Raw genomic sequence first — 59,056 nt, forward strand, 5'->3', positions numbered from 1 at the left:
ATGTTCCAAGAGTCACTACAAGTTCTACTGAGGAATATGTTTGCTGGTAAAAACATTGATACAAAGGTTGCATCAATCGGACAGTCCATCATGCAAGCAATAAGACCAAGGACGATGATTGCACCTCTTCGGCTTGGCCTAGGGGTCCAGATGCATCACCATTTTGCATCACGCTTTTTGGTAAACACACTCCATGAGCATGGTTTTGCCTGTTCCTATGCAGATGTGATGAAATATGAACGGAGTGCAGCAGCGGCACAAGGGACTGAGAGCCATGGATTCACAGAAGAGCATTATATACAATATGTTGCAGACAACGTCGACCACAATGTGGCAACCATTAATGGTACTGGGACGTTCCATGGAATGGGTATAATAGCTTGTGTTACATCAGGAATGCAACAAAACAAACCTGTTCCAAAGATCCAAGTGACTGCTGCAGATATTGCTGCGGTTGGTCGCATAAACATTCAGTACTTTAAGTTTCCTCCTATACGTGAACCTATTCTGTATCAGCCACTGGCTCTGTTGCCAGCAGATAACAAAACATCACAGCTGGATATTTTGTGGAAGACATCCCTACTCTTCACTCTCAAAGGCCATCATGGTCTGGTATGATGCAGATGCTGCATCTAGGTGAACACCCTGGGAGAGCTTCAGTAACATTCCTTCCAATGATTGATCTTGATCCCATTGATGAATCCTGCATTTACTCAACATTGAGGTTTGTGGCAAATCAAGCTCTGCAGTATGATGTGACCCCTGTTCTGACGTTCGCCTTTTCTGGAAAGCCTTGACCATTATCCAGTCTCAGCCAAGCAACAATGATCTCAAGCGAATAGTCCTCAGGCTTGTGGGATTTCACATGCAAATGAACTTCTTGAGTAGCATTGGACATTTAATGGCAGGGTCTGGACTGGAGGAGCTACTAGAGGTGGTGTATGCTGGAAATACAGTGTGCCACATGATGTCTGGCAAGGCTGTGTCCAGGGCGGTTTGTGGTCACATGCTAGTGGATGCCACACTTAACACCATGTTGCTGGCTGATGCTTACAATGTGCCACTACCAACCAAAGACACAGCAGAACAACCTCCAGTTGAGATGACCCCTGTCGCTGATACTGAGCCAAATGAGGAAGTTCCCGATACCCAAGAAACAGTCACAACTGACTTGAGTATTGCAAGTGAGCTATATGACCAAGTCATGTCCTCTAATATGCCGATAGAAGAACTTTGTTCTGCTGAGGTTTTGGAGAGAATCCAGAGTGCACTCAACAACAAGAAGGAAACAATGCATATTGTTTGAACAGCACAGCTTTGGCTGCAGTACATGGACATGATGGATATTCTGAGAAACTTCATCAAAGCTGAGAGGACAGGCAACTGGAGATTGCACCTTCAGTGTGTTCATGATATGCTACCCTACTTTGCCGCTTCTGGACACTAACTATATGCAAGTCAGCCTATTTATACCTGCAAATGATGACAGCCCTACCTGAAACACATCCAGATGTCCACAAGAAATTTGAGGAGGGATTTCACGTAGTGAGGCGGAGCAACAGGTATTGGGCTGGACTGTCCACTGGTCTCATTATTGAGCAGGTGCTCATGAGAAGTGTAAAAACACATGGAGGCTTAACAAGAGGAAAAGGATTTACAGAGACTCAACGCTTGGTGTGGGTCCTCTCAATGCCAGCATGTGCAAACATCAACATTGCTATGCAGTCCTTCACGGGTGTCTCATATGAGACCAGCGACCAACATAAAGACCTGTCCAAGGCCAGGCAGACTAGAGATGTCAGTGACACTCTTGCCCTGGTCACCTATCTCAAAGAGAAAGACCCATTCACTGAGAACCCTTCCCTGCACAACATTGCTAATGATATGACAGCCCAGCAGGGAGTCAATGTTGAAAAATCAAGGGAAATTGGGTGCAAGATTTTGGAGTCTATGTTAGGGACACCAGTGGAGGAATTCACCTTCTGGAAAGCTGACCAAGCAGTGACACTTGCCTCTAGACCAACTGTCAAGATCAAAGGAGAGACAGTGGTAGTGGATACACGGCTGAGAGACCGTTGTGAAGATATGCCATCACTGTTCAAGTATGAACTCTGCAGTCACCCGCCTGCTTTGTTTGAATCATCCTACCTCTGCCTACAGGCAAACAAGGCAATTCTTGCCGATGGAAATCTATTGAGCAGCAGCAAAGACAACCCAGCAGTGATGTCCAGCATGTCCTTGATGGGGGTGCATTACTACATCGTCTACTATGGCCACAAGGGTCCACATATGACCGTGTGTGGGAAATGTATGTCAGATATGTCACACAGAAATATGATAAGGCTACTGTCATAGTCTTTGATGGCTACAAAGAAGAACCAACAATAAAAGACGCCACTCAACTGCGTCGAACAGGTGTTACTCCCGGTGCGACTGTATACTTCTCTGGTGACATGATCATCCAATCCAAAAAGTACCAGTTCCTTCAAAATAAGGAAAACAAACAGCGGTTCTTGGTTTATCTCAGTGATAAACTTGAGAGGGCTGGGTGTATCACAGATCATGCAAAGCACGATGCAGATGTGCTCATTGTCTCTGCAAAAAACATGGACTTCCTTGCACTGACATTTGCGGAGAATGTCGTTGTACTAGCTGCACGAACTCACAGTTACCTGATTTCTCAGATGAAGAACTAAGAAAAGAACAAACCAGGAACTGATATAGGGGGTGCCAGAACCAAGAGCCAGAGAGAAGGGGGCGAGGATCCAGGCTGGATTAAAAAAAAATCATAAAAAAAAAAGAAACCACCAAAAAAACACCTCCCCTTTTGTTGCTACCTTGTCATGGTGGGGAGGCTTGTGTTCCTCCGTGGCCCTGAATACTATACCGGCGGGGGTTATACCCCTGGCAGGTACTACCAAGCCAGACAGTTTTCAGGTTAGAGGCCAGTCTAAAAGCAGCAGGATGATTGGATGAAGATTGGGGCGATATATTTATCATATATATGAATGGTGTTTCTGCAAGTTAGGACATATTTAATAAGTTTGGAGCTCATTTGCATGTTCGAATTCATTTCAAAAGAAACTTGTAATACAAAAAAAGTTACTTTTGGGTGTATTTGCACATTTTTGGTGTACATTTTTTTTTACTTTTCATGGGTACTTTCATTGTGTAAAGTTTCATTTTGATAGGAGTAAAGGAAAAAAATAGCCCCATTGGGGTGTATTGTTGTCTGGCCTTATTGGCACACATCTCGGATTGATGAGAAATTAACATATTTCCTCAACTACGATTTCTTAGGACTTTTAGTATGTTGTCCTGGACACCTCATAGAAATGATCTATGCTGAAAAAATATATTTTACAATTAGTCTGTCGGAAAACGCTACTTTGCCTGTGTGGCGGGGCTCAGTGTAAAAGACAATATGAACGGGGGAAGGGGGAAATAACTAAAGAGGGACCGACAACGCCACCTGGGGAATTACACCCCAGGAAATATAGAACAAAGAAAATTAAACTATGATATTACAGAAATAATAAGGACACAGGTTTGAGAACTAAAGAGGCAGAGACAATAAATATACTAACTTTCTTTTATTACAATAATAACTAAATAAAGAAAACTGGAGCAAAACCAACCAAACCAAACAGCAAAACAGGGGTTCTAAAACCCAGCAACGCAATGGTCAAACAATTAAACAGATAAAGGGAAAATAACACAAAAGCAAACTGAACTAAAGCAATCAAAACAAAATAGCAAAACAGAACCAAAACAAAACCAAAACAAAACAGCACAGCTAAAACAGAACTAAAACCGTACAAAACAGCAGCAGGGATCCTAAAAACCAAGAGACACTAATTAATAAAAGTTCAAATGGGAACTCAAAACTGTTAAAAAACAGGGACCCTACTAACCACCCTAGGAGGTAACCAACAGAGGCTGAGTTCAGCCATCTTGGCCCTTTTATCTTGCAACTGGGTGCAGGAGGAGGAGCTAAGATGGGGTTGCATTCGCAACTCCTACTGAGGTTCACTACACCTGGACTATTAGGCGCGCGTAACATTACGCACGTTACGCGTTCAGTGTGGCCGTACCTTAAGGCGCGTTGAACCATTTTTGTGACACACAATGTTTAAGCGTCAGGTAAGGCGCTTAAACATTGTTGTTTGCCAAAGGACTGATGGTGTTTAACCTCGCGTGACCATCCCGATATTCACGTTTCGCAATTACGATCAGTCGGACTTGGCTTATTAAGATCCATCAGAGGGCCGCATGAGTCGGTGAGCGGTGACTCCCACTGGACTTCTGCACCTGGGACGCGCCCACTAGACTTCTGACCCTGGGACCAACCTGGAGTCGATCCAGAACATGGAGAGAGGCCAGTGACCAGGCAGTGGATAGTCGACGTCCTCCAAGTTCACAGCCATGTTTAGTATTATTAATATACTTGCGGGTCTGGCCATTGTGCCATTATTTCTTTACATCAGGAATCCGTATATCTTTCACGACCTCGGCTATGCGTTTCGAGCAATTAGATGCGTGACTCGGATGAAAAGAAAGCAGAAGTTAAGTCCGTCGTTTTTGGGATGTTTCCTGGAGAAGGTAGAGAGGCACCCGCAGAAACCCTTCATCGTCTTTGAAGGCACCTCTCACACATACAGTCAGGCCGATAAACAGAGCAACAGGATAGCCCGGGTCCTGTCGACCCACGCGCAGGTGAAGGGAGGAGACACCGTCGCCCTCTTCATGGGCAACGAGCCGCTCTACGTGTGGGTCTGTCTGGGCCTGGCCAAGGTCGGCTGCATCGCCTCTCTGCTCAACAGCAACATCAGGTCCAAGTCCCTGCTCCACTGCCTGTCGTGCTGCGACGCGAAGATCCTCATCGCTGCTGCAGGTGAGCACCTCTCTTCAACAATCATAGACTCCTTATCCAGAAATGGGGATATACGTTTATGATGGTGTATTCATTGTCTATTGGTGCAGTTGGCTCAACTATTAAAATCAGGTGATTCGGCTAAATCAAACACGATTCTGTTTCACCCACCGGAAACTTAACCAGGCTGTGACGTCACACCTCCGTTATTAAACCTCCAACCCGAGGAAGGGTCTGCTCGGCATGGCTTGCTCAAAAGTCACCCTTAGCCAATGGTAGCCATCGGTAGTCACCACTGTTTATAAACACGTTAACAAAATTTACAGGGGAAAAAACATGTCGGGAATAATGAGGTTAACCTGTGGCTCTTCCTCTCGTTAACAACTCTGCTCATGTAACATTTCTGCTCATGCTACATGTAACATCATGTCCAGGTGAACTCTGAACAAGTGAGGGTCTCTCATTGTGAGTCTTGAGTCACTAATTGTGACTCATTGTCACTCAACACCTTGTTGATGGAGTTATCCCTTGACTGCATATTTATGTAGTCCAGGGGAACCTGTATGACTGGAAGAGGCCAAACGGCCATCAACCAGTTAAACTGCTCCCCCTTCCGCCTGACCCACCGACCTGCCCCCGTCTCCCCTCAGATCTACGGGGGGCGGTGGAGGAGGTGATGCCCACCCTGCTACAGCAGGGGGTCCGCGTGTTCATCCTGAGTGACGACAGCGACTCTGAGGGCATGGAGGGGCTCAGTGCCAAGATCCAGCAGGCCTCGGACCAGCCCCTGTCCCCCCACCTCAGAGCCAACATCACCCTAAAGGGCCCAGCGATGTACATCTACACCTCAGGGACCACCGGTATGTGGCCCCGCTGGTCCTCTCTCCCCAGCCAGCTGAGAGAAGCTGTTCTGCGGCTGTGACCTCGGGTCCGTGCCGCGTGTTTAACGGGCGTCCTCTTGTGTGGCAGGGCTCCCCAAGGCGGCGCTGGTGACTCATGAGCGGGTGATGCAGGCGGCACTCATGTTTAGTTTGTCTAACGTCCGGGAGAACGACGTCCTGTACCTGTACCTCCCGCTCTACCACACCTCGGGCTTCCTGATGGGGCTCTGTGGGGCCATGGAGACAGGTAAAGGCGCTCGCTGGGAACACCTCTTCCTCTTCCTCTTTAAAAGAACGTGTATTCCTGGATCATCAAGATCTCACAATGACTGAGACCTGGTAATGATTCTGAGTGAATCTATTCTGAATCCATTTAATAAAGTAGATTAGATAAGATTAGATTAGATTAGATTAGATTAGATTCACTTGATTGTCAATACACAGTAACAGGTTACAATGCAACAAAATGTAGGTGGGTTTTACCAGAGTGCAAACTTCAGTTTTAGCAACATGCATCTATAAATTTATGTACAGTATAAAGTCTGTCCGGCAAATAGTTAATTACAACAGTTTTAATTACAGTTAAGTGCAAGTAGTGCAAAAGAAAGTGCAAATGAGCTGTAGGAACTAGGCAGTATGAGATAGGGATGGGTACTTTGTAAGCAGTCTGACAGCTGAGGTGGTTGATCTTGGAATAGCGACTAATCAACCAGGAGATGTCCTTAAGGTAATTAAATGTGGTAACTTTGTAAAGCAAACTTAACCAGTCTTGGTAGTGAAGTACATCATGGTTCAATACAGCCCCTACAGTAAGGACAAACAGCCCTGTCAAGCTTTGTCCCCGGCATCCATAAGACTTTTGAATGGTTGAACCCCTCTTTGAACTGTATCCTCTCGTTTTAATACCTGGAATCTTTTTGAACTGTATCCTCTCGTTTTAATGCCTGGAATCTTTTTTAAATTATTAATTTATTTCTCCTCCACTATGGAGGTAATGCTATTTATTCATTAGGCTTAGGCAAGGATTTTTTATTTTCTGCGGGGCTGAAGGTGTGTGTGCGCGCGTGTGTGCGTGTTTTTGTTTATTGTATGTACTGTTGGGTATGGACACACCATGCTGCTCCTCCACATCTGAAGTTCCGAACGTTAAAATAAAGTTATTTGAATTGAATTGAATTGAATGATTCTCAGATATTTCCCTCTGCTTTTCCAGGGATAACTGTTGTTTTAAGACGAAAGTTTTCCACTTCCCAGTTCTGGAACGACTGTCGGAAACACGACGTGACGGTCATCCAGTACATCGGCGAGATCATGCGCTACCTCTGCAACACGGCGACGGTACACACACAGAGCTCCTCACTCATCATCAAGATCATCTGCTTATTCACCTGTATAACTCATCATGGCAGCTGCTTATTCACCTGTATAACTCATCATGGCAGCTGCTTATTCACCTGTATAACTCATCATGGCAGCTGCTTATTCACCTGTATAACTCATCATGGCAGCTGCTTATTAACCTGTATAACTCATCATGGCAGCTGCTTATTCACCTGTATAACTCATCATGGCAGCTGCTTATTCACCTGTACAGCTAAACAACAGTTTGGATAGAGACAAGAGGAGACAAGATAAGGGCACTGATTACATCCTTCCTCACCTTCTGTCTCCTCCTCCTTTTCCTCTTCCCAGTCTCCTAGTGACAGAGACCACAAGGTCCGCATGGCCATCGGAAACGGCATCAGAGCTGACACCTGGTCCGACTTTCTGCAACGCTTCGGAGATATCCGTATCTGTGAATGCTACGGAGCGACGGAAGGGAACGTTGGTTTCATTAATTACATCGGGAAAGTTGGCGCTATTGGAAAAGAGAATTTCCTTCAAAAGGTGAGTGCAGATGATCTTGAATTCCTGAGCAATGGCGTTCATTCAGTAGATGTTTAGTAAGGATATTTCGAAGCATGCAGAGTACATCAAATCAATGCGTCATTAGGCATTGGTTCTAAGTTATGTCCCATGTGCCTTGGATGCCTGGTGTTTATGGTTCTTGGGTTCCCTCTAGATGACAATACCCTACGCCCTAATAAAGTATGACACGGAGAAGGAGGAGGCGGTCAGGGACTCCCGGGGATTCTGTATCGAGGTCCCGAGGGGTGAGAGACAACGCACCCTGTCAAACACACTTTGAGAAATCAAAAGCCCCGATGGTGCGCAAACGTCCAGATCTGAACGAGTGTGTTGTTGACTCCAGGAGAAACCGGTTTGCTGGTTGGCAAAATCACCCCGAGGTCGGAGTTCAGAGGTTACGTGAAGAACAAGCAGCAGACGGAGAAGAAGAAGCTGCAGGACGTCCTGGTGAAGGGAGACGTCTACTACAACAGTGGGGACCTCCTGCAGATCGACCACCAGGGCTTCGTCTACTTCCAGGATCGGATCGGAGACACTTATAGGTCAGTGCAGATAAGGAAAGCCTAACGACTAAGAGACTAAGATCCTACGAAGACATTCCATGTCCGTTAACGTCTGTGGTTGAGTGAATGATTCAGTGTTTATTGTTGTGGATCTACGGCCTGATGTCTGCCTGTCACACACAGGTGGAAAGGGGAGAACGTAGCCACCACCGAGGTAACGGACCACCTGGTGATGGTGGACTGTATCGAGGAGGCTAACGTCTACGGGGTGGCCGTCCCTGGTAAGAGCTTCCTACTCCTCGTCTCAGCGTCATAACTAACATCATGTGACCCTGTGAGTGACATGAAGAGCACTGTGTGAATGTTTGATTTGATCAGGGCACGAGGGGAGGGTTGGAATGGCGGCTCTCACGCTGAAGGAAGGCCAGGACTTTGACAGCAGCGCTACGTACCAGCAGGTCAAATCCTGCCTGCCTGCGTATGCAAGACCCCAGTTCATCCGGATCCAGGTAAAGCGGGCGCAACATGTTCAGCATACCCGTCTAATACCAATATCAATTCTAACTCCTCAAATCAATTTGCTTTCCCAAAATAATTGGTATCGATCATCAGGATGCATTGATAGTAACCGGAACCCATAAGCAAATGAAGCGTGGGCTAATGGAAGAGGGATTCAACCCTGCGGTCATCAAAGACCCGCTGTACTACCTGGAGAGCAGTGAGGGCTATGTCCCCATGACCCAGGATATCTTCAACAGCATCAAAGAGGGAAGGATCAGGCTCTGAGCCATCAAAGCGGGGAACACGGCCGAGATCTGCCCTGCACGGCGGATATGACTTCAAAAAATAGGTTCTGATTTAGGATCATCAGGGAGTAATTATGTTAATGAAATTAAGCCTATATTTTAGTTTTAATAAAACACAATCATCTGTATAATAACTCTGTAATACATCTTAATATTGCATCATATGTGTATCTTGCTAAATCATCGTATTAAATATACTTTTTTAAATAATGTACAGTGTTTTCATTTCAAAAAAATCAAAGCTTGGGCAGGAAATGTGTGCAGGACTAACAATTTGTCGGAAAACCCGAGTGACAATAAATGATTATGCTGTTCTTGATGAACTTGGCTAAAGATTAAAAGAGCAAACACTGAGTAACCTTTGGTCCATTTTGAACAGCGAAGAGTGTTTACACTACAGGCAATCCTGAACAAGTCTAATTACTGGATGGGACTCTTAACCGGTTATGACTTTGTTACATTTTTAATTTTTAATCATCTTCTACACTCTAGCTGTTATATAGTGTATTCCTAACCAATAGGACGGGTTGGATGAGCGGTCAGGTTCAATGACCCCGTGGCAGTCGGGCCTCTTCTCTTATGACCAGCCTGGGGAGCGGGTAGGAGGGAGTAAAGCCCAGCAGGAGGGAGGGGACACCCTGAACAGGCCTTTCACAGGAACTCTTGATCATCGCCGCGGCTGCGGCTTCAGACTCCGTCATGCTGAAACCTCTTGCGGTGATATCAATACTGCGTTTATTCAGACGTATCACAATATCAACAGAAGAGGAGAAAGCAGAATGAAGTTGGAACTCAAATACAGACGAGAAGAGAAGTACGAAGTAGCTTCACTCCGTTCTCACTGTCGCCCGATGGAAACGGGAACACCTCGGTGACCCTTTCTCCTTCTGAATTCCCTGGTGCTCCGACTACTCTAGGGGCCTTATAGTGAGAAACGGCTTATGGATGATGGCTGCTTAAACCTGCCATCATCCACACACTCAGACAGTTACCTATGCCCAACTATTCTAAATGATATTGTAACTTCCGATTTCTTTTTATGAAAGAAATTACACATAGTTAGTTAGTGAGTAGAAATATTCGCCTGGAACGGAACGTTCTGCTCGGTCCATAATTAAACATTTATTATGTTTGATTCATTCTCCTTCCTACCAAACGCACTACATTTACCCCATCTGCACAATAATTACCATCTTGCCCTTTGTCCTTTGTTGTTAGGACCTGGTGTTTAAGGAGTCAGCTGGTTTTAACAGTAACAATCCTTCGTGACAAACCTGCTTTTGTTAATTTCTTTATTGTTCTGAAAACATTACATGACGGCCTTTGTCTTGGAAGCCAACATGAACTTATTTAAAGTGCCAGTGAAATAAATTGGATGAATAACTAAGAACGAATAATAATGTTCTTGTGCATCTTTTTTGTGTGTGTGTGTACTAGTGTGTATTTTATAACAAAAAAAACGTTTAACCTTTGACTTCTGCCTCAAAACTACGCAGTCAACATGTCAACATCACAGTGTGAGAAGGGAGAAATAAGTTTCTTCATTGCTCTGTGTTTATCAGTGTCAATCATTCGGCAGAAAGAGGTTGTGAAATGGGCCTTGATAAGATAATACCATTGGTCAATCATTGATGTTGTTGACAGTCAGTCTTTTCAATGCAACTTGTATCAATCGTACGACACACTTAACCACAGATGTTAACCGGCCCAAATGTGTCATGTTGCAGGCGATGTGGCTGTCGGTCAACGACGACCTCACAGCTGTGTGGACCACACACACGCGCGCACGCACACACACACACACACACACACACACACACACACACACACACACACACACACACACACACACACACACACACACACACACACACACACACACACACACACCTCTCCAGGTATGATATCAAAGGGATGATGGTAAAGTCAGTCAGAGGCTCCCCTGTTGATAATGCTCAGCTAATGATACATGACGATAACAGGCAGAAACATTCTGTCCAAGTAGTTTCAAGACTTCAAGCTAGTCGGTGGAATAATAAGTTTGGCCGAGGATTTCGCTCCATTTACAATCTGACCTCTTTCAAATTACAGTTTGACTTTCCCCGAGCAGATGGAGTCGTAGGTGTCCTGTGTGAGGGGGCTGTACGTCTTCCTGCCGGGGTCCACGATGAACAGCGGGTCCCGGATGGTGTTCGGATCAAAGCCTTCCTTCACTAGCCTGAATTTGACCTGTTTGAACGTGCCGGTGAGTTCAGGGTCATTCTGGAAAAGAAACGTCCAGTCAGAGCACAGGCGACCGGTTAGGATAGTATACACATAAAGCATCTGCAAAAAGAAAACATTATTAATGGTCAATAACGTAACAAAGTAAAGGAGATGGTTATTCATACGACTCAATCCCCCAGCGCCACCACCTGTCCACCTTAACGTAGGGGTGTAGCGCTGGGTTTTGGTTCTACTCAGATGCCACCAGTGGCTGTACAGAACACAAAGTAGTTAATGGGAACCAAAAATAGGCAAATACAATTTAGCGTCCTCTGTTGGAGGCTGTGGTGAACGAAGTACTCAGACCACATACTTGAGTAAAAGTTTAGATACTTAGTGTAAAATATTACTCCAGTAAAAGTGGAAGTACTCCCTTTAAACGTCGTAATTCGAAGGCTAAACAGACACACAAGGACAAAAGCAAAGTTTGGAGAAACCCGCCCAAACTGCACGAATCACGATTTGTTCTGATTGGTACACTTTTGGATCTGTCACTTTATTGTCTATGGTCACGCACGCACGCACGCACGCACGCACGCACACACACACACACACACACACACACACACACACACACACACACACACACACACACACACACACACACACACACACACACACACACACACACACACACACACACACACACACACACGTCTTGGAAAGGAAGGAACGACAGGTTTTTCAAATGGAGTGGAGTAAAAAGTATGATTTTCCCCTACAAAGTGTAGTTGAGTAAAAGTCTCACAAAATAATGATACTCAAGTAAAGTACAGATACACTAAAAAGTTACTTAAGTATGGTAACAAATTACTGTCCACCACTGGTAGGATGGTACCATTAGTACGGTTCCACTTAGATAACATTGACATATCTGGCTTACATTCGACTGCTGAGGCAAAACATGTTTCTCTTTTTTGGTAATTTCCATCATATTCTGCCTAAATCTGCGTATCTTGTGACTTCTTGTGCCTAACAATTGCACTCCCTTGGGCTTGCAACATGCACTTGACCGTGTGTGCCGTTTGATTGGCCTCCTGTCCTGCCTCTTCAGCCATTGTGTTGAAGCCCAGCAGAAAGCCACTACTGCTTCCTTTTTAGATTTCCTCCCACTGTATCTGCTCTATTTCCATTTTATATTTCTCTAAACACACAGGGTGCTTCACAGCTTGCACAACACTTACTCATATCCTCTACACCAGGCATCTCCAAACAGCGGACCATGGTCCGGGTCCGGACCAAGTGACGGTCCTATCCGGACCCATGACCAATTTAAAATAATGTTGTCTTTTGTTTTTTTTAATGTTTTGTTTTTTTATGATTTTTCACTATACAAAGCATGATTATGTTACATTTCTCACTGAAACACAAATTGAAAGGCAGAATAGTCCATAGTACAGCATAAAAACAGCGAAAATTAATGATTTTCACAGGGCGAAGATCATGCACTCACCGAACTCCCCCCTCCCTCCGTCTGTCACGACATGTGCGTAATAGTGTCACTCAAAAAATAGCCAATCAAATCGTGTTTACCGGAAAAGCGATTTGGAATGAGAAAATGGCTTGCTCGAAAATTAGGAAAGTTGACCACGAAAACAGACATTTTAAAGATGAATGGACTGACCAATACATGTTCATTCTCCCGCAAGGCAGTACTAAACCTTTGTTGTGTCTTTTATGTGTTAAAAACCGTGGCGCTGATAAAAAGCAGGAATATTAAGCGGCATTACGAATCCAAACACAGATCCTTTGAGGAAGAGTATCCCCAGAAGTCAGAAGTAAGAGCGCGGAAAATATCCAAGCTGAGAGCTCAGTATGAGAGGTCTACGCGAGTCTTCACACACTCATTTACAGGCCAGCAACGTGCAAATGAATGCTCACTTAGGATTGCATGGATTTTGGGGCAACATAAAAAGACTTTCAGTGATGCGACTGTTGTGAAGGAGTGCTTAGACGCCGCTGCCGAGACGTTACTTGAAGTTAAACAAAGGGATGAATTGTATGAAAAAATAAAGCAAATCCCAATGTCAGCTGCAACGACAACCAGAAAATCTGAAATGTTATCAGATGATGCACTGTCACAGCTTGATGCGGCTGTTCAGAGTGCCCCATGCATATCCTTAGCCATTGATGAGTCTTCAGATGTAACGGATAATGCCCAGCTTTTGGTTTATGTGCGATTTTTTCATCAAGACAAGAAAGAGATCTGTGAGGACCTGTTGGGTCTAACACCACTTGAGACACACACAAGAAGAGAAGATATTTATGAGGCTATTAAGGAGATGTTGTCAAAGTGGGGGTGTAGGAGCCTAAATGCCTATTTGCTTTATTTAAGTTCATATTTTACGATGACGTTTGGATTTTTATAAGTGAAATAATATAATAGTTAATTGTGTTAATTTAGAATATATAGAATTTTATTTTGAAATTCACTTGCAATATTTTTGGTGTGTGTGCACATTTAGTTACTTTATTTTGAAGTGTGAGAGGAACTTAATTGTGTTAACTACCGGTGACAGTCACACAGTTTTTTGACCTCTCACTCTCTTTCTATCTCTTACCTCTAATCATAACCTCATTGTGGAAAAGGATTTTTGTATTTTGCGTTTTTTCATTGTTAAGTAAGCTATTTGGAAATTGAAAATAAATGCATCTGAAATTGTAAGGAAATATGCTGTGTTGATTGTATTTGACAAAAGTAGGCTATTAGGAGGTGGAAGGTTAGAGGTTGGGACCTTTTTTGGAAGGAATTGTAAGTAACTGGACCTTCAATTTTATTTGAAGACCCCTGCTCTACACTCAACACGCAGACACACCCTGGACCATTCCCCCTCTGACAAAGAAAGCGTCTGCATGTTTACAGATTGTACCTCAAAAATGGAGATCCCTCTAAGGTAAGGAACCTTTGACCAAATAACTCCTTAACACTAACTCAGGATCTTAGATCTTAACGAGTTGGCAATAACGAGTTGGAACTAACAAGTTAGCAGTAATGAGTTGGCACTAACAAATGAGTGCTAACGAGTTGACACAAACGAGTTGGCACTAACGAGTTAGCGCTGATGAACGAGTGGTGCGTCGACGTTTTCCCTGGCTGCAGGGCCGGCGCTGGCCGTTTCGGTGCCCCAAGCGACTCGACAATAAAGTATGCCCTGGACAGGACTTCCGAGCGTGGGGGGGTGGGTGCACCGAGCGCCGGCCCTGAGTGATAGACTATACAGTTAAGAAAAAACAACGGTGGGCCTCTTCATAACTAATTTATATATTTTTGTAATTCGATAATGTAATAATGTTTTTTGGTTTTTGTTTTTGAAACCTTAATTTTTGGGGGGGCAGCGGGCCTGCCTGGCTGTTACCTGGATCCTGATAAACTGCGGCCAAGCGAACTGAGGCAGAGAGTAGCTGATGTGAGCGAAGGTCTCTCTGCAGTCTAAGGTCATCCCCTCTTTCAAGGTCAGCGTGGCCATCCCAGCCCTGCCTTCGTGCCCTGGAACGAGTCAGTAGTCTTTGTCAGGTGATGGAGTTAGGACTTAAATGGTCTCCAACTAATCTTCATCTCAACATGTCAGGCAGGACGACATTTGAGACGCCGTGCAGAAAGAGTATTTTCTGACCTGGCAGCTGGACTCCGTACACATTAGAATCCAAAACAGAGTCCATCATGGTCAGGATGGAAGCCACCTCTGTGGTGGCCACGTTCTCTCCTTTCCACCTGCAGAATGTGAGTCAGACAGGATTTGAGGAAGATTTTTGAACTTTGTGGCTCTAATGCATTAGCAATCATGAAGTGGTTAATGAGTGGCACACAACACATTGTCACTATGGCTACAGCACACCAAAACGGTGGTAGTGTTCAAACATATGTGAATACTGAGCATTCATGTTATCAATGCATTCACAGTTTAACTTTAGTAGTTAACGACAGCATCCATCGCGTGTGACATCAAGACCCGAGCGCACCTGAAGGTGTCCCCGACGCGGTCCTGGAAAAAGATGAAGCCGTCCTCATCGATCTTCATCAGGTCTCCGCTGTTCAGGAACAAGTCCCCCTTCTCCACCACGTCCCGCACCTTCTTCTTCTCTGTCTGCTCGGGGTTGTTTAGGTACCCCCCGAAGGGCGTCCTGGCCGTGATCTTAGACAGGAACAGTCCGGTCTCCCCTTCGGAGGGAAGGAGAAAGTTCAACTGACCTGTACTCCCCGAAACCTTTCAGCTGAATGCGAGTCTGTCCGTTAATACGGTGCATGTCCTGTACAACTGTTCTAAGGTTCTAGCTGTTTAACAGAACCTTGTTAGAACTCACCGGTTGGAACCTGGACACACAGGCCGTACGCGTCTCTGACCAGCTCCTCCCTCTCCGGGTCGAACTGAACGAGCACATAGGGAGCGACCCTCTACCGTACAAAACAGTTCACATCATCATACACTCACTATGGGGCCTCATGTAAATGACATGAAAAGGGTGAGTCAATCATAAAAAGTAAATCATTCAGCCAATACAAACCATCCCCCCCAGAAACATAGCGTAGATCAATGGTTCTTAAACTTTTCTAGTTCTCCTAGTGTAGCCCCTTTCAGATGTTTTTTCAGCCGAGTACCCCCTTTACCTAGCCTGGCTATTGCCAGACCAAGCTCCATCGTAGATTGCACGTTGGTCTGGGGAAGCTGCCGTCATTTTCTTCAGCACAAGAGGCGTGATAAAGAGGCCTAGTTCAACTGACTCTGTACGCAATTGGCTGCTTGCCGTTGCCTCCCTGTCGTCATTGTGTTAAACCAGCCAATAGCGCGCCAGGGGGAAAAGCCAGCTTGGTGATTGGCTCCCGCAAAAATGTATCGGAAGCAGAAAGAAATGTATCACTCTTCTCCAGACCCTTCTGCAGGGCGAATTCAAATCGCTGGCAGAATGGGCGGGGCTTCCCAGTCTACCCTTCACCAGCACAATTATTTTAACATTAAAAGGGTGCATTTACTCACAATTAAATGAGAAACACGCTGATTTTCTATTGCAGACTTTTCAGAATTTAACCTTCCTCAGGGTGAAAAAAAATTGATAGTTGGATTATTTTTACAGCAGTACCCCCATTTGAGCACCACTGGCGTATATCACACCGAGAGCAGTAAAAGGACCTCCGATCCCAGACGTACCCGGTGGTAGAAGTTGACCTTCCCAACGGCGCCGACTCGTCCGGGGTAGTTCATCAGTGCCGTATTCCCGTCGCTCGACCCGTAGAACTCCGTGATCCTGATCTTCCCGAAGCGTTGCAGGAAGAGCCTCCACACGTCGGCGCGCAGGCCGTTCCCCACGACGATCCGGACCCTGTGGCGCCGGTCGTCTGCCCCCTATGGGGGCAGCGTGGAACAGGGAGGAACAAGAGCATGTTGTACGTCCTGGCACTTCATGTATGCACTTATTGGGTGTTGTACGTCATGGCACTTAAAAACAGTACTTAGCATGGTGTAGCATCTTACCCAAGCTATCTGTGGTGTATACGGGGAATGGGTTAACCTAGTGATTGTTAGTGCTTGGCACTTGGTTCTATGAACATCCTTACTGTACCGACAGAGATATGTTGTTTCTCTTTCTTCTGACAAATGGATTTATAAATGTAAATGTAAATAATCTATGAATACATCTAGTAGAACACATGAATTGATCCATTTTGAGGTGAATGAATGGCTGAATGTCTGGTGAAGGGCTGCAGGTGAGGTGGTGAGCTGACCGCGGGCGTGTTGCAGAGGTAGCGGAGGATCTCCCCGATGTACAGGATCACCGTCACGTTGTGCCGCCTGCAGTCCGCCCAGAACTGGGAGGCCGAGAACTTCCTCTTCAGGACCACCGTGATGCCTGGAGGAGGAGGAGCAGGAGGAGGAGGAGGAGGAGGAGGAGGAACGTGAGGTAGAAGGGGTTCCCCTTGATGTATGTATGTAACTCAATGTTATATTCTAGTCTTATGTCACTAGAATTGCTGAAGTACTGAAATCAGCATTACCAAGCCTTTGCAAAATTGATTTGAAACCATTGTTTACAATAAAGGTTATTATATTTTATAGACTGATAACACTGATTCCCTACTTACTACTAACTGTAGAGCCACACACAATCCTCTCTCTCTCTCTCTCTCTCTCTCTAAAAGCTGGAATAAACATGCTTTTGGGTCATGGAGTAATGTGATCAATTAAACATTAAGCAAACATTATGTCCCCACTATGAAAGCCGCGGGGAGCTGGTGTCCAGAAGGACCTGCGTGTGCTGCGTGTGCGTGTGCGTGTGTGTGTGTGTGTGTGTGTGTGTGTGTGTGTGTGTGTCCGGTGATCGCCCTGTAAAGCGCGCGGTGATATTTTGTTTACTTATTAAAAGTTGGCGGAAGCGGTTGAAAGCCCTGTGTCAGTGCGTGTACCCAGGGCCGTTGCACCAAATTCTGGGCCCTGTATACAAGAGGTACTGATGGGCCCCCCCAAATTCCCCCTATGAGACCCCATCGCAGAATTGTTGACGGGGAGGGGAGTAACTAGTAATCAGTAATCTGATTACTTTTTCAAGGTAACTGTGGCAACACTGCCTGCCACTCACCTCTCTATGGCCCCGCCCCTCATCTCCCTCTGGCCCCGCCCCCAACCCTCTCTAGCCCCGCCCCTCACCTATCCCTGGCCCCGCCCCTCACCTCTCTCTATGGCGCCGTGCAGCCCGGCGTGCAGCCCTGACATGTGGTACAGAGGCAGCGTGAGGTAAAGACGGTCCTGGGCGCCCACGTGGGCGTGAGTCAGGAGGAAGGCCGCTGCCCAGGCCTTGGCCTCCGTGCTCACCGTGGCTTTGGGCAGACCTGGAGAGCAGAACACAGGGAGCACGGCACGTACATCATCCGAAGGACGTCCAGAGCAGCGCATCCTGCTGCAGCAGGATGCACACGCATCCTGATTCCAGCGCTAGTGAGTTGACTGGTAGTGATGCGTATGCATCACTACCAGTCAACTCACTAGCGCTGGAATCAGAGAGCAGCTGTCAGATATCTCTGACCACCAGGTGGGACGTTGATAACAAGTCCTTCAGTGGATATATAAAGTCATATAGTGACAACACACAAGGCCGTGGGCCCCAGGTGAAGGCTGTGTGTAGGCGTGTGAATATGTATGTTGTATGTCCTGGCACTTAATGTATGCACTTATTGCACGTTGTACGTCCTGGCACTTAAATACAGTACTAAGCATTGTGTGGCATCTTATCCTAGCTATCTGTGTTGTATACGGGGAATGGGTTAACCTAGTGATTGTTAGTGTTTGGCACTTGGTTCTATGAACATCCTTACTGTACCGACAGCGATACGTTGTATACGTTGTATCTGTGTTGTATACGGGGAATGGGTTAACCTAGTGATTGTTAGTGTTTGGCACTTGGTTCTATGAACATCCTTACTGTACCGACAGCGATACGTTGTTTCTCTTTCTTCGGACAAATCTACTTATTTAAAAACTTACTTAAAAGTGTCTGCTAAACGCCCTTAATGTAAATGTATCATACTACTCCCTTAGGGGGGGCTGCTTCCTCTAGCTCACCTGTCGTGCCTGAGGTATAGAAGTATGCGGTGGGGCTTGTGGCCTTCACCTGAGCCCTGAGCTGGGGGGACAGAGGCTGGTCCGAGGCCTGCTGAATCTTATCACTGAGAGCCTCCAGGCCCTCAGAGCCACAGGCCTCCCCCAGGATGAACACTCGGATGCCCTTCTGCCGCAAGCTGGGCAGCACCTCCTCCACGGCCCCCCGCACACCTGGGGAGGGGGAGCACAGGTGAGGGCGGGGTCAGACAAGGCTTTGGGGAGGGAGGGGTTAGGGCCGTGGTCCGCTGACATGATCAGGTTTGATCCATAACAGCCGTTCGATGATAAAGGGGTGATATTGTGCCACCAGGCGTGAGCGTGATTAGCCGTTACAAGCTGTTTGAAAATCTGCCTTTTCCTGTGTTTTAGTGACATCACAAGTGGGCGTGTCCACCTAGATGTATGATGGATAGATCAGCAACATTTGCTACAGTCAACTGGGTAGGCTGGTAGACTGATCTGTCCAATATACATCTAGGTGGACACTTGTGATGTCACTAAAACACGATTTTCAAATGGCTTGCAAAGGCTAATCACACTCACCTGGTGGCATAATATCCCCCCTTTAAGAATGGACGCAATAATGCCATTGTAAGAGTTACTTCTCTGCCTGAGAGTGAACTGACGTTTAAACCCGACCTTGATTGACGAGCCTACATCAATATTGACAAATAAACGGGACGCATCCGTACCTGCGTCGGCGATGAGGACTTTGGCGCTGGTGCAGGAGAGGCACTGCATTAGAGGGCTGGCTCTGATGCCGTAGTTCATCAGGGCAGGCGCACAGCCCAGTTTTGCAAGTCCGAGCAACAGCCAAACAAAGAGCGGCTGGTTCCCGAGGAACAGCGCAACGGTGTCCCCTTCTCTGAGCCCGGCATGCTGCCTCAAAGCCCGGGCCACCTTGTTGCTCTGGAGGTCCCCATCTCCGTAGGTGAACAACTTGTCCTCGAATATAATGAAGGGCTTTGCTGGCTGCGTTTTGGCCAGCTCCAGGAACCGATCAATCACGGTGAAGTACGGCGTGGTCTGCAGGAACTTCGCTCTTTGTTTACTGATCCAAATAATTATACGAGCGTGCATTAAATCCTGCACAAAGTAGGGGAATTTCCTGTAAAGTAATACAATAATGATAGCCAACCCGGACAGGATGGTGAATAAAGTTTGCATCATGCTGATGCAAGTTCTCGCAAAGGGTTTCCCTCCTTTGAGCTGATGTTCGCCTGTGAAGGGTCTGTTGATTCCAGGTTGACTTATATAAGCTGTTATTCAACAAAAATATGGAACCGTTACGCCTTTTATGTCCACCGATAGAAATGTGTCACCACCTTGTGGCGTTTGTACCAGCAGTTAGGACTTTTAAAACCATTAACTTCACTTTGAGATCGAAATGGGCAGTAGGGCCGACACAAGAAGTTTCAGGACATTCTGATGTGGAGTTCAAATTAAAAGCCCACTAGATATTGAAATATTAGACATATTACATATGATTTTGGATTCAATTTAAAAGGAAATGCCCTGTTATTCCAGGCTCATTTCACTTCAGGATTATACTTCACGATCCCATAGGGTCACCCAAGAAGTTTCAGGCATTCTGATGTGTAGTTTCAAATTAAAAGCCCACTAGATATTGAAATATTAGACATATTACATATGATTTTGGATTCAATTTTTAAAAAATGCCCTGTTATTCCAGGCTCATTTCACTTCAGGGTTATAGTTCACGACCCAATAGGGTCACCCAAGAGGTTTCAGGACATTCTGATGTGTAGTTTCAAATTAAAAGCCCACTAGATATTGAAATATTACATATGATTTTGGATTCAATTTAAAAGGAACTATAACTAATAATACTATGTATTACTAACTAATAACATGCAAATTAACTGATTAATGACCGCCCATAGACTTTGAGCGACCAAGCCATAGAGAAGAGTTGCGACACTCTCTGATTTCGCCAGCAGGGTGGTCACGTGGTTCATGTAAGCTTGTATAGTTCCAAAACACGCCGCGCTGCAGTGTTCTTCAATGGGACTGACAGCAGCGATTGCAATATTGAATGATAAATATAAATTCAACACATACCCAAGTACTTTTCTGACTATTGTTGCATATTTGTAAATGTCAGTTTTACATTTGGAGTGGTAGGGTGACAACTGCAAGCTACTTAGATACGTTTTTTAAGTTTGAGGGAAAGCTTCACGTTCGTCTTAGCATGGGTAGCACTAGGCTACTGACTTTAGTGGCTTAACCTTACTACATCTGTTCTGAAATCAAAGACGATTCAAGATGTTCATTTTTGCGCAACTGGACTACTGGATTTTCTTGATTTTGCTTGTAATTCCGATTCACTTACCCGTGGTCAGAGAGCGATTGAGAAAGCAGAGTAGCAACAGTCCATTTAGCATTTAGTTTCCAGGCAACTTCTTCTGATGAGGCAGGAGCTGACCACACAACCATGCTACTTTTAAGACTAAGCCATACACAAAGTATCACATATATTAAAGAATAACAAATAAATGTTGGATGAATGAAATAGTATTTCTATTCTATTTTTTATTCTATTTTTTTTCTTTTCTATTTCTATTTTTATTTTATTAAACAATGGGTGAGACAATAAGAATGTGTATGTGTGTATCCAACTTGAAAAACAAGAACAGTGAGCAGAAAGTGAAGGAACAGGGATAAATATTGTATATATAAGTGTTAACAAGAGAGGAATACGGTGAGGAAAGGAGACAATTAAAAAAGCAATACAAGTAAAATGGACCACTGGTTATAAAACCCTCCAGCAAATGCAGATCCCACTGCCTAACATCTGCACGCTGCAAAGGAGGATGCACCATGTAAAGCTGGACCCAGTGTTTGAGATGCTGATCAGCATCTCAAACACTCAAGTGAAGGGATTCGGTTCATACAACTAATGGGTATTCACGCCTGTTTCTGATTTCTTATGCTACTGTATGGAACTTGATCCCCATCTTCTATTTTGTGTGTTCTGCAGCATCTGGATTTGACTGTTGCCCGTCCCCTACAATTGCCTCTGCTGGGTTCGCTTCATCAAGTAAGATACTTTCTGGTTTGTTAACATGTAATGTTGCTTACACATTTTCTAGCAGTTGGAGCACTTGGCCATAGAACAAATAATGATACTACTGCTACTACTACGACGGCTTCTACTACTACAACTACTAATAATAACTAAACAATGCATTTCCTGCAGAAAATGGCAACAAATAGCTAATGTGATCAAGTTTGAATACATTTGAGGTAAAATATAGAATAGTTGTGCTGTTCTGTTGGCAATTTCCAGCTGAACTATAGACTAAAAACCTTTCAATCAACCAAAAACCCACCCAAAATGTCTATTGCCAGAAATCTGATGAATCATATACTTAAGCTTGACTAATACATCATGAATCAAATCTCTATTTCTATGTTCTTGTCTAGTTTGTAGCAATGAAACAGAAAACACCACCATTCACCAATGTGTTTATTTAAATACAACATTAGAAACAATGATCAATGATACATTTTACTGTCTTTTCTTTTTTTCTGAAATGTCTGTCTGTTTGATTACAGGTGCTGTGAGGAAAAACTTGGTGACACGGTCAGACACGGACGCGGAGGTCTCCAAACACGCCATCAGGTGGTTTAACCTGGCGGCGGATCGGGCGGCGAGGAGACGTGTCCCTCCTCCATCCACTCCTCCAACCATTAATAATTAAACAATCTTTTGATTGAACTTCTTGTCGTTCACCAGTTATTCATTTTCTGATATTTTAGCTGTATATAGCGCAGCATTTCATGTTGTAGCCTAATAGATAACATTTTATGTCTGCACGACCTATGCCTATAAAGCACTAAATTAGGCTTTGACCACAAAATGAATGTAAAGTAGCCTAGCCAACGTAGACTACTTTACAAGAGAATAGGCTATAACCTATAATTTTCCATAAATGTAAATGTCAATTTTATATTTCTATTGAGTAGTGATTACTTTTGTACAGTAAACTGATGTCTTGACTTGAACCTTTTCTGTTATTGTTATGCCTATTGACAATATTGTTAGGTTAAAAATACAAGGCAATGCATATTTAAACGTATGCCTATATTGCTGTAGTAGCCTAGGCTAGGCCTAGTGATAGTTTTTAGTTTTATCCTAGTTTAGTTTATCCTTTTTTATCCTACAGCAAGAAGTGAAGGAACAGGGAGGAATATTATAAGTTATTAATAAACAAAGAAAATACGCCACATACATCAGGCTGAGGTTAAGGATAGTAAAGTGCATCAGGTCGAGAGGAAGGACAACAATCGCAGCAGTCGCCACCGCCACCACCAGCCACCAGCAGTCGCCACCACCACCATCCTTCGCCACCACCAGCCAGCTGAAGCAGCCATCGCCTCAAGCAGCATCGACCTGCAGCAGCAGTGTTTGCCGGCACCAGCCAGCTAAAGCCACCAGCAGCAGCAGCCGCCACCGCTATCAGCATCCACCATCAGCAGCATCCACCATCAGCCGCATACACCACCAGCAGCCGCCACCACCACCAGCACCAGCAGCCACCACCTGCAGAAGAGTGAAGATAATCAGACAAGACCTTGAATAGCCTGTAGGTCAATGAGTTTCCCCACACATGGCCAAATTGCTGCCAAGTTGGGGAAGGGGTGGCCAGAAGCTTACATTATGAAAAAAAATAATGACTACTGTCTGTGTAATAACATTTGAAAGCTGTCATTATGGCTTATATTTTTTGTGTGGAATAATTTCTATTCATATATGTAATCCAACAGCCTCAAGGGTATAACTAACAAAAGCAACCTTATTTCTACTAGCTATAGCATCAGACACACAGTACGCAGATTAAACCCGTCGTTAATCAACCTTATTGATCCTAGTAATCCTACATCAATAACTAACTAAATAAAAGTTGTCAGAGATTCACTACCTAACTTCTGGTGCAGTGATACCTTCACAGCTGGCGAAATCGAGCTGACTAACTAGCAGGCAACGACTGAAAATCGGTCGTCTGCCAAGATAAAAATATATATAATTACGCTGTGCACATACAAATAAAGATCAGTATATGCATCATAAAGGGCCTCTGATATAATATAGACAGTTGACAATTCAAAAGAGGTAGCAATTTAATGCACTTACCTCAGAAGTTACTCGACAGCCAGCAGAAATCAATGATCTCCTACGACGTAAATGGATGTTTTGGAACTATGCGAGGCTCCATACCCCGGAAGTATGCGGCAAAGTCAAAGAGATCCGTCCGTCGACGGATCTCATTGACTTTGCATGGGGCGCTTGCGAAATGCATTGTGGGTCAGTCGGTCCATTCGGCTCCGTGGCCTGCGTCAAAAAGTTGAGAAATGTTCCAACTTTTCAGGCAGCGGCGGATCAGTCGGCCAATCAGATCGCGGATATGCAAATACACTCCACGCGTTTCCTGGATCCATCTTGCAAGCAGGAAGAAGCAGTAAAAATCCGGCCGTTATATTTTTTTAAAGAAATGTGGAATGATAGGATTGTTTCTAGGCACCTGTTTTTTGTGTCATCTTTTGTATTTATATCCACACATCGGCTTTGTAGCGGGAAGCGATTTGATTGGCTGCAGTATGCGTCTACAAAGACTAGTCCCCTATACGTCAGACACGCTCTCGGTCATCCGTTGACGGACGCATGTAGTGTGAACAATTCGAGCTCGGTCTTCCATCGAGGAGGGAGACCAGTGTGGAGGTGATGCGTTTTAGTAGTAAGGGAGAGAAACTACTAACCAAGTTTGACCTCAATCTTAATGTTAAATAATAATTCAGGCACATTTTAGCCGGGAGATTTAAACGAATGACGAGCTTCTGAATTTGGTTTAGTCAAATTAAAAAACAAGTATGTTAAATGAAGCGGATGAGTTGAGGATGAGTCAAGGCCAAACTACCAAGCTGTCGATTTTTTGACTTATTTAATATTTGCCAATAGATCAGTTAATGATCCGAGGGCTCACACTGTGTGGGTTTTAAAAGTGGCCACCCTAGTTTGGAGCCACTAGCAGTTTGAGAAACTCCTCGCGGACCACTAGGGGGTGCTGGCGGACCGCTAGTGTTCGGTGTAACGCTAGTGGTCGGTGGACCACTAGGGGATGCTGGCGAACCGCTAGTGGTCGGTTGACCCACTAGCCAACGGTACCTACATATGCTGGGTTCAGATTTTTCAATAGTTAGAACGTACAAAGTAAAACCACTCATTTGACCCTTGACCATCAGTTTAATAATCAATGGTTTACAAAGACGCATTCAATTAAAAATAGCATACTTAATAATTTTGGCAATATGGGAGAGAGGACAGGAGAGCACGAAGTAATAATAATAATAAATATAACCGCAAGCGGTGATTAATGGGGTCTGAGCCAAATTAAAAGTCAAGATCACTAATGGAAGATATATAAATGTAACATATAATTATGAAGGAAAGATGTTGATGAAGATGTTCCACTTAAAAACAATACTGTGCCTCGTCTTTCAGGTGTGTTGCAGAGCAATGACTGAATGTCATGTTCAGATTGTTCATTATGCTCTAATCAGAATTCGAACTCTCAACCTAAGGATCACCTGTACAAGGCATTATCCCATGGAGCCACTTATAAACCTGAACTGCAGCCTCATTCACATGGTGAAAATGTCTATTGAAAAGCACACAACATCAACAAAACTCCAAGCACACATTTCACAAGAGAATTAAGGGCTTTTTTAAAAGAGCAAAGTTCTGAAAAGTTGCACTGTTAATGGTATCCACCTCATGATAGCCGTATGGTAGTTATACAATAACAAAATGGTCATATAGGCAAAATGGGTTGAGACTGTGGACGTTTGGCTTTTCTATGAAATTGTGGGAAAAGTAAACAATTTTAGAGCAGATGACTAGGATGAAAAAGATGCATCTGATTTTAGAGATTAATATGATGAAAGAATTTTAGTCCAGGTCAATCTGGTAAGGAGAAATAAGGCTAGTTCATAATTTTTTTAAGTAGCGCCACCTTTAGGTGTAGTACCACAATTAGTACCACTAATAATAGTCATGTTTTTTTTTATACAACAACAAAATGGTCATATAAGAAAAGGTGCTAACTGCTCCAACTTTATTGGCCAATATTTCTCAAATGGAACTAAATAAAACAAATTCTGTTTGATGATTTTTGTGAGGCTTGGTCTAAAGATTTTATGTGGCGATTTTGGTGAACTTTTGATTATTTTTGTAGCCTGTGAATCTTTTTATCATGTTTGGCTTTATTATGAAATTGTGGGAAAAGTAGGGCATGAGACCCAGGGTTTTATAAATGCATCTGTTTCTAGAGATTAATATGAAATAATTTTGACTCCAGGTCAATCTGGTGAGGAGAAATAAGCCTAATTCATGATTTTTACAATAGCGCCACCTTTGGGTGCAGTACCACAATTTGTGTTTATGGGTAGTGGGGGTTATTGGTAAGCATACCTGACAATTTCAAGAGTTTTCGACTTAGGGTACAGGCTGCTGTATGACTTTTACAGAATTTGAGGAAAAAAAAAAGTTACAGAAACAATAGGGGGACCCCTAATAAAAAAGTGTGTCTCTACTGTGCTGAGAGGAAAAAGAGATCAAAACATGTTTGTGAATTATATGTCTACAGTTCAGGAGGAGTGTACGTAACGAAAGGCATTTCAACAAAATTTATTCAACAAAAGGCTACAAACAGCTATATAATGTTAGGATAGCTGCATAGTACATTCTCACTGAAAACATCTGTCCATCCTGGATGTAGGCCGGAAGAACAAGCCACGGGGGCAGCAATCTCTTGGCTCTCAGCCTCCGTAACAGACCTTCCCCTTCAGGACCTTGGAGCCATAGTTGACCAGCACTTCGGCCACCGGTTGCCGGAGCCTGGCGTCGACCTGCACACAGGCAACGACCGGCGCCACAACCGTCCAGTGGCCCAAGCGTCTCAAGATGGCAATGACGAGCTCCATCTGCTTGCTGGGAGACAGCTTCATCAGGGCCTCAGACAGAGGCTGGTTATCACTCGCGCCCGCCCAGTAGCCCAGCAGGCCCCAAACAGCACCACCTGCTGCCAGGAATTATTATTTATTATTTTGAATACATTTGTATTATATTTATTCTGCTTGAGATTCAAATATCAGATAATACAATGTAGGAAAGCAGCTTTTAAAAATGTTTACAGGCTGAAAAAGACAATAAAATTCTCACAATAATACATTTAGATATGTTTTTGAGTGACTTGACTGGGAAATTACTGTCAGGGCCTCTAGACTCATAGCAAATTATTCTAGTACAATCGTGGTGCACACAAGCGTCGTTAATCCCAGAGGTCATATCAGAGAGTAATTTCATGTAGGCATCAGAGCACTTCTGTCTCTTTGAATGGCGTTAATGTGTTTTAGGGATTTCATAAGACGACTCTTACCGATGGCAATTCCCGGTGGCCCGCCAAACACCCCTCCTACAAAGGAACACCCTGCAACCAATAAAGCTCCTCTGACACTATGCCCAATTTCAATAGTCCTGTGCTGCTGATCAGAGACATCACAGCACAGACGCATGACCCTTCGTGGAGACATCCCTGCATTGGGGTTTTGGGTAGGTAAAATAAGACAACAAACATTTTAACTATACGTAACATTGATGAATGTATCGAGTACCCTTTACTGCTTATTGGGATATTTACATTGCAGTGAATGAATCATTTCTGATCAAGGACCATTGTTGCGTCCGATTAATCCATGGTGACTTTACAAATCATTCAGAACAAAAAGTACAACTGCCTTTATTCTATTTCAAAATAGCTTTAAGATACCTTTACCCTTAAAAGGGTGATATTCTTCCACCAGTTGTGAGTGTCATAGGCCATTACAAGCCGTTTTAAAATCTGTCTTTTCATGTGTTGTACATCACAAATGGTCACTCACTTCTGGTGGCATAATATAGAGGTGGAGCAGGAGGGGGGCTTTTGGGACTGAAGCCCCGAATCTCACTTTAAAAGCCCCGTACTTTAAGTCTCTTCCTTTTATAAAAAAAAAAGAATGAGATGCCAATTAACATGACAAGACATGGGTAAGAAGAGATAATTTGATGTATCCAGCAGGTCACCCTAAAATGGACTAGAATGCAGGAAATCACATCTAAGAAATACATTTTTTTTGGGGGGGGGGGGGGGACCCCAGACCCCCCTCAGGGGTAAGCCCCAGATATTCACAATGTATGGCTGCACCCTATATCACCCCTCTAAAGAAAATTATAGTTGAAAAAATGGAAATCTATGAAAACCCTCCACATATTTAATATTGTAGTTTAATATTGACTTAATCTGAATTGTTACAATAATTTTGTTAGAAAGATAAGAGACTACATCCCCTATGAGCATTCGGTTTTAAAAATTAAAAAAAAACAAAAAAACCCATAAAAAACAATAACACGGGCGGCTTCCGGTCTGGCGTGTGCGGCAACCCGGCCCCAACCCCTCAAGTTGGACGGCCCAGGGGAGAGGTTGTGGAGGGCGTGTACCGCCCATATCCAGCAGATGGACCCAGAGGACGCCCATTTCGTCACCCTAATTGGCAAGATAGAGAACACCTGCTGCGGGGAACGAGCAGAAAGAGGTACCCTTTAACAGGCGCTGTCACTTGTCCCTAAACAGAGTTGGAGACGGGAGGAACCCGAGTACCCCAGAACCCCGGTCCCCGAGTCTCGTTCTTCTCCGGGAGGCGGTACTAAGACTCACACAGCAAGCGGTGCGCGAGACCCCGACTGCCGCGCCGACCAGCCGTCTCACCAAACTCGGGCCGGATGACGACGTGGAGGCCTACTTAGCGGTGTTCGAGAGGACGGCCCGACGGGAGAGTTGGCCGGAGGACCAGTGGGCGCACATCCTGTCCCCCTTCCTAACCGGACCCGCACAGCAGGCCAGCCAGAACTTGATGCCGGAGCGCGCCAGTCAATACTGTGGTAGAAAATAACCGAGTTCTATCACTTCAACTAACTAAGAGAGCAAAAGAAATCGAGGGGTCCGGAGCAAGTATTACAAAAAGACTTTATCGTTACAAAGGCAACAACAAAGCCGAGTAGTTTGCAAAGCACTGCCGGTCAACAGATCCCGGCCTCTTTTTTATCCTCACGTGCAAAGCTGTTTCTTGTTTGAGGTGTCCGCCCACGGCCACCCATGGCCGATCAGTCATAAATTCCTTTAAGCGAGTGGCCGGCAACACTAATCTAAAACACCAGGCTGAGGTCAGCACACATTGACCCCATAGCCTCTGGTGTCGTGTTGGCTTCTAACTCACTCTCTGACCCCAGACTCCCTGGCGCTGTGCCAAGTCCTAGATAAGAGTCCAGAGGCGTTTTTGATGCTTTCTACCATTAGATATATAGGCCTAATAATAATCATGGTTTACCATACAATATAATCATTACTTTCTTCCATAATACCCGACCCTGAAACAGGCAATACTGGCCTACTATGGTCATAGCCTCGCCGCCAGAGCCCAGCGCTTCCACGACTGGTGATTCGACATTCGAGGCGTCGTACAGACTCAGGTTTCCCAGCACGGACAGCTGATCCGAAGATGGCTCACGACAGGGGAAGGACCAAGCTTCCTGAATCGGGTCCTGATAGACAACACCATCCGTCAGCTCCCGCCAGATGCCCGGAGAACCCTCGCCCACAACCAACCAAACACGGTGGACGAGCTGGTCCAGCAGCTTGAGAACTGGCAGGTGGCTCAACAGCTGAGTGTCAGCACCCGGAACCTGTCGCGGCCCACCGAGCCGCGTAGGGACCGACGAGACCCAAAAGCCGGACAACAGTCGCCCCCACCGAGGCCGCCAACCTTCTCCCCGGAACCTCGGGAGGATCGACGGTGCTACAACTGTGGACAACCCGGGCACCTAGCCCGACAGTGCACCGGGAGCAGGGATGTGTCCATGCCGTCGGCCTTTGCCGACGGGGGACGGTGTCTCCTGGCCACCTGCTGGGCCCACCAGAAACCCGAAGCCCCAACTATACCGTTACAGGTAGGGAATAAGGACACTGAGGCCCTCCTGGATACCGGAAGTGTAGTGACCCTCCTACGCCCAGACCTAGAGGGAGGACGGCGGGGCAAGCCGATAGAGGTCGCTTGCGTACATGGGGACACCTGCACATACCACACGTGGTCGTGGGGACCCCCCGTGGGGTGTATGTGACACGGGCCGGGATCGAGCCCAACCTTCCCATAGCCCTACTCATAGGCAGGGACTGCCCCATATTCAACCGCCTGTGGAACCCCGTCCCGGGCTCCCGACCCCTGCGAGACCAACCACAACGGCCCGGGCGAACGGTCCGACCCGCTTATAGGGCTCGACTGGCACCCTCAACCCCAGCGGAGTCATCAGCGGAGGACGGCAGGACTGAGGGGGACGGACCCACCTCGCCGGGCACCCCAGCCCACTCAACGGGAGGACCCCACCGAGCGGAGTCAGCGGGACATACCTTGGACACGCCGGATGCCCTGACGGCGACCAAACAGACCGGCCCACAGGGAGGATCCGAGAGCTCCCATCTCACCGAGTTTTCCGATTTTTTCCCGACCGGGGGGGGAGAAGAACGGATCGACCCGGACAGTTCGCCAGCATCCAACTACGGGACAACGCCCTGAAGCATGCCTGGAGCCACGTCCTCGCCCATGAAGCCAAGCGAGGGAATCGGTGAGTCGCCTACCACACCCTCACTTCAGCACCAAGGGGGGCCTGCTATATCGGGTAGTAGAGAAGGGGGGGAAGGTGATCGAACAATTGCTAGTACCTTGGCCCTATGTTAGTGAGGTGCTGTTCATGGCCCTCTCCCACCTGCTAGGGGCCCATTTAGGCATGGACTCGCTCTGGCCGCCCGGCGCGACATACAAGTGGTCCCCATGGGGGACGATCTCAGTCCCGCCCCGAAGCAGGACCTTGGAGAGGTCATCCTTCAACACCAGGTTGTCTTTTCAGAGATACCATGGAGGACCAAAGTAACACAACATGACATAAAGACGGCGCCCGGCATCACGGTGCGCTTCCCCCCCTACCGGGTCCCAGAAGCCTGTCGAAACGCCATCCAGGAGGAAGTCACCCGAATGCTCCGGCTCCAGGTCATAGAGGAGTCTCGCAGCGCATGATCAGTCCCGTCGTCCTGGTCCCCAAACCCGACGGCACATTCCGTATTTGCAATGACTTCCGGAAACTCAACGAGGTGTCAGACTTCGACGCCTACCCCATGCCAAGGGTCGATGAGCTGATCGAGCGGCTTGGGCCGGCCCGCTACCTCACCACCCTGGAACTCAGCAAGGGGTACTGGCAGGTGCCACTCACCAGGACCGCTAGGGAGAAAACGGCGTTTGCGACCCCGGGGGGACTGTACCAGTACACGGTCCTTCCTTTTGGCGTCCATGGCGCTCCGGCCACGTTCCAGAGGATAATGGACCAGATCCTTCGGCCTCATCAGGCGTACGCAGCCGCCTATATGGACGACATCATTATACACAGCGCCAGCTGAGATATACACCTTCGACAGCTGCGGGCGGTCCTGGCGAAGCTGAGGAGGGCCGGGCTCACAGCCAACCCCACCAAATGCTGCCTGGGACTGGAGGAGAAGTCGTACCTGGGATACCAGGTGGGATGGGGGAACGTCCGACCCCAGGAGAGCAAAGTCGCCGCCATCCGGGATTGGCCCCGGCCCACCACCAAAAAGCAGGTGAAATCATTCCTGGGTCTGGTAGGGTACTACCAGAGATTTATCCCGGCTTCGCCACTCTGGACAGCCCCCTGAACGATCTGACCCGGAAAGTCCTGCCGGACCGGGTAAAGTGGACCTGGTAAACCCTCAGAAGGGCCCTCTGCTCCGAGCCCGTCCTGATAACCCCTGACTTCTCTCTACCCCTTATAGTCCACACCGATGCATCCGAAGTGGGGTTGGGAGCGGTACTCTCCCAGGTTCGGGCGGGAGAAGAACACTTGGTGACGTAAATCAGCCGGAAGCTCCTCTCCAACGAGAGGAACTACTCCACCGTGGAGAAGGAGGCCCTGGCCATCAAATGGGCCCTAGACAAGCTGAGATATTATCACCTGGGCCGGGAGTTCAAGCTTGTAACGACCATGCACCACTGAAGTGGATGGCCGGGGCGAAGGACACCAACGCACGGGTGACGAGGTGGTTCCTGGCACTTCAGGATTATAGGTTCCAGGTGGACCACAGGCCGGGCAGGGAACATGCCAACGCCGACGCTCTGTCCCGCCGAGATGCGTGCCTATGGGCGGTCGGAGACAACCCGAGGCGTAAACCAGCGGTGGAGTAGTGTGGCAACCCGGCCCCAACCCCTCGGGCTGGACAGCCCAGGGAAGAGGTTGTGGAGGGCGTGTACCGCCCATTTCCAGCAGACGGAGCCAGAGGACGCCCATTTCGTCACCCTAATTGGCGAGATAGAGAACACCTGCGGCGGGGAACGAGGAGGAAGAGGTACCCTTTAAAAGGCGCTGTCACTTGTCCCTAAACAGAGTTGGAGACGGGAGGAACCCGAGTACCCCAGAACCCCGGACGGACAAGAGGATGGAAGGTGAACCGAGCCGTTCCCGGCACCCCCCATGGAGGACGCACCCTGGCCAACGACCGACCGCCGTGGATCGGATCACCGACGGGCTCGACCTCCCTCTCTTGGAGAAAACAGAACATTGACCCCCTTTTTCCATGGCTCACGGAGTCATAGTATGATTTTCGTTTTCCCCGCGTTGGATCCTCATCCACACGTATCTTTGAGTTACTCCTAATAAATGCCCTACTGGGCTTTGTACAAGCCGTGACGTGTGTTGACTTCTGTACAACACACGGAGACATTCCGGGCCCCGGGTTGCCACACGTGCCAAGTGATGGCAGCGTAGAGCAGCAGGCTCCCGACCATATTAACAAAAAGTGTCAGACAAACGCGAGTGTATTATTTTGCAAGGCGATGAAGCTGTAAAAGACTTAACGGATGTACGAAAATGCCCAGAAAAGGAAAAAAAAGCCACAAAAGTAGTTCAAAAATCGTCAAAGAGGACGACCAACTGTCGCTTGCTAGCAGAAACATGGAGGACGATATGTCGCAGGGAGAATTAGCATCGAGCGGCCACGCTAATTTGGGCTTAATTCTGAAAGAACTACGAGACTTCAGGAAAGACTCCACCCAGCAACTTATCGGTATAAAGGAGGACATACATAAAATACACCAAAGAATCGAAGAAGCAGAAGAGCAGATCAATACTGCAGAGACACGGATTCAGGCATGGGAAGAGGTGGTATCCGGGTTGGTGAAACTACAGGAGCAGACGGAGGCTAAACTAGACTGATTTGGAGGGGCGTTCGTGTCGGGATAATGTCAGAATCTACGGAGTAAAAGAGGGAGCGGCATTATATCGGTGACTGCTTTTGTGGAAGAGCTGCTGATGAGAGGTCTGGAGCTGCCCCCCTCCACAGCGTTAACCATCGAGAGGGCGCACCGGGCACTCGATCCTAAATCCCCGCCGGAAGCACCGCCAAGGTCGCTGGTGGCGAAGTTCTCCAGTTACAGAGTGAAAGAAGATGTACTCAAAAAAGCCTGGCAGAAAAGGGGTTTTGATTTCAAAGAAAAGAAGATACACTTGGACAACGACTACGCACCGGAGCTACAGCGGAGACGGCTGCAATATGCGGAAACGAAAGCGGCGCTTAAGGAAAGAAACATACGATTTCAGAGTTCTTTCACGGCCCGATTGAGAGTGTTTTTAGAAGACGGCACAGTGATCTACAACTCAGCTGAGGAGGCAACCGCGGACATGGTGGAGAGAGGGATACCAGTGACAGTTCTGAAAAACCCAACCTCCCTTCTGGACCAGATTAACCGGCTGACTTGGTGACCCAGCAGAAAGCAGGACAACAGAGAGTCTTCACGTCTCAAGCCAAACTTCAAGGAGGGGCTCCATGCTTTCCGACACGAGACACTTGATAAGTAGTAGCCTGAATTATGTTTGATCATGCTAAAAGAACATGGTAATTTAGCCGGTAAAATAGTGTATCGATACCTACTTTTCAACTTGTTATTTTTCTCTCTCTCAATTACCGTGACTTCTACATTAACAGGTGATTAATGCATAGGGCATATGGTTGATATATATGAGGTTGTGTTCGACATAGACCTAAGCACCAGCTTTAGAGCTGATGAGGGCCCTCTTTTGTCAGGAGGAAGAGATTTTCCCTCTGTATTCTCACTCCAACAGACACAGGCCAAAAATGTAGCCTCAAAATTGGAAGTCACTTTTGTTATTCTTATGTGTTTTTATTTTCCTGTTACCAGGTTAATGGTTAATGTTATAGTTCTTGCTACTGTTTGGTATAGCACCAGGGGTGTAAGTTTTGTTTTAAATATAGGACTGCAGGGACCTAAAATATATGAAAAAAACGTTTAATGAAAAAGTCAATTAAAGTACTTACATACAATCTGGGAAACCCAATCAAGAGAAGTAAGGTCATCGCAAAACTAAAAAGAGAGGGAGTAGAAGTAGCTCTCCTGCAGGAGATCCATTTAACAGAACAGGAGCACCAAAAGCTTCAGAGGTGGAAGTTCAATCAGTACTCATCCTCGTATAGCAAGGGCTCAAGGAGAGGAGTATCAATACTAATCTCAGGTAATTTAGATTTCGAATACACTTGAAATTAAATTTAAAAAAAGACAGAGAAGGGAAATTTGTATTCATGCGGGGTAACTTGCAGGGTGTTTCAGTCACTTTTCTGAATGTTTATGCCCCTCCGGGATCTGAATGGAAATTTTATAAACAAATTTTTTAATTAATTACTTTGGAGGCTCAGGGAATCCTTATTTGTGGGGGAGAATTAAATATCAGACTTAACTCAACACTGGACACATCAAAACCTCTTCACCAAGGTGGGGGTAAAATCACCAAAAATATTAGAGTAATGATGGGAGAGCTGGGACTTTCAGATGTATGGAGAGACATAAACCCAACTAAAAGGGACTACACCTTTTTCTCACATCCACATTCGGTTTACTCAAGGCTAGATTACTTTTTCATGTTTCAAAGAGATTTTTGTAGGGTCCAAAATTGTAATATTGAGACCATGGATTTATCAGATCACGCTCCAGTCTCCATGGACCTAATATTAGGCCTTGAGAAGAAAAACACAATCTGGAGACTAAACACAGGAGTGTTGAACCAAATGGGGCCACAAATTAGGAAAGATATAAAAGATTATCTTAATGATAATGACAACGGAGAAGTATTTCCCTTGATCCTTTGGGATGCTTGTAAGGCTGTCCTCAGAGGGAAGATAATTGGCTACAGCTCAAATTTGAAAAAGAAAGGAAAATTTGGAAAAGTTAGAAATAGAACTTAAAAAGTTAGAAGATACGCATAAGAAAACTGTTAATCAAGTAATAAAAATGGAAATAAACAAGAAAAAGAACAAATTGAATGACATCCTCTCAAATTACATTAAGAAAAAGTTGATTACTACAAATACTACAAAGCAGGAGAAAAATCTGCTCGACTACTGGCTTACAAACTAAAAAAACAATGGGCAGGAAACACAATCCATAAAATTAAGGACCATACAACAAATCACATACATCACAAACTAAAAGATATGCAACAATCATTTGAAGCTTTTTTATAAGAACTTATATGCGCAGCCTTTAGTAGAAGAATTAGAGATTGAGAATTTTTTTGATTTGATAAAACTACCTAAAGTGAGAGATTAACAAAATGACCAATTAATAATTTCGATCACAGATAAGGAAATAGAAAAGGCAATTTCAAATTTAAAACCTAATAAGGCGGCAGGCCCAGACGGCTTCCCCTCTGAGTGGTATAAGGAAATGAAGGACCTGATGACAATTTTGAAGAACAGGTTCAATTGGGTTCTCCAGACAGGTGCAACCCCCCCATCATGGAGTGAAGCAGTGATCTCCTTGATACCAAAGGATGGGAAAGATAAACTTGATTGTGGAAGCTATAGGCCAATAGGTATAGGTACTTAACCAAGACTACAAAATTTTTACCCACATTTTGGCAGAAAGACTTGAAAAAATTCTCCCCGGAATTATAAGTCTAGATCAGACAGGTTTTATTCGACATAGACAGACACTAGATAATATACGTAGAACGGTACTTGTAGTCGATTATATATCAGAAAACCAACTCCCTGCAGTACTACTGAGCCTTGACGCGGAAAAAGCTTTCGATAGTCAATTGGAAATTTTTTATATAAACCACTAGAGAAATTTGGTTTTCATCTGACATTTATTAAGACTATTCAAGCATTATATAACAAATTTTTTCAACCTGAAGAGAGGGACTAGACCGGGTTTGTCCGATTAGCCCATTACTATTTGCAATTTACATTGAAGCTTTGAGTTTGGGGGTCATCCAAGATGAAAATATCACCGGTATCAGAATGTTAGGAAAGGAACATAAACTCTCGTTATTCACAGATGATAATTTTGATATATCTGTCCCACCCAGAGAAATCATTTATTAGTCATTTAGTAGTCATTCCAAAAGAACTAACCCCTTGAATTCAACCCCTTGAATCAGAAAATAAAAGAGGATATAAAAAGATGGAATTTATTACCTATTTTGAGCTTTGAATCACGAATTGAATCAGTAAAGATCAATGTATTACTTAGGATGTTGTATTTATTCCAGACTCTCCCAATTGAAATAACAGACAAACAATTTAATGAGAGGAATAAATTAATTTCACGGTACATTTGGCATGGGAGAAAACCCAGAATAAAATTTGGTGCAACTCAGATTACCGGGCAAAATGGAAAGAAATTGAGGAGAACATATCCGGAGAGGTTCCAATCCAAGCGAGGCTAGGGGATAAAAGATTAATTGGAAACTTAATTGAAACAGATAATAAGTGCATCAATCTCTCATTGAAAACATGGTTAAACACTATCACTAGGTGTGACTTGCAGGAAGAAATGAAGATCCTGAAATGGTGCGCTCATGACCTTCAAAAACTCTTTAATGAAAGTCTTTATCAGTGCATACAGGTCAGACTCTGGGTTTAAAGTAATCCCAAGATTATATAAGGGCCTTCAGGATATCAAACAGACAAGTACCACCTATATAAAACAGAAATGGGAAAGGGAAACTATGAGAGGTATCCCCGAGGAAGTTTGGCTACAATTTTGTGAATTTCAATGGAAAATATTAGACTCAGTCTCATGGAGAATGTTTGGCTGGAAGAGTCTTAGTAGATTCTTCATAACTCCTGCCCAGTCGTCTCATCACTCAGGCTCTTCCAGCTGCTGGAGGCAATGTGGCTCTGTTGAAGGTAATCACTACCACTTGTTTTGGGAAAGTCCTATAATCCTCACTTTCTGGCAGAAGATCCACACATAGCTAGAATCTGTATTTGAGACAAAAAATATTTTTAATTGGGACAAATTACTTTTTGGTTTACTTCATTCAATTTCTACTAATTATCAAACAAAATACATTTTTGGAATTCTTAGTATAGCTGCCAGGAAAGCAATCACAAGGAAATGGCTAAAACCAGACATCCCATCGTTAGAAGACTGGTATGATATAATCCTTGATATTTTTGGAATCGAAAGAATCATGTTCTCTGTGAGGCTCCAGCAGAGTAAATTTGAAAAAAATATGGGAAAAGTGGCAGAGATACATCTCCCAGAAATGACCTTCTTTTGTCTGATTCTGTTGTCTTTGGGTTTAGAAAAAAAAATGGTGTCGTTTTTCTTTTTAGCTTTATGTATAACCCTTGCTGTACTTTTTATTTTTATTTTTGAAACTGAAAACACCCCTTGTTCTGTTTGTCCTTTTTATTGCCTATAAAAAAAAGGATGTAACAGCGTATACCTATTAGACAAATTCTACACACCAAGAACATTTTTGATTAGTATTGACAGTTCAAATGTATTGAATTTATACAAATGTATCTTACCTTCTTCAACTCGATTTTAACTGGAAAGTTAGGTCTGTTCAGCAGCAATGCATCAGGTTACTGATGAAATGGGGAACCAAGCGGTTCCTGGGCGAGCTCACCAGGGAGGCAAACATGACCGCGCATTAATGAACGCATGCAGTGCACCCGCAAATGCATGTCTTTTCTAAAGCTTAGGCCTACACAACTTTTAAAAAACATACTCGCGTGACGCGCCGTGTTGAGGCACTTTAGAGAGGATAATAACTAAAACAAACTAGACACTCAACAGTGTGTCAGCAGAGTGCAATGCTTCTGAACTTTTAATGAAACATGCAGACAAAGTTAAACTTCATAAAGTAGGCTAAAGTTCCTTCATGTTGCGTGCTGCTGAAATGTAATGCAAATTATGCAAAATCATTTGCTTAGAACGTTAATAAAAATAATTGCTGATTTGTGATTGGTTGTAAGGAATAGCTGCGGCTGACCGGCCTTCCTATGTTTAACATGGTATGGATGATTTACCTCGCAACAGTGAAACTGAATTATTGTGTGAAGGGAAGTCATGATGGGACCGCCTCCCTGAGGGACCCCCTTGCTGAGGGGTCGTAGATAAAGTGTTGCTCTAAAGAATGAACGGTGAGGACCCCCCCCCCGGCTACAGCTTGACGCCCCCGGAGGAGAGGAGGCCGTACACCTGGGGGGTCAGGGGGCTGTAGCTCTGGGCCGCCTCTTCCAGGACATACAGGGGGTCCGCGATGCACTCTGGGTCGAACCCTTCATTTGCCAGCCTCCTCTTCAGCTGCTTGAAGGTGGAGGTCACCTCCACCTCTGTCTGCGAGGAACACAAACGCACATTTAGAGAACGTTTGTACATTTACAGTACAAGCAGCAGAAGGCTGTAACCCGCTGACCCACATTTGATTCAGCATAGATTCTCAAATGAACAACGTGGACCTTTCCTTTGTCAAAGTTAACAGAAACGTGTAGATTTTATTTAACCCAAGCCTTGATTTGATAAACCAGTATTTGATTTATTAGACAGATCAACTCATGAAAACGCTCAGAATCTGACCAGTGGGGGAGACGGCACACTGCAAAATGCACATAAATGCTGTTTCTTAGGCTCAGGCGGCTATTATCACACTATTCTATCAAAGTGGACCAGCAGCTACTCTAATCTCATCTCAGGCCTCAACCAAACTACTTATTTTACTGCTGATAATGACTTTCAGTTCACCTTATACTTGTATGCATGTGACAACTCTTGAATCGTGAATCTTCAGTGTGCTTGCCTGCCCCCACTGGTCAAACTGTAGAGCTGCACTCCATTCTACTACAGAACAACATAACAATGCAGCTGGGAAACAAATGACCCTCTGCACACTAATGAAACCACCTATAATAGGCCAATTCTATATTTACATTCTTTGTCCCAGTATCTGTTGGATTGTCCCTGTGTTCAGTGAACCCTTTTCGAGGGATGTGTTTCGAGGCTGTATTTGTGACACCTTGAGGAGCTCCAATGGATAGATTACCATCTGGTTAACAAAGGCTTTGTTTTATTGGGGGACAGCTGCCCTCAGAATCACCTGTTTCCTGAGTCACCTGTATCCTGAGGCTCACCTATTTCCTGAGGAGGCTCACCTCTATCCTGAGGCTCACCTGTTTCCTGAGGAGGCTCACCTGTACCCTGAGGCTCACCTGTATCCTAAGGTCACCTGTATCCTGAGGTGGCTCGTGTGATGGAAAATCTACATGTTGTATTGTTTTCTTTTGCCTATCTATGAACTTAAGTTTTGTTACTATTTTGTGATATATATATATGTATACATTGCCTGCCTTCTATACTCCTTGTGGGTCATCTAAAGTGTTAACCTTTGAGTTTCGTGTGATGCATTTTATTGCCTGCCTCTTCCTATGTCTTCTTTATGATGTGATCTGTTTCCATGCAATCCTTTGATGTGTGGGCCTGTTCCTTGACCCCCTGGCTAGCGTTGAGGAAGCAAAAGGTTACATGGCACGGCCGCAAACCCCTTCAATGGCATCCTGGGGAGCTTCGATTGTAGAGATTACCAACTGGTAAAACAAAGCCTTTTGGTTTATTGGGGGACAGACCCTCCTCCAGAAACCAACCCAAGTGAATAAGAACTCATTACTTGGAACACTCGGTGGACTTCTCCTAGCGTACCTTTAGAGAATGAAGTAAGACGCAGGGCGAACTCCCATCTGAGGCCTCCGATTATTATTATTGTATGCCTGTTTTATTATTTGTTGATGCATATTGAGATGTATCTTTGTTCATACTTTTATTACAAATATATGTGACCAGCAATTGCCTACAAGTATTGTGTGCTTTTTGCATCTAAATATCTCACCTGTCTTAGACGCAATATCTGATAGAGAAATTGCCACGACACTCGCCTGTATTCTGAGTCACCTGTATCCAGAGGAGGCTTACCTGTATCCTGATGAAGCGAGGCCGGGCGTAGGAGGGCAGGCCGACCACCTGCTGGTACACGAGGCCGCCTTCGAACGAAGCGCCTTCCCTCAGCGTGAGGACGGCCATCCCCGCCCTCCCCTCATGGCCTTCAGGAGACCAGGAGACACAGAACATGGGTCAGCCCAGAGCGTGTCACGGAGGGGACGGTGGGAGCAGAACAGAGTGTTTCCTGGTGTTGGTGTTCCTGATGTCCAAGCTGTTCAGAGCGTGGAGGGGAGCAACTCACCTGGGACCTCAACGCCGTAGACGTTGGATTCTCTCACGCAGCCTGCAAGGGAAAGGGCGTCCGCGACTTCTGTGGTGGCCACGTTCTCGCCCTTCCACCTATTGAAATGCACGCACACACACACATGCAGACGCACACACACACACGTATTCCTTTAGTCCTGCAATCTTTCCTCAGTTAACTTTGATACAGCACATTTAAAACAGCATGTGTGTGCATTTAACTGTTCTCATTTAAGGGGAATTACTTTTAATGACCATTTAATGAACCATAATCACTTGTCTACTATTGTACACATTTCTTTCTCAAATACTTGAGGAACTGAACTTGTGTTCTTTGGTAGGATCTGTTCATCTGTTCACCTGTTCTGTGTGTTATCCCTTCATGTGTTCTGAGTCTGCTCCCTTGAGAGGAGGTGACTCCCGTTCACCGGTCTGAGTCTGCTCCCCTCAGAGGAGGTGACTCCCGTTCACCGGTCTGAGTCTGCTCCCCTGAGAGGAGGTGACTCGCGTTCACCGGTCTGAGTCTGTTCCCCTGAGAGGAGGTGACTCGCGTTCACCGGTCTGAGTCTGTTCCCCTGAGAGGAAGTGACTCGCGTTCACCGGTCTGAGTCTGTTCCCCTCAGAGGAGGTGACTCCCGTTCACCGGTCTGAGTCTGTTCCCCTCAGAGGAGGTGACTCGCGTTCACCGGTCTGAGTCTGTTCCCCTCAGAGGAGGTGACTCCCGTTCACCGGTCTGAGTCTGTTCCCCTCAGAGGAGGTGACTCCCGTTCACCGGTCTGCGCTGCGGACCTGAAGGTGTCGCCCACGCGGTCCTGGAAGTAGAGGAAGCCCTCCAGGTCCAGCCTCAGGAGGTCTCCACTGTTGAAGTACAGATCTCCAGGCCTGAGGACGTCCCTCAGCCGCTTCTTCTCCGTCTGCTCCTCGTTCCCCACGTAGCCGATGAAAGGAGCACGCTCCGTGATTTTGGACACCAGCAGCCCGGTCTCACCTACGTAAAGAACACATGATATGCATATACATTTCCACATGTTCATGTGTATAAATATACACACACACACGCACACACACACACACACACACATACGCATGAATACACCTTTAATGTCATCAATCATTTTGGAAGTGCAAAATATTCATGAATCAATCGTTTTCAATGTATGACCCTTTCTGGAATGCATCCAAACCGTCCCCTGGTGTATTTCAGGAGGGACATCCTGTTCTAGAACTATTCTGAGTCCTGGTGAAACACCGTCTCCACCGCAGGTGTCTCCTGGGATCAGTTCAGTTTCTATGATCGAGTTTTTTGGTCATTTCCACACAATCCATTTTGGATGGAGAAGAGCGCTGGAGTCGGTCGGGGTGGAGAGGTACGGGGCAGCGTGGGGGCGGTTGAATCTGATCCCCGAGGACGTGCTGATGTCCCGTGGCCGCTGGCTCTCGGTGGAGTCTCGGTGTGACCCGCTCCTCCAGTTTAAAGCTTGCTCACCTTTAACAGCCTCGATGCAGAGGCCGCGGGCGTCCCGCCGGGGCTCGTCGCGCTCTGTGTCGTATTTAACCAGCGCGTACGGGAACAGCTTCTACGGGCAGAAATAGCTCAGGTGAGCACATGACAAAGCCCTCGCTGAAGGCAAACCTTTGATATTACGCTCAAAGTCAAGTGAAAGGAAAATGGCTGTCGCACCGTTTAATAAACACAACAGCCCGGAACGAGCTGAATATTCAAATAAACCCCGCGTAGCAGCTCTGTAAAGCGCTTCAGATGCATTTACATTAAGGGCGTTTAGCAGACGCTTTTATCCAAAGAGACTTCCAATAAGTACATTTGTTAGAAGAAAGAGAAACCACAATATATCTGTCGGTACAGTAAGGATGTTCATAGAACCAAGTGCCAAGCACTAACAATCACTAGGTTAACCCATTCCCCGTGTACAACAGAGACAGCTAGGGTAAGATGCTACACAATGCTAAGTACTATTTTTATATGCCAGGACGTACAACATACAATAAGGGCATAAGAGGGGTGTGGGGGGTTTAAGGGGGTTGCCGATGCAGGGTTGAGGTGAACTCTGAACAGATGCCTTGAAAAGAGCCTCCATTGAGTTCATATTATCAGACTAACTGTGTGATGGTACGCGGCCGTACGCGGGAGATATCAAACATTCGTACGCGCTGCAGGAAGTTGGTGCGTCCGATGGCGCCGGTCTTGCCGGTGTAGTTCAGGAAGCCCACGTTCCCCTCTGTGGAGGCGTAGAACTCCCGGATCCCGATGCTCCCGAAGCGCCGCAGGAAGTCCGTCCACACATCGGCCCTCAGCCCGTTGCCGATGGCGAGACGCACGCAGTGGTCCTGGTCGTCGGGCCGCTGCCCCGCCCCGGGAGGAAGGAGAGAGGACGCCTCTTTAGCCCTGAGAGGCTCGATAGGTCATTGAGGTAATGTTAAAGGTAAACAGACTGCATTTATATTCTAACCAGTGGCCACTCAAAGAGCTTTACATAATTACCCCATTCATGGACACATTCACACATTCATGCACACATTCACACCGACGGCGGAGTCAACCATGCAAGGCGACAGCCAGCTCGTCGTGAGCAGTGAGGGTGAGGTTTCTTGCTCAGGCCTGCTCTGCTCCTGAGCCACATGCTGCCCGTTAATGTATGGAGTCGGCGGTGAGAGTATAGTATCGAACAGACGTGAGGTCAGCACCTTCTAAAATAGGGTTTCACTTACAAAAGAAAATCCACTGAATGTTTGGTGTCCCGTTACAATAATATCCTCTCTGGCCACACCCCTCACAATAAAACAATCCTACAATACGAAAAATCGTACAAATACCCAAAAGACTGGTTGGCTCACAGAGGGAGATCCGGTGTCCAGGCCTCTGGATATGGACAGACAGTAAAGGCCAGCGTCTATTCCTGGCGGAACCAGAAGGCACCAGTTTAACGGCCGGTAACAGGAGCCTGCCCTGCATGTGACGCGAGGGCTTCGGTTTCAATGGCCATAGACAGTATTTACACTCGCTGCCACGCCGTGGGTTTTCCCTCCATCGGACCCAGCGTACCGGAGACCAGACGGACCAACCGGTGCGGGCGACCAGATTTAGTCACTTCTCCGCAATCCAATCAGAGGCCGAGGATGGAACCGCACCCCGCCCTAATACTTAGTTTGCAATACTTGGAAGTGCGTCACCTTCTGAACCTTTGCAACCAATCGTATCGTCATGTTTCTCTCGGATATGAACTCGGCAGACCAGGGTCACGTTCCTGTTCTGTCGGTTGCACTTGGAAATATGGATATTAATAATACCGTCTAAATGCCACTTCATGGGAAATAACAGGGGGGGTATAATGTGAGGAAACGACATTCCAACAAGTAGTGAACTAGAAACTGTGCTCAACAGCGCTCAGACCTAGAGCCTCTCCATGAAGGGTCAACCTGCACACGTCTGTCCATCCTGGGGTTTGATCTCAGATGCTCACGTACTGTCAATAAGAAGGACTGTAGAACAACAGCGTGTGTCCTACTGTAGGCCTGTTGCATAGGATGTAGGGTGTGTCCTACTGTAGGCCTGTTGCAGAGGATTTAGGGTGTGTCCTACTGTAGGCCTGTTGCAGAGGATTTAGGGTGTGTCCTACTGTAGGCCTGTTGCAGAGGATTTAGGAGGGTGTGTCCTACCGTATGTAGAGTGTGTCCTACCGTATGTAAGGTGTGTCCTACGGTGTGTCCTACCGTATGTAGAGTGTGTCCTACCGTATGTAAGGTGTGTCCTACGGTGTGTCCTACCGTATGTAGAGTGTGTCCTACCGTATGTAAGGTGTGTCCTACGGTGTGTCCTACCGTATGTAGAGTGTGTCCTACCGTATGTAAGGTGTGTCCTACGGTGTGTTCTTCCGTATGTAGAGTGTGTCCTACCGTATGTAAGGTGTGTCCTACGGTGTGTCCTACCGTAGGCGTGTTGCAGAGGTACCTCAGCACCTCCCCGATGTACTGGATCACCGTCGCCTTGTGCTTCCTGCAGTCCGCCCAGAACTGCGAGGCGGAGAACTTCCTCCTCAGGAGGATGCATGAGCCTGGATCACAACCAGAGCAGAAACAAAAACAGAAGCACTTCAACGATACAGTTCACTTCTCACTGTGGGAAAGTCGGTGTAAATTGGATCAATTCAGATTGAAGACGCTGCAGGGATGCTTTTAGATTTAAAATGCAACAGCTGTCCGTCAGCTGTTGGGGGATGGAACACTCTGTCAGAACATCTGTTCTGTGACCCCCTGCCTCTGATGAGTCGATCCATCCTGAGCAACAGCTCCCCCTCTGGCGGGTGGTGGCAGTGCTCCCCACAGGGAGGAGAGTAAGAGAGGGAGGGCCGTTCTTATTGTCTGCTTATTTTCTAATTTGTGCTTCTTCTGCTCTGAACTGCTGCTCTTCTTCCAACTTTATAATCTTACCGATAGCCCCTCTTAATGTTTACCTGAGACAGTAAGCTATTTCACATGACTAAATGGTATTTACGAAGTGGGATTTACTAATCATACAGATTGAGAATACTTTACATAACTTTATAATCTTGATAAACCTATTCTTCCAATCCTTCATCAGCCATGCTTAAAACAAACGTAATATCAGCACCTAAGTGCTGTTGGTCAGTTACATCACTGCTGCTACAATCAAGGCTGCGAACGGTCATCAAACACTCAAAAGTGTGTGTTTTCGGCAGGGCATTGCATGCTACACATACTTATTACCACTCAGACTCTGACAAGGTCTCAGGAGGGTTAGCCCACTGAGTGCTAGCGCGCATGCTAGCTGTGCTGCTATCTTCATCGACCAACAGCGCGGTGAATTCTGACCTATTTAGGGAGAACACTTGGTAGTCCTGCAGTCTCGGCCTGGTTCCCCCAAGTTACGGGTTCACTGCTGACAAAAGGCCTTTCATTGGGTTTCCATGGAGACAGTCGGAGGGACTGGGGGACTAGGGGGGGAACTGAACAGGCTCAGCTAGGTTTACTTCAGGACAACCCAGTTAGGCATTCCCAGAAGGCCTTGATGATAAGGCTTTGGATTTAAACGTTGAACACAGTAAACTTGATACAGCAACACCTGCTGTGTCGTCACAGATCCCAGGACTCACGTCACTTTCACTTTGTTTGTTTAACGGATCGTTCTGATAAGGATGTATTAAATGAGACATGCGGTACACAACCAAGACTCTGACAGGAAACCACGGAAACAGAAGCGACCGGAGTAAGAGACTCCCCTCGCCAACAAACATCTACCAGGATCAGGGTTCCACTTCTGACAGAACCCTTGCTCCCTCTTCCCGTTTCCTGCGGGGAGACCGGGAGCGAGGGAGGAGCCTCTCACCCGTCTCCACGGCGACCACGCTGCCGATGAGGACTCTCACCCGTCTCCACGGCGCCCACGAAGCCCACGAGGAAGCCGGCCGTGTGGTAGAGCGGCAGGTTGAGGTAGATGACATCACTTGCCGTGACGCCGTTTGACGCCAGGACAGCCAGCGCCATGAGGAGCCGGTTCTGGTTGACCACCGCGGCTTTGGGGAGACCTGAGGCACGGGGAGAAGGAACCGGAAACGGTGTGTGTGTGTGTGTGTGTGTGTGTGTGTGTGTGTGTGTGTGTGTGTGTGTGTGTGTGTGTGTGTGTGTGTGTGTGTGTGTGTGTTTGTATGTGTTTGTGGCCTTCACTGGCCGAAAAACAACTGAAAGGCCACAAAGTTTTTACTCTGGAGGAATGCTTTAGTATTGCTTCAAATAGATTAGAAGTAGAAAAACAAGTCTAGAGGTCTTCATTAAGGGTTTTTAAACCAAGTCAGACGAATCCTTAGACAACAATGTGCTGCTTTACCACTCAATTCTTATTTGATAAATGGACGAATAGATAAAATGTGGGTTTTGTATTTGATATAAATAATAAAGCTTTCTACTACAGCACAATATATTCAAAGTGTGTCTTCCTTTATTTGGCCCTGGACATAAATACATGACATCACTTATTACTCACAAGCTTCCATATACGTCCTAATAACAATAATGGGTTCAGCCATGTTGCGGTGATGTGCGACAGAGGTTGGTACCTGTGGTCCCAGACGTGTAGATGAGGACGGCGGGGCTCTTGAACGTGACGTGTGATCTGAGGGCCCGAGGCAGGGGGGCGTCAGAGGCCTGCTCCACCTCAGAGGAGAAGCTCTCCATCCCGTTCACGTCACAGTCCCTGGCCATCAGCAACACGGTCACTCGCTGCTCTCTAAGGGAGGACAGCACCTCTCCCACAGCGTACTGCAGCTCTGGGGGAAACAGGACGCAGACAACGCATCTGTGTTAGCGACTTTATCTGGGGTAAAAGTAGGCCTGAAGAACATTTACATTTACATTGAGGGCATTTAGGAGACGCTTTGATCCAAAGCGACTTACATTTGTTAAAAGAAAGGGGGGGGGGGGGGGGGGGCGTAAGGGACGAGGCTATGCAGAGTCCAGGTGAACTCTGGAAAGAGACGTGAGCCTTGAGTCTCTTGCAGAAGCTGGTGAGTGACTCTGTGGACCTGATGTCGGCAGTGAGCTCTTTCCACCCCTGCGGTGCCAAAACAGAAGAGCTTTGACTCTGATGATGGACCTTTGCTTGCTCTTAGTGATGGAGGAGGAAGGCCATCCATGCTTTTGACCTCTTTATGCAGTTCATGGCATCTCTTGTGTAATGCATGGTCCCTACTGTCTGCTACTGGGCGCTGTCCTACTGTCTGCTACTGGGCCCTGTCCTACTGTCTGCTACTGGGCGCTGTCCTACTGTCTTCTACTGGGCACTGTCCTACTGTCCTAATGTCTGCTGTCCTACTGTCTGCTACTGGGCGCTTTCCTACTGTCCTACTGTCTGCTACTTGAGGGTGTCCTACTGTCTGCTACTTGAGGGTGTCCTACTGTCCTACTTGAGGCTGTCCTACCTGAGGCTGCGATCAACACCGTGGCGCTGCTGCAGCTGAAGCAGTGTAACAGGGACCTGGAGCGGATGTTGTAGTTGAGGAGCGCAGTGGGGGACCCCAACTTCGCCAAGGCCAGGCAGATGAACATAAAGGCGGGTTCGTTCCCCATGAACAGCGCCACTGTGTCCCCAGCATGGTACTGAGGGTGACGCAGGAGAGCGTTCGCTATCCTGTTGCTCGTCGTGTCCGCGTCGCGGTAGGAGAAGCGCTCATCCTCGAACAAGATGAACGTCGCATCGGGACGCGCGACGACTTGCTCCAGAAAGCGGTCCAGAAAGAGGAAGATGGGTCTCCTCCTCCGCCGTACGATGTAGGTCTTGGATATGTTGAGCAGCTTCACTAGGTAGAAGGCATCCTTCCAGAAATAAGGGCACAACATTTGGAGTAAGAGCGGGAATATTAATAAACTCGCCACACATATCGAAACCATCAACATATTGGCGTCGTGCAGATCTGGTGGTTCAGGGCGAACCAAAAGTTACGTAAATCGGGATATTCTCTAGTTTCCCCCACTTTTGGTGGAGTGGGCGGGTTGAGTCCTGATCCCCTGATGACTGCTGACCCCTCCTGTCTTCCGCATTCCTCTGGACTTGAGCTCTTGTGTTTTTGGAGGTTTCTGGTGGTTCCGAGCATCGTGGGACTGATGGGGGGATTAGGTTTCACTCAGGGTTTGGTTTATAATGCTTCAGGGTTTAATGTATAGTGCTTTAGTTTACTGCGTCCTGAGTATGTAGGGAGGGTAGCAGTGTCTTCCATTGTGAAAGAGGTTAAAGGTCGCAGCAGTTGCAAGCGGCTGTTGTGAAGGGGTGCGATACAATCCAGTTATGTTGTTGCGAGACAACCATTGTTATTGTACGTTTTCCTATTATTATTATTATTATTATTATTATTATTATTTTTCTGTCATGGGAGTATGGCAGCCCATAGAACGCCATGGTCAAAAGTTGTGAATTTGGCACACTGATTCAGGACAGTCCCATGATCCCTCACAGCATGTCTATAACGTTTGACCCATTCATCCAATATTCACAAGGTATCATTGGAATCCTTGGGCCAAGCCGAGTTCAACGCATCCTATGTCGTCATTTTGCGCCATGATGATGGATCTTCAGGCCATGCTTGACAAAAAACATTGAATAGATCTTTTTTATCTTTTCTTTTAAATTCAAAACCGTTCGGCCGCAACAGCCAATCCAATTCGGCTGCGAAGCCACCAAACAGGAAGTAAGCCAATTTCTCAACAGCCCTTTGACATATATCATAACGAAACTTGGTATATAGTCCCATGACATCATCATGGGGACACTCCTTTGACCTCTAGGGGGCGCTGTAATTAATGAAGATGTGTTTTATCTCCTCTCTCTTCACATGAGTATAATTCAAACTTATTTTCAATGTCTGGTGATGCTGTCAGACCTCTTCATATAGGTAATAGATTATTTCTCATGGCAACATCAGAATTTGGCCGCCATGTTGAAAGTTGTAAAAATCAATACTACATATCCATAGGCCACAAATTCTGTCCAATCTTCATTAAACTTGCCATATATGATATATATATATCATATATGTATTCGGACCAAGCTGAACAAATGTGTCAAACAGCTTTTTCAAATTCAAAACCGTTGAAGTAACAGTGGCAGTAACAGTCAATCAAACTTGACGGCAAAGCCGCCAAACAGGAAATAAGCCTGTTCTTAGCAACTCTTTAACATATCATAGCCAAACTTGTTAGATAGACTCATGACATCATTCTGGGGACACCCAAACAATTTGGTGACCTTTGACCTCAGGGGAACGTCAAACAGTGAAGAGAGCTCATATCTCTGCAAGGCCTTCATGTATCCAAACCAAACTTGGCTCATAGTCTTATGACCCTATCCTGATGATGCCCATATAATTGGGCATCGTCAACGCCTAGGGGGGCGTTGTAAGCAAAAAGTCTATTCCAGCCCTTAGAAAGCAACTTTAATGCATTTTCATTTTGATAACCATTTGCCAATAGCTTTCATTGTAGGTGAAATCACTGAGACGGTCATCATGTAGCCACCTAACCGATTATGTCTGTCCAGCAAAATTAGTTTATGGAGTCCTATTCTGCTTGACCCCCACATTGCTGCTCCTAGCTATATTTGTTGTTGTTGTTGTTGTTGTTGGCTCGGGTTCAGAAGAGGAGGAGGGCTCCCATCACCCTGGTGGTGTGGGTTTTAGCTGCTAGGTGTTGATCAGTAGAGTCATGTGCTGATGACAATGAGAGAAATCATCCAAACAGTCCCACCTGTCTTCCAGGTTGACCATCTTAACCCATGCAGATTGATCATTTAACCAGATAAAGACATGATCATTAAGATTTGATTGAAGGACAAAAGGTTTACAATTGATTACGATGAATACAATCATTGTTCACTATATAGGATGTCAAAATGTTACTTTATTATCTGTTATTTCTAACCTGTGTTTGATCATGATTGTCGGAGCTCTATTAATTTACAATTTTGAATGCATTATTTGATTATACATGCCCTAATGTGGTGCTGTGTGTTCTGCAAGGGATTTCAAAGGCTGCTGTACCGCAGGGTGTTGCCTGAGGCTCAATGCCAATTGAATGTCAATACTCAGTATTCACAGACGCTTATCTCACCTTATTGAACTGGCTGCTGATAAGAACTAGACCTCCACATCATTCATTGATTACTTGATGACTGAAATGGTTCCCAATCCTTTTAAACTTTTATGAATTTTTGTGTTTTTAAAGTGTACAATAGTTTCTCCTCTGCTAGAAACATCCATCTGAACATCTGTCCTTCAAGTTCCATCCATCCATCCAGTAACCCAGTAACACGACCCATGCTTAAGCTACAGCAGGAGGTCAGCTATTGCATTGTGCTTTAAATCACACACACACACACACACACACACACACACACACACACACACACACACACACACACACACACACACACACACACACACTAAAACAAATCAATCAATATGAAAACGTTATATAATTGTGAGATGATATAGTCATTGTCCGAATGCAAAATATGCATTCTGTTTTTGTATACATAGAGGAGAGCTGCTGTTATTATTGTAATGATCCAGCCCTGAGACCATATCATTTAAGGAAAGCACTCATGAGGTAAACAAAAGGGAGGAATTTTACTTGATAATCAGATTTCTTTAATAACATGATACACATATGAGCAAAATCTAAAGTAAACTAGGCTACAAAGTAGACCATCAATGGGCCCCAAAACTACCCGGGTGCCAGGACCAGGCCGGCGTCGACTGGTAAGGTGAGAAGGCTTTATGTAATCTTGAAGACCCGTGCCAAGCTGCTCCAAAATCCCCGATGACCAACCAGGCCGGACCGAGGATAGCCGTCCATCCATCTACTGGCTGGGGAATACTGAGGAATACGAGGATCACAAGATGACAATACACATCTTAGTGTAGTCAGGTCAAATACTTACGCTGATTGGTCAATTACTGCATTCGGTGCTATGCATTCCAGTGTGACTACCAGTGCGTTTGAATACCAGTGCGTTTGACTACCAGTGCGGCTACTGGTGTTTTTCCAGGTCTGTTTCCAGGACAGACCTGGAAGCTTTAGGCCTGTTTCCAGGTCAGACCTGTCACTGCACAGTGGGGGGGCTTGAACATTTGCTTTATCACTTTTCATTTATTTGTGGGTTGAGTGCTGAAGTATTTCTTTGATATCTTTAATTCCATTATTTGCACGTGGTCTGCTGGGATTGTTCTTATATTTTCTATTGCTTATTTTCTATTGGTTAACTCTGACATTAGACCGACAGTCATTGGTTTGAACTCAGGATGTGTTTGTGTACTAAATCAGGATAAGCAGTGAGTCACGCGGTGAAGCCCAGTCCTACCAGGTTACGTAGCTCAGGCCTCCGACAGAGCAGCTGTAGAGTTCAGCGTTTCAGTGCTTACACATGGAAAGGCCTTGTTCTGCAGCAGACCTGAGATTCTATTGCCTGTAATTATAATCAACCTTTTAAATTATATACTTATTATACTATATACTATACGAACAATAACCAATCAAGAGAGAGCGAGTAAAAGACTGCCTTTTAGAACAGAAAAGTAAAGAAAAGTAATAGGTAGACTAAAATGGATCAAAAGGCCTAAGTCAGAGTTTTGTAGAGGTAATGTCAGCAGTCACTGCGGATTTGGGTCGTAAACGGTGGGACCAGTCAAGCCAGGAGCAGGTGGTGGGCCTGCTATCTCATGTGGAGACCTCTGATAGGCATTATATATAGGTCATATATAGGTCATATACAGGACTCTGACTCCACCTCCTCTCCCCCATGAGGAGTATGCTGATATCTTATTTAATGTAGGTCCTAGGTAAAATATAACTTTACTATTGGAAAATAACTTTTATCCTAAGACTTTGAACCCAACTCTATGTGCACAGTAGGCCTAGATTTGTGCAATCTTTCCGATGCTTGTCTGAGGTATTTGATTTAATCTGCGCGATATTATCCTTGGAAACTTTTGACGCGAGTAGCCCTACTTGATAAGAATTTGCTGGCGTAAGGGGTTGAGTTTCAGGGTGTATTTTCTCAAGTCACGTTGTCTCATAACTCAGGGCGACCAATGGCTCTGCAGACACGTAGGCCTACCGCTCCCTATAAAGAAGCCTGGCGCTGGGCAGCGTTCATTCAAGCGAGAGGTCGTTTCTGAGCCGCTGCGAAGCCACACCACTCCACTCCACCTTTATATTTCCCAGCAATTATTGCACCGGACAATGCTGCGAGTAAGATGTCTGAGAGGAGGTAGCAGGGGCGCCGAGGCTGCCCATCTGATCGCAGCTCTGGTTGGTATTCCGGTGGTTTAGGACGATTCCAAATGCAAACATTTAAACCCATTACGCACCAGAGACAAAGGATAATAAAGTCACCGCGCTTGTGAAAAAAAAAGATGTCACTGCTCTTCCGCTGCAAAAACCAATGTTCTAAATATCTGAATGTTGTGATTGGTTTTGTGGATATATTTGTTTTGTATAAATGTTTTTTGTGCTGTTCTTCGGGACTGGGTTTGAGGGGATAAAGAACCCGATCACAACGGAACTGAGGGAATCCAACGATAGGATACATTTGTTGCGTGTCGCTGAGTGACAGGAGCCAACTGGCGCTGCAGATGCTCGACCTCAGTGACACCACCACTGCGCATGCGCCCGCTGACCTACTGTCAGCGCTTTCCGATAACGTTTCATGAGGATGACCAAACTCTGACTTCAACACAATATGCTTTATTCAATGAGTTTTGATCCGTCGCTTGGTTGGTAATCTATTTGGAAACTCATGTTTAATTTGCATTCGCCAATTTTAAGTATATTGCTTGTTCTAGGCTGATAGGCTGTACTTAATTGTTTCAGCTCATTGGTTTTTCAAAGTATGTGCTTTTAACGATGGCTTCCGGTTAAGTGAACGACCCTTCATCGTCTCTTACTTGATTGCTAAAAATCCTTGAAATATTTGATCCTCGTTTGTAAATGTATTCCATGTAGCCTGTATCTCGGTTGAACGCCCCCTTCCCTCGTTGACTCACGTTCTGATCATCTCTCTGCAGCTCGGTCGGTCGGCGAACGGGTGGGTGCAGCGGGCGTTCCAGAGCACCTCTATCGCCGCTGCCGCCCAGCCCCGAGCCAACAGCCCGGTGGACCCTGTTTCTGAGGCCGTGCCGGAGGAGTGCCCCGTCTGCGCCTACAACGAATGGGACCCGTTAGAGGAGGTGATCGTGGGGCGTGCGGAGAATGCCCAAGTGCCTCCCTTCAGCGTGGAAGTCAAGGTAGATGAGTTCAAATGTGTCTGCGTGCGTGCGTTTGTGTGAGTGTGTGTGTGTGTGTGTGTGTGTGTGTGTGTGTGTGTGCGCGCGCCTGGTACGTGTCTGGGTCTGTCTGTCTGGCTGTCTGTCTGTCTGTCTGTCTGTGTGTGTGTGTGAGTGTGTCTGTGTGTGTTATACCACGGGTTTGTTGTTATGAAAGGCAAGTTTGTATTTCACTGCGTTCCTGCAGAAAGAAATGTTCCGTGAAGTGCTACTGAATGGACAACATGGCTAGAGAGAAATGCATGGATCAGTTCAAATGTGGAGAATCAGATCCCCTTATGGGATGGACATGCAAGTAGGGATGGAGTTGGAGTCTTTCTGAGGTGACAGACAGACAGACTGACTTTGTGAATCATGTTTTCTGCCCCGTTTGTTGTTGACAGGCTAACACGTATGAGAAGCACTGGCCCTTCTACGAGAAGTTTGGGGGCCAATCTTTTCCCAAGGACCACTTGAAGAAAGCTGTTGCTGAGATCGAGGAGATGTGCAATATCCTGCGGCACGAGGGGGTGACGGTGCGCAGGCCGGAGCCCTTGGACTGGTCAATGCGGTACACCACTCCGGACTTCACCTCCCCAGGTGACCACCAGGGGAAGCGCTACGGCTTGGTTCTTCATTGATCCTAGACCGTTTTTTAAAGGGCTCATGTCATGCCCAAGATGTGGGTGTGATTAGCTGGTACAAGCCGTTTGACACAGGGAAGGAATGATTTTCATAGTGACATCACAAGTGGGCATGTCCACCCAGATATATGAGGGATACATCGCGTACATCTAGGTGGACACGCCCAATATGAAAATCATTCCTTCCCTGTGCCAAACGGCTAGTACCAGCTAATCACACCCACACCTGGTGGCACAACATGAGCCCTTTATACACTTTGTAATTGGTTGCTGTTCTTCTGACTGGATTCAGTCCAGTGACCGAACACAGTAATGGAGTAGTTGAGGTGTCTGTGCTGATGTTGACCGCCTTGTCCCTCCCCTCCGATCCGGGGCAGGTATGTACGCCGCCATGCCCAGGGACATCCTAATGGTGGTGGGCAACGAGATCATCGAGGCCCCCATGGCCTGGAGGGCCCGCTTCTTTGAGTACCGTGCCTACCGGCCGCTCATCAAGGAGTACTTCAAGAAGGGGGCCAAGTGGACCACCGCCCCCAAGCCCACCATGTCCGACGAACTCTACGACCAGGTTGGTGAATCCCAAGGAGGGGGGGGGGGGGGGGGGGGGGGGGGGCGTTATTGGGGTACACCCCCAGGAGTGGGGATGATATGGGGCTCCTAAAAGGGGTCTCTCCATCGTTTGGTAGCATCTTATCCTAGCTATCTCTGTTGTATACGGGGAATGGGTTAACCTAGTGATTGGCACTTGGTTCTATGAACATCCTTACTGTACCACCAGAGAAATATTGTTCTTTCTCCTTCTTCTGACCTATGCACTTATTGTAAGTCTCTTTGGATAAAAGCGTCTGCTAAACGCCCTGAATGTAAATGTAAATGTCATTGTGGGCGATGACCGGGGTGATGGATTCTCTTATCTAACGTCTTGGCGGCGCTCCTGATTCTGTTTTTGTCCCAATATTTTTGCGCAACTGTTTATTTGCCGGGACCCAAAAAGCCTGGCTGGTCTCACCATCTCCCCTCCGTCTCCCCCCCGTCTCCCCTCCGTCTCCCCCGTCTCCCCCGTCTCCCCGTCTCCCCTCCGTCTCACCCGTCTCCCCTCCGTCTCCCCCGTCTCCCCTCCATCTCCCCCGTCTCCCCTCCGTCTCCCCCGTCTCCCCTCCCTCCCCAGGACTACCCCATCCGCACAGTGGAGGACCGACACAAGCTGGCGGCCCAGGGCAAGTTCGTGACCACTGAGCACGAGCCCTGCTTCGACGCCGCCGACTTCATCCGGGCCGGCAGGGATCTGTTTGTTCAGAGGAGCCAGGTAGGACTGTCCGGGACCGCCCGGGACCCCTGCAGGACCAGGCAGGACCACCGGGGGCCGCGCGGCTCTGTCCTGTTGTGGGCTGGTGTTGTCATGTTTACACACACATTCCGACCCGATGGCGCTCCGAACTCTCGGGCTGCGTTCTGCCGGACCTTGAGCGAGGAACCCTCTGACACTCCAGAGATTAGATAAAGAACACCTGCTTCTTTTGTAGCGGCATCTATTGCAGAGGCTCTGCTTCGTAGAAGGGTCATCTTTGGGTGTAGATGAGTGTCCTACATTAGTCAAACATGCATTTAAGAAATTAGTTATTGAAGACATTGGCACACATAATGTTTAATCTAACATGTTAAGTCTAGCATGTTCAATTGGAACCACTCACAAATGGACCAACGCACTACTTATGATATAAAGGATTAGAATGTTTAATGCTTTACATAAAAAATACTTTGAAATGACCTCACTTCCTGTCCAGGTTACAAACTACATGGGGATCGAATGGATGCGCCGCCACCTCGCTCCGGAGTACAAGATCCACATCATCTCCTTCAAGGACCCCAACCCCATGCACATCGACGCCACCTTCAACATCATCGGACCGGGTCTGGTGCTGTCCAACCCGGACCGGCCCTGTCGTCAGGTCCGAACCCCTCGGGACCCACACTACACTCTAGTCCCACAACACTGTAACGCAAAACCTTGAATGAGGAATAGCCCCGTACTGGGGCTATTTCCCAATGTGAAGGAAGCATGCTCAACGGCTGCTCTTTTAAGGATACTACATCATGGAACGCCGACAAGCACTGTTCCAATGTTGACAACACTCGGAAATTCACGCCCTTTTCGCGTCCTTTATTTTTGAGGATTCCGAGATTTTTCAAGGACGCACCAAACGAGCCAAAATACCCACAATCTTTTGCGATCACAGGCTGCGCGGGATATTAAAAAAATGTGTTTAGAAAGCAATACACATTGCTTTACACAAGTGAAGTTATTTGAACGTTTCAGAAATATTTTGTGCCGTATTGCTTTTTATAGATTAATCATGTAAATGCAAAAAATGTAACCTGTGCGATTTCTTTCAAACGTTTTTGCAACGTAATGATAGGCTATGATAGGCTATATTTTGCATTGATTGATTTGTTTTAATATGTAAATAGGTGGTGTTTAAACAAACTACTCTCGCCAATAATAATTACAACAATTAGAATAATAAAATATTTAACACTGGAGCAATAATAAATAGTGGAAGCGGAAGCGCTTCCACACTAGCAAGTCGCTCCAAACTCTGAACGCTACAAACACTAGGCAGCACTCTAGCCTCATCTCCATAGGACGCGACTAGCAAGAATGTGTTCTAGCAAGGCTGCAGCCTTCACTTCGGGAAACAACCTGGAAGTGTAATGTGTTCAGGAACAGAGATTGACTTCCTAAAGATGGATACAGATGACTATCTTTAAAATATTTGTAACGGTATGAGTAAGATTCTTTTCTTGCTTTTCGCCACAACTTGAATTGTTTTGGATAAAGGTGTGAACTAATGTTTACGTAAAACGGACTGAGTTCTTCAAACCCTGTTCTTTGCTGCCCCCTAGTGCGTAACACTTACCGTTTTGTTTTATTTGACGCCGGTCAGAGCCTGCATTTCATCGCTACGTCGCTCTCTGCTCTTTTCTTCACGTCCAGATTGAGATGTTCAAGAAGGCTGGCTGGACTGTGGTCAAACCCCCAGTGCCGCTGATTCCAGATGGTGAGCGCGAGAAGAATTAATGACATCCACCAAGTGATCCACACTTTTACTTTTCAGTTATTTATTATTATATGAAACGTGAAACGTAACTCCCTGGGTTCCCCTGCAGACCACCCACTGTGGATGTCCTCCAAGTGGCTGTCCATGAACGTTCTCATGCTGGACGAGAAGCGGGTCATGGTCGATGCCAACGAACACACCATCCATAAGATGTTTGAGAATCTTGGTAAGTGTTACTACTTTTTATAAAAAATCAATCCTGAAAATGAGTATACTTCATATTAACAGTTGACGAGTGGCCTAATATTGATTTTACTTTTATTCATTGCTTTAAAATGTACTAAAAATGCGCCCTGCTTACTCTGAGAAATTATATTAATTTGGCTTTGCTCAGGAGGTAGAGAGGGTTGTCACTGGAAGGTTGCTAGTTCAATCCCTGGCTCCTCCAGCTGAGTGATGAGGTGTCCCTGAGAAAGAAACCTGACCGCTCTGACGAGCTGTCTGTCGCCTTGCTTAGTTGACATCGCCGTCGGTGTGTGAATGTGTGTATGAATGTTGAAAGTCGCTTTGGATAAAAGCGTAAATGTATTCAAGCTCTTGTATCTTTATTAACAGGCATCCAGACGGTGAAGGTGAACATCCGCCACGCGAACTCCCTGGGCGGCGGGTTCCACTGCTGGACCACCGACGTGCGTCGCCGTGGGACCCTGCAGTCCTATTTCCACTAGCCGGCCAGAAAGAGGCAGTTTCTATTGAGCTTTGAAGCTGAAGTCGCTCCCCGCGTCTGTTACGTAGTGTTACATGACACATGACGTTAATATTAGGGTTAAAACAGACGAGGAATATAACATTACTTTTAGAGGTAGCCTACACTCAAATTAACTGTTCATGAACAGTTCAATCAATCAATGAAAGGGTTAACTAGTCGTTTAGGACTTCTAAAACCTACAACTAAATTTTAGGATGTAGATATATATTTAAATACTATTCAACATCCACCTGGGGAGTGTGACTTTAGGTCTTCGTAACTATGTATGATTTGTGTCAATTTAGTCGTGCTGTGCATTTAAATGTTTAGCAAACAGCGTTCGTTCAGAGAAATTTGCTCAATAGCAAATAATCACAAAAAGCTCAATAATCTCAATATTAACTGCATTCTGGCCTGGCTGTGGTAGAACACCTTGAGGGAGGAGAGTGGAGGATGGGGTACATGTTATCATCTAGGGGCGCCTCGGAGAAACGGTCTTCTGTATTATCCATTATCTGTGGTTTTCCAGAATGTTTTTCTATCAAACAAATGTATAAAGGTTTTTATATAGGTCATTCAAAAGTATTGATTCCGTAAATATGTTCTTTTTTAAAGGATTGGGATTAAACAAAAAACATTCTATTTATATATTCTTCTGTACATGGTATTGTACTTTCATATATTTTCAATGTTTCCCAACAATTCATGTTTTTATATATTTACCTGCAGCAGACGAGGAGGTCGTGTTAATATTGTTTACCTCGAGCCCGTTTTCTGTTCTTCAACCTGGGCCAGTGATGTGCTACTAGTCGTTACATACTGCTTGACTGCTTTGTACTGAATAACCGAGCTGCTGAAGACATGGTAGACGCTTTGGTATTGTTCGACATTAATATAAAAATGGAAAAAAAAAATCTGGCTTGTGTCGTTCCTTATGTTGTTTGAAGAAGTAACATCAGAGACATACTATCGACAGACTAAGGATGAGGAAAAATGTTTTCCCCTCCAATCAAAACTCTGAAAAGGGCGTGCAGATGTTGACATGATGGAGAAGGATAGGACCAATAATATAACTACTAACTGTACAAATATATGTACAGTTATATATATATATGTATATATATATATATAATATATTTATAACTCACTCTTCCTTCAGTGTTGCAGAGAGAGGAGTGATGGCGTGGTGTGTTCTCTGTGTATTTGCCAAGACCTCCCAACCGACAGGGGGCCCCACTG

General features: G+C 46.0%; 4 protein-coding genes across 5 annotated transcripts; 2 read left to right on the forward strand and 2 right to left on the reverse strand.

The window, feature by feature from the left end:
* Nucleotides 1–4,128: 4,128 nt before the first annotated feature.
* LOC307075765 (long-chain fatty acid transport protein 2-like) lies at nt 4,129–8,951 on the forward strand (the record flags this gene model as incomplete). Its single annotated transcript, XM_079736460.1, has 11 exons — nt 4,129–4,143; nt 4,417–4,894; nt 5,524–5,733; nt 5,843–6,001; nt 6,968–7,092; nt 7,447–7,641; nt 7,817–7,907; nt 8,006–8,204; nt 8,349–8,446; nt 8,544–8,674; nt 8,778–8,951. The coding sequence occupies 11 exons, from the start codon at nt 4,129–4,131 to the stop codon at nt 8,949–8,951; spliced, it is 1,875 nt and encodes a 624-aa protein (XP_079592586.1).
* Nucleotides 8,952–10,683: 1,732 nt separating this feature from the next.
* On the reverse strand, nt 10,684–19,995 carry LOC307075971 (long-chain fatty acid transport protein 2-like; the record flags this gene model as incomplete). Its single annotated transcript, XM_079736759.1, has 10 exons — nt 10,684–11,233; nt 14,593–14,723; nt 14,851–14,948; nt 15,197–15,395; nt 15,539–15,629; nt 16,381–16,575; nt 16,956–17,080; nt 17,898–18,056; nt 18,787–18,996; nt 19,518–19,995. The coding sequence occupies 10 exons, from the start codon at nt 19,993–19,995 to the stop codon at nt 11,057–11,059; spliced, it is 1,863 nt and encodes a 620-aa protein (XP_079592885.1). The 3' UTR covers nt 10,684–11,056.
* Nucleotides 19,996–36,635: 16,640 nt separating this feature from the next.
* LOC307075972 (long-chain fatty acid transport protein 2-like) lies at nt 36,636–48,062 on the reverse strand. Of its 2 annotated transcripts, XR_013811878.1 has the most exons (12): nt 47,493–48,062; nt 46,632–46,841; nt 45,945–46,103; nt 44,488–44,612; nt 42,709–42,903; nt 42,029–42,119; nt 41,332–41,530; nt 40,541–40,638; nt 40,273–40,400; nt 38,337–38,646; nt 37,833–37,919; nt 36,636–37,277 (listed from the first exon to the last, which is right to left on the reverse strand). XR_013811878.1 is itself a non-coding variant. In XM_079736760.1 (10 exons), the coding sequence occupies exons 1-10, from the start codon at nt 47,965–47,967 to the stop codon at nt 38,470–38,472; spliced, it is 1,857 nt and encodes a 618-aa protein (XP_079592886.1). In that variant the 5' UTR covers nt 47,968–48,062; the 3' UTR covers nt 36,636–38,469. The 2 variants fall into 2 exon arrangements, 1 of the variants encoding a protein (XP_079592886.1); XM_079736760.1 differs by having other exon boundaries at nt 36,636–38,646.
* Nucleotides 48,063–52,241: 4,179 nt separating this feature from the next.
* On the forward strand, nt 52,242–57,797 carry gatm (glycine amidinotransferase (L-arginine:glycine amidinotransferase); the record flags this gene model as incomplete). Its single annotated transcript, XM_079737417.1, has 9 exons — nt 52,242–52,374; nt 53,130–53,348; nt 53,771–53,966; nt 54,388–54,578; nt 55,179–55,316; nt 55,795–55,959; nt 57,006–57,069; nt 57,179–57,295; nt 57,685–57,797. The coding sequence occupies exons 1-9, from the start codon at nt 52,306–52,308 to the stop codon at nt 57,795–57,797; spliced, it is 1,272 nt and encodes a 423-aa protein (XP_079593543.1). The 5' UTR covers nt 52,242–52,305.
* Between the last annotated feature and the right edge of the window lie 1,259 nt (nt 57,798–59,056).

Source organism: Pollachius pollachius (assembly GCF_949987615.1).
Source record: "Pollachius pollachius genome assembly, chromosome: 5".
Classification (NCBI taxonomy): domain Eukaryota; kingdom Metazoa; phylum Chordata; class Actinopteri; order Gadiformes; family Gadidae; genus Pollachius; species Pollachius pollachius.

Coding starts and splice junctions, on each gene's coding strand:
- LOC307075972 (XM_079736760.1), bottom strand. CDS start 47,967: ATGTTGATGGTTTCGATATGTGTGGCGAGTTTATTAATATTCCCGCTC. Junction 41,531..42,028: donor CTGCATCGAGGCTGTTAAAG/GTGAGCAAGCTT, acceptor TTCTTTACGTAG/GTGAGACCGGGCTGCTGGTG. Junction 40,401..40,540: donor CTACGGCGTTGAGGTCCCAG/GTGAGTTGCTCC, acceptor GGTCTCCTGAAG/GCCATGAGGGGAGGGCGGGG.